We start from the raw sequence: 71,690 nt of genomic DNA, 5'->3' as shown, positions 1-71,690 counted from the left end.
CCTGCTTTTGCAACTTCTGTGAGCTTCGTTTGAGTATGTTTTGGTCCTTTGCACTGCAACTCACTTCCTCACAGACCAGTCTTTGAAGACACTAAATCTGCCCATTTTCTGGGTTTTTTCCAATTCCATTTCATTTGATGCTATCTCCTTTCCAGAGTGTTTGTAAGCCTTTCTTTTCGGGGTCGCAAGATTCCGTTTCCCTTCCCGAAAGGAAATGAAATTTCCTTTCGGGAAGGGAAACGGAATCTTGCGATTTCAATGGGGACCAAAAGGGGAATCTTTGGTGCATGTCCCTGCACTTGATGCCATGCCATGCCTTTGCATGGCTTTGACGTTGCCAAAAGTTTTTTTTGGCTTTTTTTGACTATCGATAGCATGTCTCTCATACAATCTCCTCCAAGCTGAGTCTTCCTCCTTGACTTTTTCCCCTGCTTTTGCAGCATCTGCGAGCTTACTTTTGGCCTGTTTTGGTCCTTTGCACTGCGCTGGATAGAATCCCGCTCCAGTTCCTTGCAGTCACCAAATTTCCAAAATTTTTGTTTTTCTCCTCCAATTGCAGTTCCTATGATGGTATCTCCTCTCCACGGCGTTTGTAAGTCCTTCTTTTCTGTTTTGGCCTTCAGCGGTGATCAATTTGGGCAAGCTTTGGTGCATGTATCTGCACTCCATGGCATATGCCGGCCCTTTTATGGGCTTGACTCTAGGAAAATTTGGTTTTATTTTTTAAGTATCCATGCCATGTCCCTCATATCTTCCCCTCCAAGTTGTGTCTTTCTCCTCGACATTTTCCCCTGCTTTTGCAACTTCTGTGAGCTTCCTTTGGGCATGTTTTGGTCCTTTGCACTGCAACTCACTTCCTCACAGACCAGTCTTTGAAGACACTAAATCTGCCGATTTTTGGGGTTTTCTTCAACTGCATTTCATTTGATGCTATCTCCTTTCCAGAGTGTTTGTAAGCCTTTCTTTTCGGGTCGCAAGATTCCGTTTCCCTTCCCGAAAGGAAATGAAATTTCCTTTCGGGAAGGGAAACGGAATCTTGCGATTTCAATGGGGGACCAAAAGGGGAATCTTTGGTGCATGTCCCTGCCCTTGATGCCATGCCATGCCTTTGCATGGCTTTGACTTTGCAAAATTTTTTTTGGCTTTTTTTGACTATCGATAGCATGTCTCTCATACAATCCCCTCCAAGCTGAGTCTTCGTCCTTGACCTTTTCCCCTGCTTTTGCAGCATCTGCGAGCTTACTTTTGGCCTGTTTTGGTGCTTTGCCCTGCGCTGGATAGAATCCCGCTCCATTTCCTTGGAGGCACAAAATTTCCAAAATTTTTGTTTTTCTCCTCCAATTGCAGTTCCTATGATGGTATCTCCTTTCCAGAGCTTTTGTAAGTCCTTCTTTTCTGTTTTGGCCTTCAGCGGACATCAATTTGGGCAAGCTTTGGTGCATGTATCTGCACTCCATGGCATATGGCCGGCCCCTTTTATGGGCTTGACTCTAGGAAAATTTGGTTTTATTTTTTAAGTATCCATGCCATGTCCCTCATATCTTCCCCTCCAAGTTGTGTCTTTCTCCTCGACATTTTCCCCTGCTTTTGCAACTTCTGTGAGCTTCCTTTGGGCATGTTTTGGTCCTTTGCACTGCAACTCACTTCCTCACAGACCAGTCTTCTAAGACACTAAATCTGCCCATTTTCTGGGTTTTATTCAATTGCATTTCATTTGATCCCATCTCCTCTCCAGAGTGTTTGTAAGCCTTTCTTTTCGGGGTCGCAAGATTCCGTTTCCCTTCCCGAAAGGAAATGAAATTTCCTTTCGGGAAGGGAAACGGAATCTTGCGATTTCAATGGGGACCAATACGGGAATCTTTGGTGCATGTCCCTGCCCTTGATGCCATGCCATGCCTTTGCATGGCTTTGACTTTGCCAAAATTTTTTTGGCTTTTTATGACGATCCATAGCATGTCTCTCATATCTTCCCCTCCAAGATGAGTCTTCCTCCTTGAATTTTTCCCCTGCTTTTGCAGCATCTGCCAGCTTACTTTTGGCCTGTTTTGGTCCTTTGCACTGCGCTGGATAGAATGCCACTCCATTCCCTTGCAGTCACCAAATTTCCAAAATTTTTGTTTTTCTCCTCCAATTGCAGTTCCTATGATGGTATCTCCTCTCCACGGCGTTTGTAAGTCCTTCTTTTCTGTTTTGGCCTTCAGCGGACATCAATTTGGGAAAGCTTTGGTGCTTGTCCCTGCAATTCATGGCATACGGCCTGCCTCTTTATAGGCTTGACTCTGGGAAATTTTTTTTTTTTTTTTGAAGTATCCATGCCATGTCCCTCATATCTTCCCCTCCAAGTTGTGTCTTTCTCCGCGACGTTTTCCCCTGCTTTTGCAACTGCTGTAAGCTTCGTTTGAGTATGTTTTGGTCCTTTGCACTGCAACTCACTTCCTCACAGACCAGTCTTTGAAGACACTAAATCTGCCCCATTTTCTGGGTTTTTTCCAATTCCATTTCATTTGATGCTATCTCCTTTCCAGAGTGTTTGTAAGCCTTTCTTTTCGGGGTCGCAAGATTCCGTTTCCCTTCCCGAAAGGAAATGAAATTTCCTTTCGGGAAGGGAAACGGAATCTTGCGATTTCAATGGGGACCAAAAGGGAATCTTTGGTGCAATGTCCCTGCCCTTGATGCCATGCCATGCCTTTGCATGGCTTTGACGTTGCCAAAAGTTTTTTTTGGCTTTTTTTGACTATCGATAGCATGTCTCTCATACAATCTCCTCCAAGCTGAGTCTTCCTCCTTGACTTTTTCCCCTGCTTTTGCAGCATCTGCGAGCTTACTTTTGGCCTGTTTTGGTCCTTTGCACTTCGCTGGGTATAATCCCGCTCCATTTCCTTGGAGGCACAAAATTTCCAAAAGTTTTGCTTTTCTCCTCCAATTGCCAGTTCCGATGATGGTATCTCCTTTCCAGAGCGTTTGTAAGTCCTTCTTTTCTGTTTTGGCCTTCAGCGGACATCAATTTGGACAAGCTTTGGTGCATGTATCTGCACTCCATGGCATATGGCCGGCCCTTTTATGGGCTTGACTCTAGGAAAATTTGGTTTTATTTTTTAAGTATCCATGCCATGTCCCTCATATCTTCCCCTCCAAGTTGTGTCTTTCTCCTCGACATTTTCCCCTGCTTTTGCAACTTCTGTGAGCTTCCTTTGGGCATGTTTTGGTCCTTTGCACTGCAACTCACTTCCTCACAGACCAGTCTTCTAAGACACTAAATCTGCCCATTTTCTGGGTTTTATTCAATTGCATTTCATTTGATCCTATCTCCTCTCCAGAGTGTTTGTAAGCCTTTCTTTTCGGGGTCGCAAGATTCCGTTTCCCTTCCCGAAAGGAAATGAAATTTCCTTTCGGGAAGGGAAACGGAATCTTGCGATTTCAATGGGGACCAAAAGGGGAATCTTTGGTGCATGTCCCTGCCCTTGATGCCATGCCATGCCTTTGCATGGCTTTGACTTTGCCAAAATTTTTTGGCTTTTTATGACCATCCATAGCATGTCTCTCATATCTTCCCCTCCAAGATGAGTCTTCCTCCTTGACTTTTTCCCCTGCTTTTGCAGCATCTGCGAGCTTACTTTTGGCCTGTTTTGGTCCTTTGCACTGCGCTGGATAGAATCCCGCTCCAGTTCCTTGCAGTCACCAAATTTCCAAAATTTTTGTTTTTCTCCTCCAATTGCAGTTCCTATGATGGTATCTCCTCTCCACGGCGTTTGTAAGTCCTTCTTTTCTGTTTTGGCCTTCAGCGGACATCAATTTGGAAAGCTTTGGTGCTTGTCCCCTGCAATTCATGGCATACGGCCTGCCTCTTTATAGGCTTGACTCTGGGAAATTTTTTTTTTTTTTTGAAGTATCCATGCCACGTCCCTCATATCTTCCCCTCCAAGTTGTGTCTTTCTCCGCGACGTTTTCCCCTGCTTTTGCAACTGCTGTAAGCTTCGTTTGAGTATGTTTTGGTCCTTTGCACTGCAACTCACTTCCTCACAGACCAGTCTTTGAAGACACTAAATCTGCCCATTTTCTGGGTTTTTTCCAATTCCATTTCATTTGATGCTATCTCCTTTCCAGAGTGTTTGTAAGCCTTTCTTTTCGGGGTCGCAAGATTCCGTTTCCCCTTCCCGAAAGGAAATGAAATTTCCTTTCGGGAAGGGAAACGGAATCTTGCGATTTCAATGGGGACCAAAAGGGGAATCTTTGGTGCATGTCCCTGCCCTTGATGCCATGCCATGCCTTTGCATGGCTTTGACGTTGCCAAAAGTTTTTTTTGGCTTTTTTTTGACTATCGATAGCATGTCTCTCATACAATCTCCTCCAAGCTGAGTCTTCCTCCTTGACTTTTTCCCCTGCTTTTGCAGCATCTGCCAGCTTACTTTTGGCCTGTTTTGGTCCTTTGCACTTCGCTGGGTATAATCCCGCTCCATTTCCTTGGAGGCACAAAATTTCCAAAAGTTTTGCTTTTCTCCTCCAATTGCAGTTCCGATGATGGTATCTCCTTTCCAGAGCGTTTGTAAGTCCTTCTTTTCTGTTTTGGCCTTCAGCGGACATCAATTTGGACAAGCTTTGGTGCATGTATCTGCACTCCATGGCATATGGCCGGCCCTTTTATGGGCTTGACTCTAGGAAAATTTGGTTTTATTTTTTAAGTATCCATGCCATGTCCCTCATATCTTCCCCTCCAAGTTGTGTCTTTCTCCTCGACATTTTCCCCTGCTTTTGCAACTTCTGTGAGCTTCCTTTGGGCATGTTTTGGTCCTTTGCACTGCAACTCACTTCCTCACAGACCAGTCTTCTAAGACACTAAATCTGCCCATTTTCTGGGTTTTATTCAATTGCATTTCATTTGATCCTATCTCCTCTCCAGAGTGTTTGTAAGCCTTTCTTTTCGGGGTCGCAAGATTCCGTTTCCCTTCCTGAAAGGAAATGAAATTTCCTTTCGGGAAGGGAAACGGAATCTTGCGATTTCAATGGGGACCAAAAGGGGGAATCTTTGGTGCATGTCCCTGCCCTTGATGCCATGCCATGCCTTTGCATGGCTTTGACTTTGCCAAAATTTTTTTGGCTTTTTATGACGATCCATAGCATGTCTCTCATATCTTCCCCTCCAAGATGAGTCTTCCTCCTTGACTTTTTCCCCTGCTTTTGCAGCATCTGCGAGCTTACTTTTGGCCTGTTTTGGTCCTTTGCACTGCGCTGGATAGAATCCCGCTCCATTTCCTTGGAGGCACCAAATTTCCAAAATTTTTGTTTTTCTCCTCCAATTGCAGTTCCTATGATGGTATCTCCTCTCCACGGCGTTTGTAAGTCCTTCTTTTCTGTTTTGGCCTTCAGCGGTGATCAGTTTGGGCAAGCTATGGTGCATGTATCTGCACTCCATGGCATATGGCCGGCCCTTTTATGGGCTTGACTCTAGGAAAATTTGGTTTTATTTTTTAAGTATCCATGCCATGTCCCTCATATCTTCCCCTCCAAGTTGTGTCTTTCTCCTCGACATTTTCCCCTGCTTTTGCAACTTCTGTGAGCTTCCTTTGGGCATGTTTTGGTCCTTTGCACTGCAACTCACTTCCTCACAGACCAGTCTTTGAAGACACTAAATCTGCCGATTTTTGGGGTTTTCTTCAACTGCATTTCATTTGATGCTATCTCCTTTCCAGAGTGTTTGTAAGCCTTTCTTTTCGGGGTCGCAAGATTCCGTTTCCCTTCCCGAAAGGAAATGAAATTTCCTTTCGGGAAGGGAAACGGAATCTTGCGATTTCAATGGGGACCAAAAGGGGAATCTTTGGTGCATGTCCCTGCCCTTGATGCCATGCCATGCCTTTGCATGGCTTTGACTTTGCCAAAATTTTTTTTGGCTTTTTTTGACTATCGATAGCATGTCTCTCATACAATCCCCTCCAAGCTGAGTCTTCCTCCTTGACCTTTTCCCCTGCTTTTGCAGCATCTGCGAGCTTACTTTTGGCCTGTTTTGGTGCTTTGCCCTGCGCTGGATAGAATCCCGCTCCAGTTCCTTGGAGGCACAAAATTTCCAAAATTTTTGTTTTTCTCCTCCAATTGCAGTTCCTATGATGGTATCTCCTTTCCAGAGCTTTTGTAAGTCCTTCTTTTCTGTTTTGGCCTTCAGCGGACATCAATTTGGGCAAGCTTTGGTGCATGTATCTGCACTCCATGGCATATGGCCGGCCCTTTTATGGGCTTGACTCTAGGAAAATTTGGTTTTATTTTTTAAGTATCCATGCCATGTCCCTCATATCTTCCCCTCCAAGTTGTGTCTTTCTCCTCGACATTTTCCCCTGCTTTTGCAACTTCTGTGAGCTTCCTTTTGGGCATGTTTTGGTCCTTTGCACTGCAACTCACTTCCTCACAGACCAGTCTTCTAAGACACTAAATCTGCCCATTTTCTGGGTTTTATTCAATTGCATTTCATTTGATCCCATCTCCTCTCCAGAGTGTTTGTAAGCCTTTCTTTTCGGGGTCGCAAGATTCCGTTTCCCTTCCCGAAAGGAAATGAAATTTCCTTTCGGGAAGGGAAACGGAATCTTGCGATTTCAATAGGGACCAATACGGGAATCTTTGGTGCATGTCCCTGCCCTTGATGCCATGCCATGCCTTTGCATGGCTTTGACTTTGCCAAAATTTTTTTGGCTTTTTATGACGATCCATAGCATGTCTCTCATATCTTCCCCTCCAAGATGAGTCTTCCTCCTTGAATTTTTCCCCTGCTTTTGCAGCATCTGCCAGCTTACTTTTGGCCTGTTTTGGTCCTTTGCACTGCGCTGGATAGAATGCCACTCCATTTCCTTGCAGTCACCAAATTTCCAAATTTTTGTTTTTCTCCTCCAATTGCAGTTCCTATGATGGTATCTCCTCTCCACGGCGTTTGTAAGTCCTTCTTTTCTGTTTTGGCCTTCAGCGGACATCAATTTGGAAAGCTTTGGTGCTTGCCCCTGCAATTCATGGCATACGGCCTGCCTCTTTATAGGCTTGACTCTGGGAAATTTTTTTTTTTTTTTTGAAGTATCCATGCCATGTCCCTCATATCTTCCCCTCCAAGTTGTGTCTTTCTCCGCGACGTTTTCCCCTGCTTTTGCAACTGCTGTAAGCTTCGTTTGAGTATGTTTTGGTCCTTTGCACTGCAACTCACTTCCTCACAGACCAGTCTTTGAAGACACTAAATCTGCCCATTTTCTGGGTTTTTTCCAATTCCATTTCATTTGATGCTATCTCCTTTCCAGAGTGTTTGTAAGCCTTTCTTTTCGGGGTCGCAAGATTCCGTTTCCCTTCCCGAAAGGAAATGAAATTTCCTTTCGGGAAGGGAAACGGAATCTTGCGATTTCAATGGGGACCAAAAGGGGAATCTTTGGTGCATGTCCCTGCCCTTGATGCCATGCCATGCCTTTGCATGGCTTTGACGTTGCCAAAAGTTTTTTTTGGCTTTTTTTGACTATCGATAGCATGTCTCTCATACAATCTCCTCCAAGCTGAGTCTTCCTCCTTGACTTTTTCCCCTGCTTTTGCAGCATCTGCGAGCTTACTTTTGGCCTGTTTTGGTCCTTTGCACTTCGCTGGGTATAATCCCGCTCCATTTCCTTGGAGGCACAAAATTTCCAAAAGTTTTGCTTTTCTCCTCCAATTGCAGTTCCGATGATGGTATCTCCTTTCCAGAGCGTTTGTAAGTCCTTCTTTTCTGTTTTGGCCTTCAGCGGACATCAATTTGGACAAGCTTTGGTGCATGTATCTGCACTCCATGGCATATGGCCGGCCCTTTTATGGGCTTGACTCTAGGAAAATTTGGTTTTATTTTTTAAGTATCCATGCCATGTCCCTCATATCTTCCCCTCCAAGTTGTGTCTTTCTCCTCGACATTTTCCCCTGCTTTTGCAACTTCTGTGAGCTTCCTTTGGGCATGTTTTGGTCCTTTGCACTGCAACTCACTTCCTCACAGACCAGTCTTCTAAGACACTAAATCTGCCCATTTTCTGGGTTTTATTCAATTGCATTTCATTTGATCCTATCTCCTCTCCAGAGTGTTTGTAAGCCTTTCTTTTCGGGGTCGCAAGATTCCGTTTCCCTTCCCGAAAGGAAATGAAATTTCCTTTCGGGAAGGGAAACGGAATCTTGCGATTTCAATGGGGACCAAAAGGGGAATCTTTGGTGCATGTCCCTGCCCTTGATGCCATGCCATGCCTTTGCATGGCTTTGACTTTGCCAAAATTTTTTTGGCTTTTTATGACGATCCATAGCATGTCTCTCATATCTTCCCCTCCAAGATGAGTCTTCCTCCTTGACTTTTTCCCCTGCTTTTGCAGCATCTGCGAGCTTACTTTTGGCCTGTTTTGGTCCTTTGCACTGCGCTGGATAGAATCCCGCTCCAGTTCCTTGCAGTCACCAAATTTCCAAAATTTTTGTTTTTCTCCTCCAATTGCAGTTCCTATGATGGTATCTCCTCTCCACGGCGTTTGTAAGTCCTTCTTTTCTGTTTTGGCCTTCAGCGGTGATCAGTTTGGGCAAGCTATGGTGCATGTATCTGCACTCCATGGCATATGGCCGGCCCTTTTATGGGCTTGACTCTAGGAAAATTTGGTTTTATTTTTTAAGTATCCATGCCATGTCCCTCATATCTTCCCCTCCAAGTTGTGTCTTTCTCCTCGACATTTTCCCCTGCTTTTGCAACTTCTGTGAGCTTCCTTTGGGCATGTTTTGGTCCTTTGCACTGCAACTCACTTCCTCACAGACCAGTCTTTGAAGACACTAAATCTGCCGATTTTTGGGGTTTTCTTCAACTGCATTTCATTTGATGCTATCTCCTTTCCAGAGTGTTTGTAAGCCTTTCTTTTCGGGGTCGCAAGATTCCGTTTCCCTTCCCGAAAGGAAATGAAATTTCCTTTCGGGAAGGGAAACGGAATCTTGCGATTTCAATGGGGACCAAAAGGGGAATCTTTGGTGCATGTCCCTGCCCTTGATGCCATGCCATGCCTTTGCATGGCTTTGACTTTGCCAAAATTTTTTTTGGCTTTTTTTGACTATCGATAGCATGTCTCTCATACAATCCCCTCCAAGCTGAGTCTTCGTCCTTGACCTTTTCCCCTGCTTTTGCAGCATCTGCGAGCTTACTTTTGGCCTGTTTTGGTGCTTTGCCCTGCGCTGGATAGAATCCCGCTCCATTTCCTTGGAGGCACAAAATTTCCAAAATTTTTGTTTTTCTCCTCCAATTGCAGTTCCTATGATGGTATCTCCTTTCCAGAGCTTTTGTAAGTCCTTCTTTTCTGTTTTGGCCTTCAGCGGACATCAATTTGGGCAAGCTTTGGTGCATGTATCTGCACTCCATGGCATATGGCCGGCCCTTTTATGGGCTTGACTCTAGGAAAATTTGGTTTTATTTTTTAAGTATCCATGCCATGTCCCTCATATCTTCCCCTCCAAGTTCTGTCTTCATCCTCGACTTTTTCCCCTGCTTTTGTAACTTCTGTGAGCTTCGTTTGAGTATGTTTTGGTCCTTTGCACTGCAACTCACTTCCTCACAGACCAGTCTTTGAAGACACTAAATCTGCCCATTTTTGGGGTTTTCTTCAATTGCATTTCATTTGATGCAATCTCCTTTCCAGAGTGTTTGTAAGCCTTTCTTTTCGGGGTCGCAAGATTCCGTTTCCCTTCCCGAAAGGAAATTTCATTTCCTTTCGGGAAGGGAAACGGAATCTTGCGATTTCAATGGGGACCAAAAGGGGAATCTTTGGTGCATGTCCCTGCCCTTGATGCCATGCCATGCCTTTGCATGGCTTTGACTTTGCCAAAATTTTTTTTGGCTTTTTTTGACTATCGATACCATGTCTCTCATACAATCTCCTCCAAGCTGAGTCTTCCTCCTTGACTTTTTCCCCTGCTTTTGCAGCATCTGCCAGCTTACTTTTGGCCTGTTTTGGTCCTTTGCACTGCGCTGGGTAGAATCCCGCTCCATTTCCTTGCAGTCACCAAATTTCCAAAATTTTTTCTTTTCTCCTCCAATTGCAGTTCCTATGATGGTATCTCCTTTCCAGAGCGTTTGTAAGTCCTTCTTTTCTGTTTTGGCCTCCAGCGGACATCAATTTGGGCAAGCTTTGGTGCATGTATCTGCACTCCATGGCATATGGCCGGCCCTTTTATGGGCTTGACTCTAGGAAAATTTGGTTTTATTTTTTAAGTATCCATGCCATGTCCCTCATATCTTCCCCACCAAAATCTGTCTTCATCCTCCACTTTTTCCCCTGCTTTTGCAACTTCTGTGAGCTTCGTTTGAGTATGTTTTGGTCCTTTGCACTGCAACTCACTTCCTCACAGACCAATCTTTGAAGACACTAAATCTGCCCATTTTCTGGGTTTTATTCAATTGCATTTCATTTGATGCTATCTCCTTTCCAGAGTGTTTGTAAGCCTTTCTTTTCGGGGTCGCAAGATTCCGTTTCCCTTCCCGAAAGGAAATGAAATTTCCTTTCGGGAAGGGAAACGGAATCTTGCGATTTCAATGGGGACCAATACGGGAATCTTTGGTGCATGTCCCTGCCCTTGATGCCATGCCATGCCTTTGCATGGCTTTGACGTTGCCAAAAGTTTTTTTGGCTTTTTTTGACTATCGATAGCATGTCTCTCATACAATCTCCTCCAAGCTGAGTCTTCCTCCTTGACTTTTTCCCCTGCTTTTGCAGCATCTGCGAGCTTACTTTTGGCCTGTTTTGGTCCTTTGCACTGCGCTGGATAGAATCCCGCTCCAGTTCCTTGCAGTCACCAAATTTCCAAAATTTTTGTTTTTCTCCTCCAATTGCAGTTCCTATGATGGTATCTCCTCTCCACGGCGTTTGTAAGTCCTTCTTTTCTGTTTTGGCCTTCAGCGGTGATCAATTTGGGCAAGCTTTGGTGCATGTATCTGCACTCCATGGCATATGGCCGGCCCTTTTATGGGCTTGACTCTAGGAAAATTTGGTTTTATTTTTTAAGTATCCATGCCATGTCCCTCATATCTTCCCCTCCAAGTTGTGTCTTTCTCCTCGACATTTTCCCCTGCTTTTGCAACTTCTGTGAGCTTCCTTTGGGCATGTTTTGGTCCTTTGCACTGCAACTCACTTCCTCACAGACCAGTCTTTGAAGACACTAAATCTGCCGATTTTTGGGGTTTTCTTCAACTGCATTTCATTTGATGCTATCTCCTTTCCAGAGTGTTTGTAAGCCTTTCTTTTCGGGGTCGCAAGATTCCGTTTCCCTTCCCGAAAGGAAATGAAATTTCCTTTCGGGAAGGGAAACGGAATCTTGCGATTTCAATGGGGACCAAAAGGGGAATCTTTGGTGCATGTCCCTGCACTTGATGCCATGCCATGCCTTTGCATGGCTTTGACTTTGCCAAAATTTTTTTTGGCTTTTTTTGACTATCGATAGCATGTCTCTCATACAATCTCCTCCAAGCTGAGTCTTCGTCCTTGACCTTTTCCCCTGCTTTTGCAGCATCTGCGAGCTTACTTTTGGCCTGTTTTGGTGCTTTGCCCTGCGCTGGATAGAATCCCGCTCCATTTCCTTGGAGGCACAAAATTTCCAAAATTTTTGTTTTTCTCCTCCAATTGCAGTTCCTATGATGGTATCTCCTTTCCAGAGCTTTTGTAAGTCCTTCTTTTCTGTTTTGGCCTTCAGCGGACATCAATTTGGGCAAGCTTTGGTGCATGTATCTGCACTCCATGGCATATGGCCGGCCCTTTTATGGGCTTGACTCTAGGAAAATTTGGTTTTATTTTTTAAGTATCCATGCCATGTCCCTCATATCTTCCCCTCCAAGTTGTGTCTTTCTCCTCGACATTTTCCCCTGCTTTTGCAACTTCTGTGAGCTTCCTTTGGGCATGTTTTGGTCCTTTGCACTGCAACTCACTTCCTCACAGACCAGTCTTCTAAGACACTAAATCTGCCCATTTTCTGGGTTTTATTCAATTGCATTTCATTTGATCCTATCTCCTCTCCAGAGTGTTTGTAAGCCTTTCTTTTCGGGGTCGCAAGATTCCGTTTCCCTTCCCGAAAGGAAATGAAATTTCCTTTCGGGAAGGGAAACGGAATCTTGCGATTTCAATAGGGACCAATACGGGAATCTTTGGTGCATGTCCCTGCCCTTGATGCCATGCCATGCCTTTGCATGGCTTTGACTTTGCCAAAATTTTTTTGGCTTTTTATGACGATCCATAGCATGTCTCTCATATCTTCCCCTCCAAGATGAGTCTTCCTCCTTGAATTTTTCCCCTGCTTTTGCAGCATCTGCCAGCTTACTTTTGGCCTGTTTTGGTCCTTTGCACTGCGCTGGATAGAATGCCACTCCATTTCCTTGCAGTCACCAAATTTCCAAAATTTTTGTTTTTCTCCTCCAATTGCAGTTCCTATGATGGTATCTCCTCTCCACGGCGTTTGTAAGTCCTTCTTTTCTGTTTTGGCCTTCAGCGGACATCAATTTGGGCAAGCTTTGGTGCTTGCCCCTGCAATTCATGGCATACGGCCTGCCTCTTTATGGGCTTGACTCTGGGAAATTTTTTTTTTTTTTTTTAAGTATCCATGCCATGTCCCTCATATCTTCCCCTCCAAGTTGTGTCTTTCTCCTCGACTTTTTCCCCTGCTTTTGCAACTTCTGTGAGCTTCGTTTGAGTATGTTTTGGTCCTTTGCACTGCAACTCACTTCCTCACAGACCAGTCTTTGAAGACACTAAATCTGCCCATTTTTGGGGTTGTCTTCAACTGCATTTCATTTGATGCTATCTCCTTTCCTGAGTGTTTGTAAGCCTTTCTTTTCGGGGTCGCAAGATTCCGTTTCCCTTCCCGAAAGGAAATGAAATTTCCTTTCGGGAAGGGAAACGGAATCTTGCGATTTCAATGGGGACCAAAAGGGGAATCTTTGGTGCATGTCCCTTCCCTTGATGCCATGCCATGCCTTTGCATGGCTTTGACTTTGCCAAAATTTTTTTTGGCTTTTTTTGACTATCGATAGCATGTCTCTCATACAATCTCCTCCAAGCTGAGTCTTCCTCCTTGACCTTTTCCCCTGCTTTTGCAGCATCTGCCAGCTTACTTTTGGCCTGTTTTGGTCCTTTGCACTGCGCTGGATAGAATCCCGCTCCATTTCCTTGGAGGCACAAAATTTCCAAAAGTTTTGCAATTCTCCTCCAATTGCAGTTCCTATGATGGTATCTCCTCTCCATGGTGTTTGTAAGTCCTTCTTTTCTGTTTTGGCCTTCAGCGGACATCAATTTGGGAAAGCTTTGGTGCTTGTCCCTGCAATTCATGGCATATGGCCGGCCCTTTTATGGGCTTGACTCTAGGAAAATTTGGTTTTATTTTTTTTAAGTATCCATGCCATGTCCCTCATATCTTCCCCTCCAAGTTCTGTCTTCATCCTCGACTTTTTCCCCTGCTTTTGCAACTTCTGTGAGCTTCGTTTGAGTATGTTTTGGTCCTTTGCACTGCAACTCACTTCCTCACAGACCAGTCTTTGAAGACACTAAATCTGCCCATTTTTGGGGTTTTCTTCAACTGCATTTCATTTGATGCAATCTCCTTTCCAGAGTGTTTGTAAGCCTTTCTTTTCGGGGTCGCAAGATTCCGTTTCCCTTCCCGAAAGGAAATGAAATTTCCTTTCGGGAAGGGAAACGGAATCTTGCGATTTCAATGGGGACCAATACGGGAATGTTTAGTGCATGTCCCAGCACTTGATGCCATGCCATGCCTTTGCATGGCTTTGACTTTGCCAAAATTTTTTTGGCTTTTTATGACGATCCATAGCATGTCTCTCATATCTTCCCCTCCAAGATGAGTCTTCCTCCTTGAATTTTTCCCCTGCTTTTGCAGCATCTGCCAGCTTACTTTTGGCCTGTTTTGGTCCTTTGCACTGCGCTGGATAGAATTCCACTCCATTTCCTTGGAGGCACCAAATTTCCAAAATTTTTGCTTTTCTCCTCCAATTGCAGTTCCTATGATGGTATCACCTTTCCAGAGCTTTTGTAAGTCCTTCTTTTCTGTTTTGGCCTTCAGCGGACATCAATTTGGGCAAGCTTTGGTGCATGTATCTGCACTCCAAGGCATATGGCCGGGCCTTTTATGGGCTTGACTCTAGGAAAATTTGGTTTTATTTTTTAAGTATCCATGCCATGTCCCTCATATCTTCCCCTCCAAGTTGTGTATTTCTCCTCGACATTTTCCCGTGCGTTTGCAACTTCTGTGAGCTTCCTTTGGGCCTGTTTTGGTCCTTTGCTCTGCGCTGGATTGAATGCAACTCCATTTCCTTGGAGGCACAAAATTTCCAAAGTTTTTGTTTTTCTCCTCCAATTGCAGTTCCGTTGATGGTATCTCCTCTCCACGGCGTTTGTAAGTCCTTCTTTTCTGTTTTGGCCTTAAGCGGACATCAATTTGGGAAAGCTTTGGTGCTTGTCCCTGCAATTCATGGCATACGGCCTGCCTCTTTATGGGCTTGACTCTGGGAAATTTTTTTTTTTTTTTTAAGTATCCATGCCATGTCCCTCATATCTTCCCCTCCAAGTTCTGTCTTCATCCTCGACTTTTTCCCCTGCTTTTGCAACTTCTGTGAGCTTCCTTTGAGTATGTTTTGGTCCTTTGCACTGCAACTCACTTCCTCACAGACCAGTCTTTGAAGACACTAAATCTGCCAATTTTCTGGGTTGTTTCCAATTCCGTTTCATTTGATCCTATCTCCTTTCCAGAGTGTTTGTAAGCCTTTCTTTTCTGGGTCGCAAGATTCCGTTTCCCTTCCCGAAAGGAAATGAAATTTCCTTTCGGGAAGGGAAACGGAATCTTGCGATTTCAATGGGGACCAAAAGGGGAATCTTTGGTGCATGTCCCTGCACTTGATGCCATGCCATGCCTTTGCATGGCTTTGACGTTGCCAAAATATTTTTTGATTTTTTTGACTATCGATAGCATGTCTCTCATACAATCCCCTCCAAGATGAGTCTTCCTCCTTGACCTTTTCCCCAGCTTTTGCAGCATCTGCGAGCTTACTTTTGGCCTGTTTTGGTCCTTTGCACTGCGCTGGATAGAATCCCGCTCCATTTCCTTGGAGGCACAAAATTTCCAAAAGTTTTGCTTTTCTCCTCAAATTGCAGTTCCTATGATGGTATCTCCTTTCCAGAGCATTTGTAAGTCCTTCTTTTCTGTTTTGGCCTTCAGCGGACATCAATTTGGGAAAGCTTTGGTGCTTGTCCCTGCAATTCATGGCATACGGCCTGCCTCTTTATAGGCTTGACTCTGGGAAATTTTTTTTTTTTTTTTGAAGTATCCACGCCATGTCCCTCATATCTTCCCCTCCAAGTTGTGTCTTTCTCCGCGACGTTTTCCCCTGCTTTTGCAACTGCTGTAAGCTTCGTTTGAGTATGTTTTGGTCCTTTGCACTGCAACTCACTTCCTCACAGACCAGTCTTCTAAGACACTAAATCTGCCCATTTTCTGGGTTTTATTCAATTGCATTTCATTTGATCCTATCTCCTTTCCAGAGTGTTTGTAAGCCTTTCTTTTCGGGGTCGCAAGATTCCGTTTCCCTTCCCGAAAGGAAATGAAATTTCCTTTCGGGAAGGGAAACGGAATCTTGCGATTTCAATGGGGACCAAAAGGGGAATCTTTGGTGCATGTCCCGGCACTTGATGCCATGCCATGCCTTTGCATGGCTTTGACTTTGCCAAAATTTTTTTGGCTTTTTATGACGATCCATAGCATGTCTCTCATATCTTCCCCTCCAAGATGAGTCTTCCTCCTTGACTTTTTCCCCTGCTTTTGCAGCATCTGCCAGCTTACTTTTGGCCTGTTTTGGTCCTTTGCACTGCGCTGGATAGAATCCCGCTCCATTTCCTTGGAGGCACAAAATTTCCAAAATTTTTGCTTTTCTCCTCCAATTGCAGTTCCTATGATGGTATCACCTTTCCAGAGCTTTTGTAAGTCCTTCTTTTCTGTTTTGGCCTTCAGCGGACATCAATTTGGGAAAGCTTTGGTGCATGTATCTGAACTCCATGGCATATGGCCGGCCCTTTTATGGGCTTGACTCTGGGAAAATTTGGTTTTATTTTTTAAGTATCCATGCCATGTCCCTCATATCTTCCCCTCCAAGTTGTGTCTTTCTCATCGACATTTTCCCCTGCTTTTGCAACTTCTGTGAGCTTCCTTTGGGCATGTTTTGGTCCTTTGCACTGCAACTCACTTCCTCACAGACCAGTCTTTGAAGACACTAAATCTGCCGATTTTTGGGGTTTTCTTCAACTGCATTTCATTTGATGCTATCTCCTTTCCAGAGTGTTTGTAAGCCTTTCTTTTCGGGGTCGCAAGATTCCGTTTCCCTTCCCGAAAGGAAATGAAATTTCCTTTCGGGAAGGGAAACGGAATCTTGCGATTTCAATGGGGACCAAAAGGGGAATCTTTGGTGCATGTCCCTGCCCTTGATGCCATGCCATGGCTTTGCATGGCTGTGACGTTGCCAAAATTTTTTTGGTTTTTTTGACTATCGATAGCATGTCTCTCATACAATCCCCTCCAAGATGAGTCTTCCTCCTTTTGTTTATCCCCTGCTTTTGCAGAATCTGCGAGCTTACTTTTGGCCTGTTTTGGTCCTTTGCACTGCGCTGGATAGAATTCCACTCCATTTCCTTGGAGTCACCAAATTTCCAAAATTTTTGCTTTTCTCCTCCAATTGCAGTTCCTATGATGGTATCTCCTCTCCACGGCGTTTGTAAGTCCTTCTTTTCTGTTTTGGCCTTCAGCGGACATCAATTTGGGCAAGCTTTGGTGCTTGTCCCTGCAATTCATGGCATACGGCCTGCCTCTTTATGGGCTTGACTCTGGGAAATTTTTTTTTCTTTTTTAAGTATCCATGCCATGTCCCTCATATCTTCCCCTCCAAGTTCTGTCTTCATCCTCGACTTTTTCCCCTGCTTTTGCAACTTCTGTGAGCTTCGTTTGAGTATGTTTTGGTCCTTTGCACTGCAACTAACTTCCTCACAGACCAGTCTTTGAAGACACTAAATCTGCCCATTTTCTGGGTTTTTTCCAATTCCATTTCATTTGATGCTATCTCCTTTCCAGAGTGTTTGTAAGCCTTTCTTTTCGGGGTCGCAAGATTCCGTTTCCCTTCCCGAAAGGAAATTTCATTTCCTGTCGGGAAGGGAAACGGAATCTTGCGATTTCAATGGGGACCAAAAGGGGAATCTTTGGTGCATGTCCCTGCCCTTGATGCCATGCCATGCCTTTGCATGGCTTTGACGTTGCCAAAAGTTTTTTTTGGCTTTTTTTGACTATCGAAAGCATGTCTCTCATACAATCCCCTCCAAGATGAGTCTTCCTCCTTGACCTTTTCCCCAGCTTTTGCAGCATCTGCCAGCTTACTTTTGGCCTGTTTTGGTGCTTTGCACTGCGCTGGATAGAATCCCGCTCCATTTCCTTGGAGGCACCAAATTTCCAAAAGTTTTGCTTTTCTCCTCAAATTGCAGTTCCTATGATGGTATCTCCTTTCCAGAGCATTTGTAAGTCCTTCTTTTCTGTTTTGGCCTTCAGCGGACATCAATTTGGGAAAGCTTTGGTGCTTGTCCCTGCACTCCATGGCATATGGCCGGCCCTTTTATGGGCTTGACTCTAGGAAAATTTGGTTTTATTTTTTAAGTATCCATGCCATGTCCCTCATATCTTCCCCTCCAAGTTGTGTCTTTCTCCTCGACATTTTCCCCTGCTTTTGCAACTTCTGTGAGCTTCCTTTGGGCATGTTTTGGTCCTTTGCACTGCAACTCACTTCCTCACAGACCAGTCTTCTAAGACACTAAATCTGCCCATTTTCTGGGTTTTATTCAATTGCATTTCATTTGATCCTATCTCCTCTCCAGAGTGTTTGTAAGCCTTTCTTTTCGGGGTCTCAAGATTCCGTTTCCCTTCCCGAAAGGAAATGAAATTTCCTTTCGGGAAGGGAAACGGAATCTTGCGATTTCAATGGGGACCAAAAGGGGAATCTTTGGTGCATGTCCCTGCCCTTGATGCCATGCCATGCCTTTGCATGGCTTTGACTTTGCCAAAATTTTTTTGGCTTTTTTTGACTATCGATAGCATGTCTCTCATACAATCTCCTCCAAGCTGAGTCTTCCTCCTTGACTTTTTCCCCTGCTTTTGCAGCATCTGCCAGCTTACTTTTGGCCTGTTTTGGTCCTTTGCACTGCGCTGGGTAGAATCCCGCTCCATTTCCTTGGAGTCACCAAATTTCCAAAATTTTTGCAATTCTCCTCCAATTGCAGTTCCTATGATGGTGTCACATTTCCAGAGCTTTTGTAAGTCCTTCTTTTCTGTTTTGGCCTTCAGCGGACATCAATTTGGGAAAGCTTTGGTGCATGTATCTGCACTCCATGGCATATGGCCGGCCCTTTTATGGGCTTGACTCTAGGAAAATTTGGTTTTATTTTTTAAGTATCCATGCCATGTCCCTCATATCTTCCCCTCCAAGTTGTGTCTTTCTCCTCGACATTTTCCCCTGCTTTTGCAACTTCTGTGAGCTTCCTTTGGGCATGTTTTGGTCCTTTGCACTGCAACTCACTTCCTCACAGACCAGTCTTTGAAGACACTAAATCTGCCGATTTTTGGGGTTTTCTTCAACTGCATTTCATTTGATCCTATCTCCTTTCCAGAGTGTTTGTAAGCCTTTCTTTTCGGGGTCGCAAGATTCCGTTTCCCTTCCCGAAAGGAAATTTCATTTCCTGTCGGGAAGGGAAACGGAATCTTGCGATTTCAATGGGGACCAAAAGGGGAATCTTTGGTGCATGTCCCTGCCCTTGATGCCATGCCATGCCTTTGCATGGCTTTGACGTTGCCAAAAGTTTTTTTTGGCTTTTTTTGACTATCGAAAGCATGTCTCTCATACAATCCCCTCCAAGATGAGTCTTCCTCCTTGACCTTTTCCCCAGCTTTTGCAGCATCTGCCAGCTTACTTTTGGCCTGTTTTGGTGCTTTGCACTGCGCTGGATAGAATCCCGCTCCATTTCCTTGGAGGCACCAAATTTCCAAAAGTTTTGCTTTTCTCCTCAAATTGCAGTTCCTATGATGGTATCTCCTTTCCAGAGCATTTGTAAGTCCTTCTTTTCTGTTTTGGCCTTCAGCGGACATCAATTTGGGAAAGCTTTGGTGCTTGTCCCTGCACTCCATGGCATATGGCCGGCCCTTTTATGGGCTTGACTCTAGGAAAATTTGGTTTTATTTTTTAAGTATCCATGCCATGTCCCTCATATCTTCCCCTCCAAGTTGTGTCTTTCTCATCGACATTTTCCCCTGCTTTTGCAACTTCTGTGAGCTTCCTTTGGGCATGTTTTGGTCCTTTGCACTGCAACTCACTTCCTCACAGACCAGTCTTCTAAGACACTAAATCTGCCCATTTTCTGGGTTTTATTCAATTGCATTTCATTTGATCCTATCTCCTCTCCAGAGTGTTTGTAAGCCTTTCTTTTCGGGGTCTCAAGATTCCGTTTCCCTTCCCGAAAGGAAATGAAATTTCCTTTCGGGAAGGGAAACGGAATCTTGCGATTTCAATGGGGACCAAAAGGGGAATCTTTGGTGCATGTCCCTGCCCTTGATGCCATGCCATGCCTTTGCATGGCTTTGACTTTGCCAAAATTTTTTTGGCTTTTTTTGACTATCGATAGCATGTCTCTCATACAATCTCCTCCAAGCTGAGTCTTCCTCCTTGACTTTTTCCCCTGCTTTTGCAGCATCTGCCAGCTTACTTTTGGCCTGTTTTGGTCCTTTGCACTGCGCTGGGTAGAATCCCGCTCCATTTCCTTGGAGTCACCAAATTTCCAAAATTTTTGCAATTCTCCTCCAATTGCAGTTCCTATGATGGTGTCACATTTCCAGAGCTTTTGTAAGTCCTTCTTTTCTGTTTTGGCCTTCAGCGGACATCAATTTGGGAAAGCTTTGGTGCATGTATCTGCACTCCATGGCATATGGCCGGCCCTTTTATGGGCTTGACTCTAGGAAAATTTGGTTTTATTTTTTAAGTATCCATGCCATGTCCCTCATATCTTCCCCTCCAAGTTGTGTCTTTCTCCTCGACATTTTCCCCTGCTTTTGCAACTTCTGTGAGCTTCCTTTGGGCATGTTTTGGTCCTTTGCACTGCAACTCACTTCCTCACAGACCAGTCTTTGAAGACACTAAATCTGCCGATTTTTGTGATTTTCTTCAATTGCATTTCATTTGATCCTATCTCCTTTCCAGAGTGTTTGTAAGCCTTTCTTTTCGGGGTCGCAAAATTCCGTTTTCCTTTCCCGAAAGGAAATTTCATTTCCTTTCGGGGAAGGGAAACGGAATCTTGCGATTTCAATGGGGACCAAAAGGGGAATCTTTGGTGCATGTCCCTGCCCTTGATGCCATGCCATGCCTTTTCATGGCTTTGACGTTGCCAAAATTTTTTTGGTTTTTTTGACTATCGATAGCATGTCTCTCATACAATCCCCTCCAAGATGAGTCTTCCTCCTTGTGTTTATCCCCTGCTTTTGCAGCATCTGCCAGCTTACTTATGGCCTGTTTTGGTCCTTTGCACTGCGCTGGATAGAATGCCACTCCATTTCCTTGCAGTCACCAAATTTCCAAAATTTTTGCTTTTCTCCTCCAATTGCAGTTCCTATGATGGTATCTCCTCTCCACGGCGTTTGTAAGTCCTTCTTTTCTGTTTTGGCCTTCAGCGGACATCAATTTGGGAAAGCTTTGGTGCTTGTCCCTGCAATTCATGGCATACGGCCTGCCTCTTTATGGGCTTGACTCTGGGAAATTTTTTTTTTTTTTTTAAGTATCCATGCCATGTCCCTCATATCTTCCCCTCCAAGTTCTGTCTTCATCCTCGACTTTTTCCCCTGCTTTTGCAACTTCTGTGAGCTTCGTTTGAGTATGTTTTGGTCCTTTGCACTGCAACTCACTTCCTCACAGACCAGTCTTTGAAGACACTAAATCTGCCCATTTTCTGGGTTTTTTCCAATTCCATTTCATTTGATGCTATCTCCTTTCCAGAGTGTTTGTAAGCCTTTCTTTTCGGGGTCGCAAGATTCCGTTTCCCTTCCCGAAAGGAAATTTCATTTCCTTTCGGGAAGGGAAACGGAATCTTGCGATTTCAATGGGGACCAAAAGGGGAATCTTTGGTGCATGTCCCTGCCCTTGATGCCATGCCATGCCTTTGCATGGCTTTGACGTTGCCAAAAGTTTTTTTTGGCTTTTTTTGACTATCGATAGCATGTCTCTCATACAATCTCCTCCAAGCTGAGTCTTCCTCCTTGACTTTTTCCCCTGCTTTTGCAGCATCTGCGAGCTTACTTTTGGCCTGTTTTGGTCCTTTGCACTTCGCTGGGTAGAATCCCGCTCCATTTCCTTGGAGGCACCAAATTTCCAAAATTTTTGCTTTTCTCCTCCAATTGCAGTTCCGATGATGGTATCTCCTTTCCAGAGCGTTTGTAAGTCCTTCTTTTCTGTTTTGGCCTTCAGCGGTGATCAATTTGGGCAAGCTTTGGTGCATGTATCTGCACTCCATGGCATATGGCCGGCCCTTTTATGGGCTTGACTCTAGGAAAATTTGGTTTTATTTTTTAAGTATCCATGCCATGTCCCTCATATCTTCCCCTCCAAGTTGTGTCTTTCTCCTCGACATTTTCCCCTGCTTTTGCAACTTCTGTGAGCTTCCTTTGGGCATGTTTTGGTCCTTTGCACTGCAACTCACTTCCTCACAGACCAGTCTTCTAAGACACTAAATCTGCCCATTTTCTGGGTTTTATTCAATTGCATTTCATTTGATCCTATCTCCTTTCCAGAGTGTTTGTAAGCCTTTCTTTTCGGGGTCGCAAGATTCCGTTTCCCTTCCCGAAAGGAAATGAAATTTCCTTTCGGGAAGGGAAACGGAATCTTGCGATTTCAATGGGGACCAAAAGGGGAATCTTTGGTGCATGTCCCTGCCCTTGATGCCATTCCATGCCTTTGCATGGCTTTGACTTTGCCAAAATTTTTTTGGCTTTTTTTGACTATCGATAGCATGTCTCTCATACAATCTCCTCCAAGCTGAGTCTTCCTCCTTGACCTTTTCCCGTGCTTTTGCAGCATCTGCGAGCTTACTTTTGGCCTGTTTTGGTGCTTTGCCCTGCGCTGGATAGAATCCTGCTCCATTTCCTTGCAGTCACCAAATTTCCAAAATTTTTGCTTTTCTCCTCCAATTGCAGTTCCTATGATGGTATCTCCTCTCCACGGCGTTTGTAAGTCCTTCTTTTCTGTTTTGGCCTTCAGCGGACATCAATTTGGGAAAGCTTTGGTGCTTGTCCCTGCAATTCATGGCATACGGCCTGCCTCTTTATGGGCTTGACTCTGGGAAATTTTTTTTTTTTTTTTTAAGTATCCATGCCATGTCCCTCATATCTTCCCCTCTAAGTTCTGTCTTCATCCTCGACTTTTTCCCCTGCTTTTGCAACTTCTGTGAGCTTTGTTTGAGTATGTTTTGGTCCTTTGCACTGCAACTCACCTCCTCACAGACCAGACTTTGAAGACACTAAATCTGCCGATTTTTGGGGTTTTCTTCAACTGCATTTCATTTGATGCTATCTCCTTTCCAGAGTGTTTGTAAGCCTTTCTTTTCGGGGTCGCAAGATTCCGTTTCCCTTCCCGAAAGGAAATGAAATTTCCTTTCGGGAAGGGAAACGGAATCTTGCGATTTCAATGGGGACCAAAAGGGGAATCTTTGGTGCATGTCCCTGCCCTTGATGCCATGCCATGCCTTTGCATGGCTTTGACTTTGCCAAAATTTTTTTTGGCTTTTTTTGACTATCGATAGCATGTCTCTCATACAATCTCCTCCAAGATGAGTCTTCCTCCTTGACCTTTTCCCCTGCTTTTGCAGCATCTGCGAGCTTACTTTTGGCCTGTTTTGGTCCTTTGAACTGCCCTGGATAGAATCCCGCTCCATTTCCTTGCAGTCACCAAATTTCCAAAATTTTTGTTTTTCTCCTCCAATTGCAGTTCCTATGATGGTATCTCCTCTCCACGGCGTTTGTAAGTCCTTCTTTTCTGTTTTGGCCTTCAGCGGACATCAATTTGGGAAAGCTTTGGTGCTTCTCCCTGCAATTCATGGCATACGGCCTGCCTCTTTATGGGCTTGACTCTGGGAAATTTTTTTTTCTTTTTTAAGTATCCATGCCATGTCCCTCATATCTTCCCCTCCAAGTTCTGTCTTCATCCTCCACTTTTTCCCCTGCTTTTGTAACTTCTGTGAGCTTCGTTTGAGTATGTTTTGGTCCTTTGCACTGCAACTCACTTCCTCACAGACCAGTCTTTGAAGACACTAAATCTGCCCATTCTCTGAGTTTTTCCAATTCCATTTCATTTGATGCAATCTCCTTTCCAGAGTGTTTGTAAGCCTTTCTTTTCGGGGTCGCAAGATTCCGTTTCCCTTCCCGAAAGGAAATGAAATTTCCTTTCGGGAAGGGAAACGGAATCTTGCGAATTCAATATGGACCAAAAGGGGAATCTTTGGTGCATGTCCCTGCCCTTGATGCCATGCCATGCCTTTGCATGGCTTTGACTTTGCCAAATGTTTTTTTTGGCTTTTTTTGACTATCGATAGCATGTCTCTCATACAATCCCCTCCAAGCTGAGTCTTCCTCCTTGACCTTTTCCCCTGCTTTTGCAGCATCTGCGAGCTTACTTTTGGCCTGTTTTGGTCCTTTGCACTGCGCTGGATAGAATCCCGGTCCATTTCCTTGGAGGCACAAAATTTCCAAAATTTTTGCTTTTCTCCTCCAATTGCAGTTCCTATGATGGTATCTCCTTTCCAGAGCGTTTGTAAGTCCTTCTTTTCTGTTTTGGCCTTCAGCGGTGATCAATTTGGGCAAGCTTTGGTGCATGTATCTGCACTCCATGGCATATGGCCGGCCCTTTTATGGGCTTGACTCTAGGAAAATTTGGTTTTATTTTTTAAGTATCCATGCCATGTCCCTCATATCTTCCCCTCCAAGTTGTGTCTTTCTCCTCGACATTTTCCCCTGCTTTTGCAACTTCTGTGAGCTTCCTTTGGGCATGTTTTGGTCCTTTGCACTGCAACTCACTTCCTCACATACCAGTCTTTGAAGACACTAAATCTGCCCATTTTCTGGGTTTTATTCAATTGCATTTCATTTGATCCTATCTCCTTTCCAGAGTGTTTGTAAGCCTTTCTTTTCGGGGTCGCAAGATTCCGTTTCCCTTCCCGAAAGGAAATGAAATTTCCTTTCGGGAAGGGAAACGGAATCTTGCGATTTCAATGGGGACCAAAAGGGGAATCTTTGGTGCATGTCCCTGCACTTGATGCCATGCCATGCCTTTGCATGGCTTTGACGTTGCCAAAATTTTTTTTGGCTTTTTTTGACTATCGATAGCATGTCTCTCATACAATCCCCTCCAAGATGAGTCTTCCTCCTTGACCTTTTCCCCTGCTTTTGCAGCATCTGCGAGCTTACTTTTGGCCTGTTTTGGTCCTTTGCACTGCGCTGGATAGAATCCCGCTCCATTTCCTTGCAGTCACCAAATTTCCAAAATTTTTGTTTTTCTCCTCCAATTGCAGTTCCTATGATGGTATCTCCTCTCCACGGCGTTTGTAAGTCCTTCTTTTCTGTTTTGGCCTTCAGCGGACATCAATTTGGGCAAGCTTTGGTGCTTGTCCCTGCAATTCATGGCATACGGCCTGCCTCTTTATGGGCTTGACTCTGGGAAATTTTTTTTTTTTTTTTGAAGTATCCATGCCATGTCCCTCATATCTTCCCCTCCAAGTTCTGTCTTTCTCCTCGACTTTTTCCCCTGCTTTTGCAACTTCTGTGAGCTTCCTTTGGGCATGTTTTGGTCCTTTGCACTGCAACTCACTTCCTCACAGACCAGTCTTTGAAGACACTAAATCTGCTGATATTTGGGGTTTTCTTCAACTGCATTTCATTTGATCCTATCTCCTTTCCAGAGTGTTTGTAAGCCTTTCTTTTCGGGGTCGCAAGATTCCGTTTCCCTTCCCGAAAGGAAATTTCATTTCAGGCCTGTTATCCTGAGAACAGATGTAGAGGTTTTGGGAACACTAGTTTCTGTTGTAGTTTCGGGTTTCTGTTTTGGTTTCTGCTTATGATAAACAATTGTAGGTATTCTAAAACAAAAGGTGTGGTTACAGTTTTCTCTGTTAGCCTATCATGGAGTTGGATTACAGAATATTCATGAAGTTCGTTAGTATTGTTATATAAGGTGATTGATAATAAAGTAGAGTTTCGATGCATAACTATGGTCGATTCTCCCTTCTTCTCCAACAAATGGTCGACCCCGGATGTGATAGTCGAATTCGGACGTGCCGAATTACGAGGAGCGCTCTTGGGATAACGGAATACCACGGGAGGTGAGGAAGGTGTCCAGGTTCCGAGGTGCAGCAGCGGTACGGCAATAAGCACGATAAAAAAACGGACGGAGTCTGCCAACGGAGCGGACGGAGTCTGTCGATTCGTGCCGGCCCTAGGCGAGCGTAAAGACGTGTCCTAGCTTGGTACGTGTGGCCGAGGTTGGGACGTGCTGCAAAGAGCGCTCAATTTTATTTAGAGATGGACCGACAAGCCGCATATGATCTTTTTATAACTTTTCTGCAAAAGAGGCAGATTAAGGGAATTGATTTACAGAAAGAGTTACCAGGGCTCTTAGCGTACGGTGTAGAGAGGGGAATCTTTGTTAATCCTCATACTATCCATGAATTATCTGAGTGGGGTAAATTTGGTGATTTATTGTGGCAGGCTACTTTGGATGATGATAAAACTGCCAGGAGGTTGGGTAAATTATGGCGGGTCATTAACACTGAGCTCTTACAATTTCAAGCTGAAAAAAGGGCTGCCCGCCAGGCTACTGCCGCTCATGATCGTAATGCAGAATACGATCGAGATAGGGAGTTTGATAAGAACTCCCGCACTCCTCTGGCCCTGCATCGAGGACGGTTTTATTACCAGCCTCGCCGCCTCCTTCTGCGAGCCAGGCCGCGAGCGGAGTTCCGAGCCAGGCTGCGAGCGGGGTTCTGAGCCAGGCTCCGAGCCAGGTTTCGGGCCAGGCTCCTGTGAGTCACGCTTTGCAGAGCGCTGTATTATCTGTTTCGCTGCCTCCTTAACAAGTCAGCCTCCCCCAATAAGTCAAGCTTCGCAAAACGCTTTATTACCCTTAACGAGCCAAGCTCAGCAGGCTGCTCAGCAGGGTGCTTTATTGCCCGCGTTGCCGCAGGCTACACAGAGCGCCTCTGCCTCTCCTGTGTCTGCTATATCACAGCAGCCGGGGCCACAAATGCATACTCCGTTCCCAAAAAGCAATCAGTCGGTCCCTGGGTCGGAAAACGATTGGCGGTGACGATTGCTCGGGATAGAAGAGATGCATGGGCAGCCTTGGCCAAAGATGCCATGGACAAGGGAGACCGGGAGCTAATGAGCATGGCTAACGAGTTGGCTTGTCCAGTTGTCTTTACCCCCCAGGCGGGGGGGGGGCCTTCAGGCGACGATCAGTGCTCTGGACTGGAAAATGTTATCTCAGTTACGAGCGACTGTCAGCCAGTTCGGATTTAAAAGCGAGCCAGCTAGGCAAATGCTAGACTATATTTTTGACACTAGCATTCTTCTTGTTAATGATTGCCGTGGTATAGTAAAATTAATTTTTACTCAACATCAACAATTGTTATTTAATGCCCACTGGCAAGGACTTGTAAATGAGTGCGTAGCTGTTCAAAGACAGCCAGGTGACCCTTTGCACGGTGTCACTGTAAATGAGCTCATGGGTCTGGGACCTTTTCTTCGAACTGAGGCACAAGCTTTAATTGGCCAAGAGAAGTGCCGGGAAGCAATGAGGTTAGTCAGACTCGCAATAGATAGAGTAAAGGAACCAGGAGGTATACCTGTATATATGGGAATTAAGCAAGGTAGAGACGAATCATTTGGTGCTTTCATAGATAGAGTTGCAGCCGCGATCGAGAGAGCAGGTGTCGCAGAATTTATGCGCGGGGCTCTTCTCAAACAGTGTTCAATTCAAAATTGTAATTCGGCTACTAGAAATGTACTTAATACCTTAGGTGCAATTGGACTATAGAGGAGGCATTAGAACGGATGGCCCTTATACCAACCGGACAACAGGCTCTTGTAGTAGATGCCATAAAACAGTTAGGAGTAGGTTTACAAGAACAGGCAAAATCCACTCAGAATCAGGTGTTGGCCGCTCTTGCACCCCTTCAAACTCGGCTGCACTTACAGCATCAAATAAAGAGGACCACTTGCGCCGGAATGCCAAGCACCTTCAGAAGCCATCGCTGCATCATCGGTGCTCTTTCCTGCCCCTAACCCGACACCACAGGGAGCCACCGCGGGTGAAGCTGAACGGCCCGCGAAGGGAGTAACCCGCAGCGCAAAGCAGAGATGAATTAGCAGAAGGATTCAACAGGACTTTGGACTTATAGTTACGGTAAAGGGATTTTCCATATGGTTTACGGATTAACGGAAATGTGTGAACTCGGTGATTTATGGTGGAATTTCAGTGCTGTGCTACTCCGAACTCGGCACGGGCGCGCCTCTATGGCCAACGGGAGGCAGCGGCGGGGAGAGCGGAGCCACCGCGCGGAAGGAGCCGCGCCGACTCGGGATCAAAGCCGCCGCCGCGGGAGCCGCGCCGGGAGCGACCGAAGCGCGCCGCGGGGGGAGCGACCGAAGAAGCCGGCGCTGCGGGAGCAGAGCGCCGCGGGGGGAGCGAAGGAGCCGCGCCACCGCGGGGGGAGCCACGCGTGCAGCGGTGCCTGCAGCAGTCAGCCGGCAAACAGTGAGTAAACAAAGAGCCCAGCGCGGGGGGGGAGTTTTCGCCCGCTCCGACACGAGCGCCGCAGGACCGGAGCACTTTTTCAAGCGGGAGCGTTTCTCCCTCCGCCCTGCAGCCGACAAAAGCTACAGTTTAAGACTTAACAGTCGTAATAATTGTGAACTTTTGTCAGCAAAAGAAAAGATTCCTATTGCAATTGAAAGACCAGCGAAACTAAACAAACAACACCAAGGACTATTGCTGTCAGGATGTTCTTCACCTAAGTTAGGAAGATCTTTTGTTCTCCCTAGCACACGCTGTGAAACAAAAGCCCAGCACAGACTGTAAAACAGAAATCAGCGTAAATGGATGCAAGAGTCAGATTTCGGCCGGTTTGACTCGGCATTAGTTATGCTGTCTTGGAACACCTGTATTACCAGAGACTTTGAACATCAGAAGTCTGGATGGCTGGGTTGATGAAACGTCAGACTCTAAAGCTGTGTTTTGAAAACGTTGAAGATGTTAAGATGTGTTAGAATGATTGTATGAGTGAGATGTAATGACTGTGTTTTTGTATTCTTTAAGCTTTGTTTAAATGTGATAGAGGTAAAAGCAAGCACTGAATTCAAAAGAATTTTTTCACAGGTATACCTTGAATAAACTTCTGTTTAAGTGTATTTAAGTATAAAAATGCTATAGCAAATACGTGAAGAAAAGTTATTTTAGCTTAATATTTTAGAATCAGGCCTGTAAGTAAGTTATAGTAAATGCTATATATTATTTCTATAGTAAGTTTTATCTGTTATTAAGTGGTTTGAGTTAAGTTATCTATCAAGTGCCATTGAATGTTAAATACTGTTAAGGTTTAGTTTTGTTAATTATCTCCTGTTAAGTAAGTGATAGATTCTGTTAAGTTTGAATTAAGTGCCGTTAAAAGTTAAATATTATTAAAGTTAAAATTGTTAAGTTTATTTTTGGTCAAGTTCGAGGTCTGCTAAAGCTTAAATTATATATAGATTTGAGTTGTGTGGGATTTGAAGCCAGTTAAGTTCTGTTGAAATTGGTTTCTGTTTAGTTTGAGTGTTATTAAGTCTGGGTAAAGCTAGATTCTGTTTAGATTATATTGGGTTAAGGTGTGTAGAATTTAAAGTCAGGTAAATTTTGTTATAGATAAATTTGAATTAGATTTAAGTGATTTTACATGTTTTGCAAATAAGTCTGCTATAATTAGTCTTGTTAGGCTTCACAGAGGATGAATGAGTAACTGAAATTAACTTTATTTTAATAATTCTGTTTAGTATATTTATTTTAGGCATAATTTCCTCAAAGCAGCTAATTCTGTAAATTACTTTCATATATTCTAAAGTTCTTAGAGCATTAATTTATTGCTGCTTTCTAAGTTTATATCTTCCAGAACACTTTTTTAAAAAAAGTTTAGATCTTGTTATTTAGGCAAGTTATCATTATTCCACCCTAACATATCTGTGCTAATGCAGCTAAGTCATAAGACAAGCAGGGAAAGGCACAGCTTACATAACTTAGACTGTAGTCAAATAGGAGATCCGTTGTTCTGGAGTAAATGTAAACAAGTGATGGTTTCAGCTCTCCTACCATGGGGTGCTGCAAGCAAAGCAATGACTTTAGCAAAACAAATAGGGTGTTGGACTAAGGGTGAATTAAATAAGACATCACAGATATTAGATATGCTAACTGCAGATGTACAAAGTGTTAATCATGCTGTTTTACAAAATAGAGCTGCTATAGATTTTTACTGCTAGCACAAGGCCATGGTTGTGAAGAGTTTGAAGGGATGTGTTGCATGAACTTATCTGATCATTCTGTATCTATACATGCTAAGTTAAAAGAGCTAAGACTAGGGCTTAACAGCCTTAAGGAAGAAGAAGGATTGGGAATTGATGACTGGCTTAAGAGTTTAGGATTGGGACCATGGTTAAGAAATCTTGTAATATATGCTATAGGGATATTAGGTGTACTTCTATTGCTTTTATTTAATCTTGCCTTGCTTCTGCAGCTGTATCCAAAATATGATCAGTAGAACTATTGAGAAGACCTGGCAAACTAACCTCTTTTCTCTCGAAGAAAAAAACGGGGGAGATGTGGAGAGGTTAGTTCAAGAATGGCTTAAAGAAAAAGGCCATGAAACATACAATTGAGAGAAAAGTAAGAGGTAAAAGTAAAAGCAGTTTCTAACAGCTCTCAGCCTTCTGACTTGTGTAAACAATTAGACTCTCTCAGGCATCATTCTATAAACAATGGAGTTCTCAGCTTGTCTTCCCATGGCAAGCAGAACACCGTCCTTGGGAAGGCCTGTTATCCTGAGAACAGATGTAGAGGTTTTGGGAACACTAGTTTCTGTTGTAGTTTCGGGTTTCTGTTTTGGTTTCTGCTTATGATAAACAATTGTAGGTATTCTAAAACAAAAGGTGTGGTTAGAGTTTTCTCTGCTAGCCTATCATGGAGTTGAATTACAGAATATTCATGAAGTTCGTCAGTATTGTTATATAAGGTGATTGCTTGATCAATAAAGTCGAGTTTCGATGCATAATTATGGTCGATTCTCCCTTCATCTCCAACACTTTTCCCCTGCTTTTGCAGCATCTGCGAGCTTACTTTTGGCCTGTTTTGGTCCTTTGAACTGCGCTGGATAGAACCCCGCTCCATTTCCTTGGAGGCACAAAATTTCCAAATTTTTGCTTTTCCCCTCCAATTGCAGTTCCTATGATGGTATCGCCTTTCCAGAGCTTTTGTAAGTCCTTCTTTCTGTTTTGGCCTTCAGCGGACATCAATTTGGAAAGCTTTGGTGCTTGTCCCTGCAATTCATGGCATACGCCTGCCTCTTTATGGGCTTGACTCTGGGAAATTTTCCTTTTTTTTTTAAATATCCATGCCATGTGCCTCATATCTTCTCCTCCAAGTGTGTCTTTCTCCTCGACATTTCCCCTGCTTTTGCAACTTCTGTGAGCTTCCTTTGGGCATGTTTTGGTCCTTTGCACTGCAACTCACTTCCTCACAGACCAGTCTTTGAAAACAATAAATCTGCCGATTTTCTGGGTTTTATTCAATTGCATTTCATTTGATCCTATCTCCTTTCCAGAGTGTTTGTAAGCCTTTCTTTTCGGGGTCGCAAGATTCCGTTTCCCTTCCCGAAAGGAAATGAAATTCCTTTCGGGAAGGGAAACGAACGGAATCTTGCGATTTCAATGGGGACCAAAAGGGGAATCTTTGGTGCATGTCCCTGCCCTTGATGCCATGCCATGCCTTTGCATGGCTTTGACTTTGCCAAATTTTTTTGGCTTTTTATGACGATCCATAGCATGTCTCTCATATCTTCCCCTCCAAGATGAGTCTTCCTCCTTGACTTTTTCCCCTGCTTTTGCAGCATCTGCCAGCTTACTTTTGGCCTGTTTTGGTCCTTTGCACTGCGCTGGATAGAATGCCACTCCATTCCCTTGCAGTCACCAAATTTCCAAAATTTTTGTTTTTCTCCTCCAATTGCATTTCCTATGATGGTATCTCCTCTCCACGGCGTTTGTAAGTCCTTCTTTTCTGTTTTGGCCTTCAGCGGACATCAATTTGGGAAAGCTTTGGTGCTTGTCCCGGCAATTGATGGCATATGGCCTGCCTCTTTATGGGCTTGACTCTGGAAATTTTTTTTTTTTTATTTAAATCTCAATTCCCTGTCCCACATACCTTCCCCACCATGTTGTGTCTTCCTCCTCGACTTTTTCCGCTGCTTTTGAAACTTCTGTGAGCGTACTTTGGGCATGTTTTGGTCCTTTGCACTGCAACTCACTTCCTCACTGGCCAGTTTTGGAAGACACTAAATCTTCCGATTTTTGGGGTTTTCTAAACTCCATTTCATTTGATCCTATCTCCTTTCTAGAGTGTTTGTAAGCCTTTCTTTTCAGGGTCGCAAGATTACGTGCCGTTTTCCGAAAGAAATTTCATTTCTTTCGGGAAGGGAAACGGAATCTTGTGATTTCAATGGGGACCAAAAGGGGAATCTTTGGTGCATGTCCTGCACTTGAGGCCATGCCATGCCTTTGCATGGCTTTGACTTTGCCAAAATTTTTTGGCTTTTTATGACGATCCATTGCATGTCTCTCATATCTTCCCTCCAAGATGAGTCTTCCTCCTTGACTTTTTACCCTGCTTTTGCAGCATCTGCCAGCTTACTTTGGCCTGTTTTGGTCCTTTGCACTGTGTTGGATAGAATGCCACTCCATTTCCTTGCAGTCACCAAATTCCAAATTTTTGTTTTTCTCCTCCAATTGCAGTTCCTATGATGGTATCTCCTCTCCACGGCGGGTTTTGTAAGTCCTTCTTTTCTGTTTTGGCCTTCAGCGGACATCAATTTGGGAAAGCTTTGGTGCTTGTCCCTGCAATTCATGGCATACGGCCTGCCTCTTTATGGGCTTGACTCTAGGAAATTTTTTTTTTATTTTTTAAGTATCCATGCCATGTCCCTCATATCTTCCCCTCCAAGTTGTGTCTTTCTCCTCGACATTTTCCCCTGCTTTTGCAACTTCTGTGAGCTTCCTTTGGGCATGTTTTGGTCCTTTGCACTGCAACTCACTTCCTCACAGACCAGTCTTCTAAGACACTAAATCTGCCCATTTTCTGGGTTTTATTCAATTGCATTTCATTTGATCCTATCTCCTTTCCAGAGTGTTTGTAAGCCTTTCTTTTCGGGATCGCAAGATTCCGTTTCCCTTCCCGAAAGGAAATGAAATTTCCTTTCGGGAAGGGAAACGGAATCTTGCGATTTCAATGGGGACCAAAAGGGGAATCTTTGGTGCATGTCCCTGCCCTTGATGCCATGCCATGCCTTTGCATGGCTTTGACTTTGCCAAAATTTTTTTGGCTTTTTTTGACGATCCATAGCATGTCTCTCATACAATCCCTTCCAAGCTGAGTCTTCCTCCTTGACTTTTTCCCTTGCTTTTGCAGCATCTGCGAGCTTACTTTTGGCCTGTTTTGGTCCTTTGCACTGCGCTGGATAGAATGCCACTCCATTTCCTTGGAATCACCAAATTTCCAAAATTTTTGTTTTTCTCTTCCAATTGCAGTTCCTATGATGGTGTCTCCTCTCCACAGTGTGTGTAAATCCTTCTTTTCTGTCTTGGCTTTCAGCGGACATCAATTTGGGAAAGCTTTGGTGCTTGTCCCTGCAATTGATGGCATACGGCCTGCCTCTTTATGGGCTTGACTCTGGGAAATTTTTTTTTTTTTTTTAAATATCCATGCCATGTCCCTCATATCTTCTCCTCCAAATTGTGTCTTCATCCTCGACTTTTTCCTCTGCTTTTGCAACTTCTGTGAGCTTCCTTTGGGCATGTTTTGGTCCTTTGCACTGCAACTCACTTCCTCACAGACCAGTCTTTGAAGACACTAAATCTGCCCATTTTCTGGGTTTTATTCGATTGCATTTCATTTGATCCTATCTCCTTTCCAGAGTGTTTGTAAGCCTTTCTTTTCGGGGTCGCAAGATTCCGTTTCCCTTCCCGAAAGGAAATTTCATTTCCTTTCGGGAAGGGAAACGGAATCTTGCGATTTCAATGGGACCAAAAGGGGAATCTTTGGTGCATGTCCCTGCCCTTGATGCCATGCCATGCCTTTGCATGGCTTTGACTTTCCAAAATTTTTTTTGGCTTTTTTTGACTATCGATAGCATGTCTCTCATACAATCTCCTCCAAGCTGAGTCTTCCTCCTTGACTTTTTCCCCTGCTTTTGCAGCATCTGCCAGCTTACTTTTGGCCTGTTTTGGTCCTTTGCACTGCGCTGGATAGAATCCCGCTCCATTTCCTTGGAGGCACCAAATTTCCAAAATTTTTGCTTTTCTCCTCCAATTGCAGTTCCTATGATGGTATCTCCTTTCCAGAGCGTTTGTAAGTCCTTCTTTTCTGTTTTGGCCTTCAGCGGACATCAATTTGGGCAAGCTTTGGTGCATGTATCTGCACTCCATGGCATATGGCCGGTCCTTTTATGGGCTTGACTGTGGGAATTATTATTTTTTTTTTAAAAGTCTCAATTCCCTGTCCCTCATATCTTACCCTCCAAGGTGTGTCTTCATCCTCGACTTTTTCCCCTGCTTTTGCAACTTCTGTGAGCTTCGTTTGAGTATGTTTTGGTCCTTTGCACTGCAACTCACTTCCTCACAGACCAGTCTTTGAAGACACTAAATCTGCCGATATTTGGGGTTTTCTTCAACTGCATTTCATTTGATGCTATCTCCTTTCCAGAGTGTTTGTAAGCCTTTCTTTTCGGGGTCGCAAGATTCCGTTTCCCTTCCCGAAAGGAAATGAAATTTCCTTTCGGGAAGGGAAACGGAATCTTGCGATTTCAATAGGGACCAATACGGGAATCTTTGGTGCATGTCCCTGCACTTGATGCCATGCCATGCCTTTGCATGGCTTTGACTTTGCCAAAATTTTTTTGGCTTTTTATGACGATCCATAGCAAGTCTCTCATATCTTCCCCTCCAAGCTGAGTCTTCCTCCTTGACTTTTTCCCCTGCTTTTGCAGCATCTGCCAGCTTACTTTTGGCCTGTTTTGGTCCTTTGCACTGCGCTGGATAGAATGCCACTCCATTTCATTGCAGTCACCAAATTTCCAAAATTTTTGTTTTTCTCCTCCAATTGCAGTTCCTATGATGGTATCTCCTCTCCACGGCGTTTGTAAGTCCTTCTTTTCTGTTTTGGCCTTCAGCGGACATCAATTGGGAAAGCTTTGGTGCTTGTCCCTGCAATTCATGGCATACGGCCTGCCTCTTTATGGGCTTGACTCTGGGAAATTTTTTTTTTTTTTTTAAGTATCCATGCCATGTCCCTCATATCTTCCCCTCCAAGTTCTGTCTTCATCCTCGACATTTTCCCCTGCTTTTGCAACTTCTGTGAGCTTCCTTTGGGCATGTTTTGGTCCTTTGCACTGCAACTCACTTCCTCACAGACCAGTCTTCTAAGACACTAAATCTGCCCATTTTCTGGGTTTTATTCAATTGCATTTCATTTGATCCCATCTCCTTTCCAGAGTGTTTGTAAGCCTTTCTTTTCAGGGTCGCAAGATTACGTGCCATTTTCCGAAAAGTATTTTCATTTCCTTTCGGGAAGGGAAACGGAATCTTGCGATTTCAATGGGGACCAAAAGGGGAATCTTTGGTGCATGTCCCTGCCCTTGATGCCATGCCATGCCTTTGCATGGCTTTGACTTTGCCAAAAATTTTTTGGCCTTTTATGGCGATCCATTGCATGTCTCTCATATCTTCCCCTCCAAGATGAGTCTTCCTCCTTGACTTTTTCCCCTGCTTTTGCAGCATCTGCCAGCTTACTTTTGGCCTGTTTTGGTCCTTTGCACTGCGCTGGATAGAATTCCACTCCATTTCCTTGCAGTCACCAAATTTCCAAAATTTTTGTTTTTCTCCTCCAATTGCAGTTCCTATGATGGTATCTCCTCTCCACGGCGTTTGTAAGTCCTTCTTTTCTGTTTTGGCCTTCAGCGGACATCAATTTGGGAAAGCTTTGGTGCTTGTCCCGGCAATTGATGGCATACGGCCTGCCTCTTTATGGGCTTGACTCTGGGAAATTTTTTTTTTTTTTTTTAAGTATCCATGCCATGTCCCTCATATCTTCTCCTCCAAATTGTGTCTTCATCCTCGACTTTTTCCTCTGCTTTTGCAACTTCTGTGAGCTTCCTTTGGGCATGTTTTGGTCCTTTGCACTGCAACTCACTTCCTCACAGACCAGTCTTTGAAGACACTAAATCTGCCCATTTTCTGGGTTTTTTCCAGTTGTATTTCTTTTGATCCTATCTGCTTTCCAGAGTGTTTGTAAGCCTTTCTTTTTTGGGTCGCAACGTTCAGTTTCCCTTCCCGAAAGGAAATGAAATTTCCTTTCGGGAAGGGAAACGGAATCTTGCGATTTCAATGGGGACCAAAAGGGGAATCTTTGGTGCATGTCCCTGCACTTGATGCCATGCCATGCCTTTGCATGGCTTTGACTTTGCCAAAATTTTTTTTGGCTTTTTTTGACTATCGATAGCATGTCTCTCATACAATCTCCTCCAAGCTGAGTCTTCCTCCTTGACTTTTTCCCCTGCTTTTGCAGCATCTGCGAGCTTACTTTTGGCCTGTTTTGGTCCTTTGCACTGCGCTGGATAGAATCCCGCTCCATTTCCTTGGAGGCACAAAATTTCCAAAAGTTTTGCTTTTCTCCTCCAATTGCAGTTCCTATGATGGTATCTCCTTTCCAGAGCGTTTGTAAGTCCTTCTTTTCTGTTTTGGCCTTCAGTAGGGATCAATTTTGGTAAGCTTTGGTGCATGTACCTGCACTCAATGGCATATGGCTAGACCTTTTATGGGCTTGACTCTCGGAATATTTTTTTTTTTTTTTTTGTTAAGTATCCATGCCATGTCCCTCATATCTTCGCCTCCATGTTTTGTCTTCCTCCTCGACATTTCCCCTGCTTTTGCAACTTCTGTGAGCTCCCTTTGGGCATGTTTTGTTCCTTTGCACTGCAACTCACTTCGTCACAGACCATTTTTTGAAGACACTAAATCTGCCCATTTTCTGGGTTTTTTTTCAATTGCATTTCATTTGATCCTATCTCCTTTCCAGAGCGTTTGTAAGTCCTTCTTTTCTGATTTGGCCTTCAGCGGGGATCAATTTGGGAGAGCTTTGGTGCTTGTCCCTGCAATTGATTGCATATGGCCTGCCTCTTTATGGGCTTGACTGTGGGAAATTTTTTTTTTTTTTTTTAATCTCAATTCCCTGTCTCTCATACCTTCCCCTCCATGTTTTGTCTTCCTCTTCGACTTTTTCCCCTGCTTTTGAAACTTCTGTGAGCTGACTTTGCGCATGTTTTGGTCCTTTGCACAGCAACTCACTTCCACACAGACCAGTTTTTGAAGTCATTAAATCTGGCCATTTTCTGGGTTTTTTCCAATTCCATTTCATTTCATCCTATCTCCTTTCCAGAGTATTGGTAAGCCTTTCTTTTCGGGGTCGGAAGATTCCGTTTCCCTTCTCGAAAAAAAATTTCATTTCCTTTCGGGAAGGGAAACGGAATCTTGCGATTTCAATGGGGACCAAAAGGGGAATCTTTGTTGCATGTCCCTGCGCTTTGACTTTGCGAAAATTTTTTTGGCTTTTTTTGACTATCGATAGCATGTCTCTCATACAATCCCCTCCAAGTTGAGTCTTCCTCCTTGTGTTTTTCCCCTGCTTTTGCAACTTCTGTGAGCTTCCTTTGGGCTTGCTTTCGTCCTTTGCAGTGCAACTCACTTCCTCACAGACCAGTTTTTGAAGACATTAAATCTGCCCATTTTCTGGGTTTTTTCCAATTGCATTTCATTTGATGCTATCTCCTTTCCAGAGTGTTTGTAAGCCTTTCCTTTCCGGGTTGCAAGATTCCGTTTCCCTTCCCGAAAGGAAATGAAATTTCATTTCGGGAAGGGTAACGGAATCTTGCGATTTCAATGGGGACCAAAAGGGGAATCTTTGGTGCATGTCCCTGCACTTGATGCCATGCCATGCCTTTGCATGGCTTTGACTTTGCCAAAATTTTTTTGGCTGTTTTTGACTATCGATAGCATGTCTCTCATACAATCCCCTCCAAGCTGAGTCTTCCTCCTTGACCTTTTCCCCTGCTTTTGCAGCATCTGCGAGCTTACTTTTGGCCTGTTTTGGTCCTTTGCACTGCGCTGGATAGAATCCCGCTCCATTTCCTTGCAGTCACCAAATTTCCAAAATTTTTGTTTTTCTCCTCCAATTGCAGTTCCTATGATGGTATCTGCTTTCCAGAGCATTTGTAAGTCCTTATTCTCTTTTTTGGCCTTCATCAGGGATGACTTTGGGGAAGCTTTGGTGCAGGTCCCCGCAATTGATGGCATATGGCCTGCCTTTTTATGGGCTTGACTGTGGGAAATTTTTTTTTATTTTTTTTTTAAGTATCCATGCCATGTCCCTCGTATCTTCCCCTCCATGTTTTTTCTTCCTCCTCGACTTTTTCCCCTGCTTTTGAAACTTCTGTGAGCTTCCTTTGGGCATGTTTTGGTCCTTTGCACTGCAACTCACTTCCTCACAGACCAGTTTTTGTATACACTAAATATGCCGATTTTCTGGTTTTTTTGAAATTGCATTTCATTTAATCCTATCTCCTTTCCAGAGTGTTTGTAAGCCTTTCTTTTCGGGGTCGCAAGATTCCGTTTCCCTTCTCGAAAAGAAATTTCATTTCCTTTCGGGAAGGGAAACGGAATCTTGCGATTTCAATGGGGACCAAAAGGGGAATCTTTGGTGCATGTCCCTGCACTTGATGCCTTGCCATGCCTTTGCAGGGTTTTGACTTTGCCAAAATTTTTTTGGCTTTTTTTGACGATCCATAGCATGTCTCTCATACAATCCCCTCCAAGCTGAGTCTTCCTCCTTGACTTTTTCCCCTGCTTTTGCAGCATCTGTGAGCTTACTTTTGACCTGTTTTGGTCCTTTGCACTGCGCTGGATAGAATGTCGCTCCATTTCCTTGTAGTCACAAAATTTCCAAAATTATTGTTTTTCCCCTCCAATTGCAGTTCCTATGATGGTATCTCCTTTACAGAGCGTGTTCAAGTCCTTCTTTTCTGTCTTGGCCTTCAGCGGGGATCAGTTTGGGGAAGCTTTGGTGCATGGACCTGCACTCGATGGCATTTGGCCTGCGTTTTTATGGTCTTGACTCTAGGAATTTTTTTTTTTTTTTTTTTTAAGTATCCATGCCATGTCCCTCATACCTTCCCCTGCAACTTGTGTCTTCCTCCTCGACTTTTTCCCCTGGTGTGCAACTTCTGTGAGCTTCCTTTGGGCATGTTTTGGTCCTTTGCACTGCAACTCACTTCCTCACAGACCATTTATTGGCGACACTAAATCTGCCCATTTTCGGGGTTTTATTCAATTGCATTTCATTTGATGCTATCTCCTTTCCAGAGTGTTTGTAAGCCTTTCTTTTCGGGGTTGCAAATTCCGATTCCTTTCACGAAAGGAAATGAAATGAAATGAAACGGAATCTTGCGATTTCAATGGGGACCAATAGAGGAATCTTTGGTGCATGTCCCCGCACTTTCTGGCATGCTTGGTAACTTAGCACATTCCTCTCGTTGTCCAGAGGTACCGAGAGGACCCTTGCGGGGTTCGGAAAGTATCGCATTTTTTCAGAAGTGCCTCGTGTCTCGTCCTTGATCCCTTGAGGGATTTTCCCTGTGCCTATTAGGACGTCGGAGTCACACAATTTTGAACGGTGGATGAATAATATAATCACAGGGTTAAATGTAGATTTTTAAATTTTGGAATAGGGGGGTTATGGAGAGAAGATGGAGGTATCGTAGTCTGTCTCATACTTCTTCTTTCTTCTTCTTGTCATCCATCTTCTGTTGTGATGTTGGCACTTTTGGATTAGTTTATAGTAAAGGTCTACTGACATGGGTGAAGGTTATTGGAAAATAAAGGTAATTATGATACGTACTTTGATACGTAGTTTTTAGTATAATGAGATACGACCGCCCCATGGGTTGTCATAGTACCCTTGACTGCCTTGCTGGTCAGACCTCGGCTGGGCAAAGAGAACACTTTATAGACAAGGAATAATAAACTATCTGAAGACTCAAATCTGAAGAGTCCTGAGTCGTCTTTTGCAAACGCGGGCTGCCCGAGAATCATCCTACAAATGTCCGGACAGACACACACAGCCAAAACCGGACAATCACGACCTCCCTGCTCCTTTATTTTGTATTCCCAGCGCCCTTTCTCCCTCAGAAGTTTGTTGATTTCATTGTTCAGGTCCTGAATTCACCCAGTCCAGCATTTTGGATCTGTGCCACTTCCTTAGAGATCTCCCCAGTGATCTGTCTCCTCCATTTCCCAGCTTTTGGCAGCTCATTACACTCTGATGGAAGGAAAGGCCTTCGCTCCTTGACTTTTCATTCTTCAAGCTGGGCTTGCTGAAATCTTGCCAAGGCTGTCATGGCCTTCTCTGCGTTGTGAACCATGTTCCTGCTGTGCCCCTCAGTCCCACCAAACACAGCAGGCACACAGCAGCTCCAAGCCCCAGAACTGAACCTGGCCCCACTTTCCTGTAGGCCTGTGGCTCTCTCTTCTCCCAAGATTATTTGCGGCAATTAATTTTAAGTTCTTAAGTCCTATAACCTTGAATTTTATCTGCAGCAGTTTAGAAATAATTAGCTCACAAAAAAAAAAAAGAAAATTACTGCTGAAACAGATAAAGTAAGAATACAACCTGATACCCTGTGGGTCAGGGTGGGGGTAGCAGTCCAAGTAAATGGTGGCTGCAGTCCTCCTGGAGTGACAGACGTGGTTCTGTTGAAGCAGGGATCCTGTATAAAGGTGTAGTTTTCCTCTGAAGGTCCAGTGGTGGTATAGATGGGCCTGGTCTTCCTCTAGGAATCCAGTGGAAAAGGCTGCCTGTGATGTTCTGAATCTCAGTTTATATCCAGGTAGGAATGCTTGGCTCCTCCCCCTGGGTGGAGCATCTCACAATGGGTTGTGGTAATTTTATCAGTCGTGCAAAAATACTCAATGGGCCATTAAGAGAAGAGATCTCCTGGAGGGAGAGATCATGGGAGGGTCATGGAAGAGATAAAGAACACTGCCCCACCTGGTTTTAACAGATGGTGATAGAATACATCTGGTTACATCTTGCATCGCAATCTAAGACACCTAAATATTACTTTTTTACATTGTAAGATATGTAGTTGTTTTCTTTTAAAGGATGACTGACTAAAACAGCTGTGATGAAACACTGACAAACACCTGTTTGTGCATAAAGACAGTGTGTTCACCCTTGATTTTGTCAAAGATTCAATTGCTCATTACAATCTCTGCTGTTTTATCTTCCATAAATGGAAGAGTCTGTTATGATTCTACATTATGCCTGTTACTGATTGCAAGCTGTTTTAATGTCTTCCTTTGTTTCAATTTACTGTCATAGGTACATGACTGTTTAGAAATGTGTAATCTCAAATTCCTAAGATCGTCACTGCTGATATATCGATTACATTATGTGAATTTACTGATTTTATTATAGGCATTATTCATAAGATGTTATTACTGTATTTATAGCCGGCTTCTTATATGCTTCAACATCTCTTTGTGTAGTTATCTAAGAGACACATGTCATTTCAGGATCCTTCTTTTTTGTTCTCTAGCTGCTTAGGTATCTCTTGGACCAGGTTAGATCTCTGGCTAGTCCCTCACTGGCTCTATGGTTTGACCCAATGCTGTCTCATAATTTTTTTCCAGACTTCCAAGAAAAGATATCTGAGCTTTGTTGAAAGCCTCCTCTGAACTGCTAATCTAGTGGTTTTCCCCAGTTATTATTTCAGAAGCATTCCATCAGTTTGCTGTGTTTGAAGCATCTCTATCGTGAAGGAAACTTTGGAGGGATCCAGGTACTAGATGATTTGATTAGTCTTTAACCCCAAGGCCTTTACTCATAACTGCTATTCTTAGGAGCCTTGTTTTAAAATGTGTTTAGGGAACTCCCTCCCAGTTGGAGCTTGGGCAGTGGCCAGGCCTTGGCTCTACCTGGATGGAGAATCTGCCAATAAACCCAGATGTTATTTGCATCAAAACTGGATTCAGATCACTTTGACTTGGCAATCTGACCCTTTATATATGACAGCTGAACCTAATTTCAGAGTAAGCTTGTGAATTATTATCTGGAAATAATTATCCAAGCTCTCATTAAATCGAGGTTTGTCAGCTGTTTGCAGACTCTGGGATGATACAATATTCCAGAGATTCCTAATTACCTGATTTCACATGTATTATTTGAAATATTCTTAATTGTTGTACCTGACTTATCCCTGATTGCTGTCAGTTTCTTGTTCATTACATGTATTGTTTTGCCTTTATGTTTCTTCATTCTCATAACCAAAGACGTGTATCTCATTTTAAGAAAATGAAAAGATAGTGAATTTAGTGCTTTAAGAACATCCAAGTAACGTAATATGTACATTAGAAATTTAGACAACAAATCATTTTGAATAATGCAATATTTGCATTAGAAATGTGGAAAAAAGATCATCAAATCTAAATCCCAAGTGAGTGTGGCACAGCAAAGCCTAATTGATTCATTGCCTTGAAGAGAGGGTGTGCTTGTGCTTTATCATCAGCAGGTTCAAAGCAGTCACCTGTTCGTTCAATCTGACACTGATCACCTCCAAGAAAATGAGACCGAGTGGAAAGAGAAAAAAACCTGATCACCATGCAGCCTTTGTGGCCAGAACAGGAACAGAAGTAGGACTGCCAAGACATAGCTGTGTCTGCAAACTACAGGGGCAATTTGCCAACAAAAGCCTTATGTCATCATCATGGTGTAGTGTTCCTACTAACCTTCTTCATGGAAGGTTCCTTATTCCCTGTTCCAGGATCCAGGAGGACATCTAGTGATGTCAAAGACCAGCATTTCCAGCTAATGAACTTTCTCCTGAGTCGCAACTATGTGGACTTTAAAACAATGGTCATTTGTTTCCATTTCCCTAAGAGACATTGGACATTATTCTTTTGTTTTCTCATGCTGTGAAACCCTATGTCAATGACATGATAGAATTGTATAAGTTTTGTTGATTGTAATCTTTTACATATCTTATCCCATATCTAATAGATAACCAGTGCTAACCTTAAGGAGATAAAACCCTCACAAGAGTGAGCTGTTTTAACATCAGAACATATGAGCCTTTTTTAAGTTCATGAAAAGGGTGAGATGTCGTAGACAGGTAGAATAATTAGGAAAGAAAGACCTTATGAAATCAGGTCTTTCTCTGCTAAAATTGCCAAAGCTAGCATGTCATTTCTTCTAAGTGCAGCTTACAACAAATTTGCAAGTTCCCTTGTGGAACTTTGAGAATTTTGAGAATTAGAAATTGTTTAACACAACAATTCTGAGAGTGGAAAACAAATGCACCTGTGTAAATAATGTCTCATGAGACCCCACAAAGGAAAACTGTAAACATATCTAGAGATAGAAAATTTGATAGATATTTACAATAGCCCTTTCTGAACAATGAACTGAGTTTCACTCTATTGCCAACCAGTTAGGTTTAACACAGTGCCTTCTGATATTTCCTACAAATATGAGCTTTGTGAATGAAGAATTTGCTTTCTGCATGAAGAAAATGGAGTCTTGGCTGATTTATTCCAACACTCAAGTAACTGCCTTTCCTTGCAAATTTGTCGTTGTGCATCCTGGATCAAATCACTTCCTGGGAGTCTCAGGTTTCTTTTTTATTCATCACTTCTGTTTTCTCTTTCTTTGCTCTCTTTTTTCTCATCTAAATGCAATTTTTTAAGGTTTTCTCTCCTCATACCTCCTAATTCCTGTGATCTGAACCTATGAGTTTTTTCTCCAATTTCATTCTACATTCCCATTTTCTCTCTTTGGTCTCTGCCTCCAGTTCCTGTGGCAGGTGTTGACACAAGCCCTGTGCTGTACATTTCACCACACATGGGGCAGCCCCACTCAGCTCTCCAGGGCTGTTTTCACCAAACACTGGCCTCTTCTGATCTGTTTGTGACTTACAATCTTGTCATTTCCTCTGCTTCTTTCCCACTTGTCCCTAGCCAACAGTACTGCATAATTTTATATGGCCACCCGTCCTTCCAGTTCAATGACATTTTTTTCATCCTAAAATATCTTCTATTCCCTTTCCTTTCTTCTATGAGCATAATTGTTGGTTTTCCCTGAAGCCATGACTTCTAAGTCTTCCTAGACAAATGACTTTTGCAACTCCGTTGACCACAGCTCTGGATCCTTTCACCTCTTTTACCTGACATCACATTTTTTCCTATTTCCCTCTTCATGATTTTTCTTGGTAAAATAACTATTGAGCATGTCAAATTAAAATTACATTTCAACTTTTTGATTACATTACACTTTACCTTTTCATGCCCTCATTCTTCTTGAAAAATTTTGCCCTTCCTTTTAAATTCAATGTCCTCTGATTGTCTCCATGTCTTCATGTCTCCAGTATATTTTCTTTTGCATTTCTCATGAATTCTTTTTTATCTTTACCTTCACGGTGCAAAGATGTTTTTTTTTTACTCTGCCTAAACAACAATGTAAAAAGCCCTTTAATTCTATTTGGTTTCACAATGGCTACATCTTCAGTTGTCCTTTTACCTTTAGTTTATTCCACATGTCAAATACAAATCTGTTGCTTGTCCATCCATAGACACAGATGGCTCTTGTCCAAGTTCTCAGCTTCTGCATTCTCAAGCACTACAACATCCTTGACTAATTCAGTCCTGCCTTCCCCACCCTTCTACAGAAATAGTTTTACTAGTTCCTCGTTTTGAGCACATCATTCTTCTCTCTTAATTCCTCCACTACAATCCTGCCTTCATATCATCAAACATGAATGAAAATGAAGTGTTATATCTCCTTACAGCCTTACCTTATTCTATCTATCAAAAGCAAGACAAATAAATAAATAATAGCAATAACAAATCATGCATGGAAACACACTACCTCCAAGCTTATGAGATTGGAATGTCTCATTGTGAAAACATCAATCTAATTTGGTACATCTAACAGAAAGCTGCTCTCCCAGACACATCACTGAAGTTACTGTTCATATATTTTGGATGAATTTTCCTTATTTGTATTAAAGGTTTGCATCTGGTACCTTACTTAAACTGACTAATACTGTGTTTAATGACTCCACTGAGGTCATGACTTGCAAAGAAAAGTGCTATTTAATTGGAGCCAAGATGATACAACTTGCCTATAACAAAACCTGGCTTTTAAATATTATGTTTAAATTTGTATTTGAAAGACCATACTTTTTTCTTCCTCTTTCACTTTATTGTTTTTTAAAATATGTTAATCACATCTAACAGTCAAGGATCAGAGGCTGTGTGACTTCATTAGATAAAAATACAATTAATGGAATTTTCCCACATGCTGTTGTTCGTGTGAGCAGAATAAGGAAACAGGCCACTGATGAACTTCATTTCACAGTGCATGACAACTGGCATGCAAACAAAATGCAATCTCAAACTAGTTTATCTTCTTACTAGTGCCTTTGATCTTCAATTGCATATTTCTATACATCAGTGGTTCAATAACCTTTATAGTGCATGCAATGGCAGCTGACATCAGATTAATTGATCATTACCCAAGTACCTTAGAAATATGATGAAATAATTATTAAATAATCATGTTCCTGACTGAAAGGCAATGTATTCTTTTAAAAAGGGATGAATCTAGCATTTTAATAATTTCAAATTGATTTAATGAATGGGATTCTATCAGACACCATTGTGCTTTGCTCTAGTCTTCAAAAGTACACTTATTAATAAACCTTCTGTTTTCTACAGGAGTGCTCTGGACTCTGCGTTCAGTCTGGATTTTTTTTTTTTGCAATAGGTCATAGGCTAAAAGAAATAAAAAACTTTACTTGTTTTAAAAAGCTTATGTTGTTGTAATCTATTCATTTTAACAGTTTTCCCAATGACTAAACCTCTAGCTTCTTATCTAAGTTTAGCTGGTCAAGGCCTGAACTAAAAGCAGGATGAAGGGGGAAAAAGCTACCTTAGATCTGCTCTGTACATCACCATTGATTCAGTTGTGTAACATCCCTGTGACATCCTTATGCCAAAGGAGAGCATATTGCAACTTGCCTAGACAGAAGGGATGCATCCAAAGGACAAAGTTAGCAAGACCAGAGGGAAGGAAATTAAATTAAGTGCTCACAGATCAAAGTTGTCATGATAAGATGATAAAGCAAATTGCATACAAAGAGCAGGAAGCCTGATTGGAGTTAAAACTGTAAATTGGATGCTATGGGTTTGAAGAACATAATTTGAAGCAAAAATTAGTTCTGTATTTTTAAATTAATTAAAAATAATTAACTAGTTCTTTTTTCTACTAATATTTCCTTCTACCACTGTACCCAATCCAAATGTCACATCTGCCTATAATGAACTGTGAATATTTATATAAAATTGAATGTCTTAATAGCAATTTGAGTTGCACACTTTTATGGCTTTGAATGTATACTTTAGTCAAGCACTGGGCTTCTGAAGTGACACTTTGGCTGGCTTTTGCTAAATAGGTCACCTAAACCCTGAGATTAATTGATTTAAAATGCTGTCACTGAAAACCTCTAACCTCTCTGTCTTAAAACTGGCGAGCCTACCTTTGTTAAGATCTTTCTTTTTTTCTTTTGATATAGTTTCTATGTAGAAATGCATAGGAATATGTCGTCTGTGTTAAAATGGCACTGATCAGATTATTACTGGTTGGTTTCTATTCTATTCCATTTCTACCCTCCAAACAGGATCCATTTTCAGGCAAGGGAGCTTGTGTGTAAAGATGAACATTAGACAACTGCATCAACAAAAATACCAAAGTCAGCTCTGCCAACTATGATATTATTCTCATAGTCTAGCTCTGGTTACAGTAAAATTAATTTGTAAAAAAAGCCACTGCATGGCCTGACTGTTATTCCTGTCTTTCCCATTCCTATTGCTTCTTCCTAAGAAAGGTCTCCTATCCCACTTTGTGTTTAGCAAGCAAAGTTCAGTAAAGGAGGGAAATAGAGCTGAGACAGCCAGTGTAGGGTCTGGAGGAAGGTTATGGAGTTGCTGATGCTCCAGGAGCAGCATCAGCAGCTGCTGCAGCCCCCAGGCCCCACTGTCACCCCCAGGACAGGGGTGGAGGCTGGAACACTCTGTCCAGCAGAGCTGGTGGGCACTGCTGTGGCCAGAGGCCCCTGGAGTGTCCTGCCCAGGTGTGGCTGCAAAGGGAAGGAACAAAACCCCAAGTGGGATCCTACAACTCTTTATGCTTGAAAAATGCCATGGGTGGAGCTGGGGAGATTGCTGTCTTTTCAGTACAGAGACACTCCTTCCATGCAGGGAGTGGCTGGAAATGCTGCCATCCCTCAGGTCTGTCTTCCCTGGGGAGGTTGTGAAACCTCTTTCCTCAGCTGCCCAACATCTCTCAGTGTGTTTCACAAACTCAGCTCTGCAAGGGCTTCCTCCGCCTTCACAGGAGTCCCTCACTTCTCCCACAGGACCTCAGGCCATCACCAGCTTTTGTCTCCCCATCTCCCTTTGCCAGTGGTTCCTTCCAGATGTTCAGGATCTCACTCTGCCATCGTACTGGTTGTTCTGGCTGCCAGGATCTGTTAGGGGAGCCAGGATCATCTTCTGTGAGGGGGGATTATAGGGACCAGGAGAGGTTAGAGAGCACAGCTTGCAAAACCACCAAATGCAGGGTTGCATGGCAGGAGGATGGAGGGAAATGCTGGGGCAGTCCTGGAGGTTTTGACATGGCAGAAATGCAGGAGCCCTCAGTGACCGGCTGTGTGGAAAGCTAAAACTGGAGCATCACATTGGGAAGGACAGCAGCACAGAGCTCAGTAATAACCAGATTTTAACAAAATGAGGCACTGTTAATACTCCTAGAGGGGATTTCCACTTCAAGCAAGGTAGTTCATTCAACACTTGCCCTGAAAGAGATGTAAGAAGGTCTGAGAATGAGCCTCAGGAGCATTGCTCCCTTCAGCCCTTAGAAAATCTGCCTAATGTTCCAAAAAGCCATCCTAATCCTGTCAGCAGAAATGCCTGAGAGGCAGCAAACCAGCTCTTCCCAGTGCAGCAGAAGCAGAAATAATGCTGTAGTGCACAGAATAATTCCAGTTTGACCTAAACTTCTGTTCCTTTAAATGTTAGTCATATTCTGCTACATATTTCTAAACTACAAATGCCCTTCAAAGACAGTGATGGTTTTACCCAGCACAGCACAGATTGGTGAGCAGGTCTCAGTCCATGCTAGCTGGCATGGCTCCACTAGCTGGAGACCAGCCCTGTCAATTTGGATGCCAATATATTGATTTTGGCTGCCATCATTCTCACAAGCTATTATCATTACATTGCAAGAGTTACATTATCATTATATTGAAAAGGTTCTATATTGCTAGAGTTTCATACCTCCTTGATGTTTGTCATAGGCAGCTCCTCTAAGCATTGACTCATCCTTCTCAAATTAGCCAATTGACTCCAGTTCTTCCCTCAGCCAACCAATCCACTCTTCTATAACACTCTTCTTATTGGCTACAGCTGCAGCCTGCTGAAGTCAGGCCTCTTCCTAATCTTTGATAATTAATCCAGCTGCAACTCTTTAGGGCATAAGATTACTTTCTATTCTACCTTTATTTACTTATATTCTATCCCCCTACAACACTCTATGTAATTAATGCAGATGGAGAAATTCATGTCCCTTGTGAGCACTGTCCATAGCCACTGTGTGAGTCTGTCAGAGAGGGGGTTGCTGTGAGCAGAGAGGTGCCAAGCAGACACACACCAGCTGTCCTGGACACACAGGTTGCATTTAATGAGATGTGTGGCAAGTTAGGAACTCCACCAGTTATCAAAAGGGTAGCAGTCCTTAAAGCAGTCCTTCTTTAAACCAGTCCTTCTTTAAATCAACACTATGTTAGTATTGGTTTAAAGAATGCAGTGAGATGTCACTGCAACATGGTGATTGATCTCCCTAAATTGATAATTATCCCTCCTGAATCTGGGAGAACAAGGGATGTCTCCCAGCCCATACTGTCCATAGGAGCAAGGTAAATTACAGCAAGTCTGATAATCAAGGTAACAAAACCTGCAGTCCCTTTTACCAAGCCATTTGTACTGGCAGCTGGTTACATCCCAGCAGGTCCTATCTCAGAGAGAAACCTGTGGTAGGAAGAAGCTCAGGGAAGGGATAGTCCTAAATAAATCCCCACTGCTTCAAGTTTTGAAAGGACGGTAGAAGGGGAATGAGATGAACCTTGGGGTGCTGGGAGGTCCCAGCTTCCCCAAGGTGAAATACCAGCAGTGTGCCTGGCTGGAGTCAGCACTGTAGAACTTCATTTATTTCAGTTTTAGATGCTTGGCTTTTTGCCTTCATCTGAACCTAACAACCAGAGCATGAAATGCTCACTTTCACATTCAGCACAAAGCCCAGCCTTCACTTTATATCCATTTTTCTCCCCTCCAGTGTTTCTTGGTACAGACAAGAAATAAGGCCAGCAAAGGGGTTAAAATCAAAGGCAGAACCTACAGGTTCCAGCAGATTTGACAAAGTCCTTTTCCCTCTCTTTTCTCCCTCTGCCAAGGGCTTTTCTTTTCACACTACACATCCAGCCTTCCTGGAGTCCACGAGTAATGTTCATCTGCCACAGTGATGGGTTCAGACTATTGGAGGCACAGTCACAACATCTATAAACAATAATATTCCAAGCTGCTATAATATATTGTCAGCAATGAGTAATATGTTCTTAAAAAAATGCCTAAGGAAGCTGCTGGAGTGTGCTGAAGGTGGCTATAAACTCTCTTTCTGAGGGCAGCTTCTTGACAGCTGGTCAAAATTTCAAACAAACAGTTACTGAAATGGTCATCCCAATTTTCTTTGCCTTCTTAAATTATGTTAGTCATATTAAAATAGCCATACTGTTAGGATATATTGTGAGAGCAGAATTCTAACTCTCCTCTCCAACACACACTCCCCAGACATCAGGGTTCCTATCAGCATTTTGACAAGATCATGTCAAGAAATTATGCACCTCTGACTAAAAATTAATTATTTAAGAGCTACTAAAAAATTGGGATCTCTGTCTTTAAATGCTTGACCCTGAGGCAGAAGAGAAGGTGGGGGAGAGAGAGAGGAGAGAGAAAACAATAATCCCTTTAGATAACAACCTGAGTCATGCTAATAGCAGCCTAATTGCTATCCAAGTGCTTTCAACAGGAAACAGGCACACCTAGAGAGGCACCTATGCAGAGGAAGATTAGGTTTAAATGGAAGAAGGACAGAGATATAAATGCACTTTCATCTGAGTACAGTGGAAAGGAAGAAATGATTGTTTATGTAAAAACTGCCTGAAATCCAAGAGCTGATTCAGGCAATGGCACGTGGCTGGTATGCAATTCATTGGAGAAACAGGCACACTACAGGGCTCAAAGTGAAATGGGCATTTATATTTAGGCAGAGAAAAGGAAATAACTGTATGTGGGGAAGAAGTGGCTGCTGCTGTCTTTCCAGAATAAATCAGCTTCTGCAATGATTATGACTTTTTTATAAAATAAAATAAAGTTAGTAATATCAGTCCAACAATACAAAATAAGATCTTTTTTTGAAAGTCAGTATGACTTCAGTAAGATATTTGCTTGGAAGAAAGCTGCCTGAGACTGGAATGGTTTGTAGTTGATTGATAAATATCAAACATGCCCTTTGTATGCATGAGCCTGTTTGTGTACATTTAAGAGTTGTTGTTCTTCTGCACTGCTGTTCTCTGAGCACGGCCCCTGGCTCTGGCTGCAGCCCCTGGCACAGCAGCTGTGTGAGGTGGGAGGTTTCCACCCGGGTTTGGGCAGAGCCCTTGGCCCCTGCTCTCCAGCTGCCCTCCCTCTTTGCTGCTTGGGTTCTGAGAAAGAGGACATGGTGACCAGGTGCTGCCCACGTGTCTGGGGGGAAATGAAGACTGGGATTTCTGAGAAAGAGATGATAAAATGCTGCTCTGTTTGTGCAGGACGAGCTCTGTGGAGGGGGGAGAGCTGAGTGCAAGAATCGATTGTGGCCTCTGATGGAGAGTCAGATCTTTCAGCAAGGGTATTGATTTATGCGTTCAACTCTGCGAGTTGCTTTCCACTACATCTTTGCAACTGAAACTCAGTGATGTGAATGTCAATAGGCATGAACAAAAGCCTCGTGTTTTGAAAGGGCTGAATCTGTATCTGTAGGATATAAAAGCTGTTACATTTCTGTGCTTTTGCTCTCCTCTGGAAGTCATTTTTCCAGGTTGTTGGTAATGGATGTTGCATGCAGAATATATGTGTGTCTATGCATTACCATGATTGTCATTTTCCCCTAAAATAGACTTTTTTTATTACTTGTAAATAGCATTTGATCACAGTCTAGAAATATTGCATGACAGAAATTATCTGTCTTGAATTGCTGAATAATAGTATTTGGGAGGCTGTTATGGCAACAGAAGTACACCCTCTGGATTTAAACATCACAGGTTCTCATGGCAAATTTGTTTTAATATCTGCACATGCAGGAAAATATGCTGGGCTATCCTAGTAATCTCTGGAAAAACAGCAGCAACAGAATAAACTGACATGTTTATCACCTTACATTTGTTTTTGAAATAGACATAAAAACCTGCTTTAAATAAAATACATCAATAAATAAATATGGGAGGGAAAGCACATAAAAGCCAAAACAATACTGTGGAAACAATAACATGAAATAATTTCATGAATATTTAGTATAAATTAGTATTTATGTTATACTGATACTCAGAATTTCAACCAATGATGGATTGGCATTGTCAATATATATTATGAACACTCAGAGTAGGTACCAACCCTTGCCATAAGGCAGCTCTGGTTATTGTTTTTTTCTTCTTTGTTAAGACTTGCTGAAATTTTACAAAATAGGACCTTCTATTAGAAATACATCAAGTTCAAATGACCTTGACCTATGATACAAGAATCCTAACAAAGGAAGTGTTCAGTCACAGTGTCAAATGCTCCATTTCAGCTTTTCTTCTGCATTCCAGGGCACTGTTCACATTAATCCAACTGGCTTTGGAGTAGCCATTTGCCTTCAACATGCAATTCCCATAACAAAGGTCAATTTTCTTTCCTCTTCTCCCTTTATTACTGCTGCTGTCCCCACATGACCCCTCCACAGTGTCAGGTGTGTAAGCACCTGGCCAAGGTGGCATCTGTCTGCAATCACAGGTCCCCAGTGCTCATTGTGAGGGTTCAAAACAGTGCAAAGCACACAGGTTTACACACACTGTTTGGAAACAGAGCTTGTGCTTCACAAAAAGGGATGATAGCTCTTGAACAGGAAGACACCAATTAAATAATTAGGCTCAGCATAGGAAGAGCTGTAAACTGTCTATCCCTTAATATCTTTAAGAACAAATTATAAAACCTTCTGTGAAGGATGTCCTCAAGTAAAGCCCTTAAGGGCAGGGAGGTGAACTGGATGACATCCTAAATTCTTTATTTCTGTGGCTGTGCCATCACTGTGCTTGCTTGTCCTCACATGAGTGTAAGCCTGCATAAGCACAGACACAGAGGTAGGATGGCAGCTGCCAGAGAGAGGAAATTTTAATTGATTCTTCAAATATGTGGGGCAGAAAGTGAACACCTGAGCACATGGAAGAGTTTCATATGCTCTTAGTCATTTTTTCTGTGAAACTTTTTTAAAAGAAAAAAATATCTTACTGGTCCACAGTAGGAGCTGCACAGCACAGGAGTACAGGTAGTTTTACTTATTTAATATGTACTGAAAGGTTTTATTTAAGTGGTGGATGGTAAAAGGAATTTTTATTAAGCAGAAAGTATCTTAAACCAAAAACCGACTTTGAAGAACAAAACAACGTTCTAACATTCATACACTAAGCATTAATGTGACTGTATTGGGAAATATGCAGAGTAGGTGTGCTCATTTCTGAGGAAACCTTCCCACTGGCTATTTGTAGGAAGCGGCTAATGACGATGTCCTTGGCCTTGACAGTCTCCATGTTCCTCTCCCGGGATATCTGCATGCTGATTTGGTCCACGTTGGTCATGATGAGCTCCGAGGCCAGGATCTGGGTGGGGGATGCCCTGTTGGCTGTGCTGTCCATGATGTACTGCTTGTACAGTTCCAGCAGCTTCTGCTCCAGGTAGTCGTTGAGGGCAGAGTCGGAGAGGGGCTGCAGGTGGGGCCCCAGGCTGGCCAGGCGCCAGCATGAGGAGTGGCCCTGGCCCGGCCTGTGTGTGGTGTCACTCGTGGGGGGAGCCTTCACGGACTCCATGGCCGGGGGGATCTCTGAGGACTCCAAGAAGGGGCCTATGCCACTGTCACAAGCAAAATCTGTGGTGACCGAGCTAATTGGCACCACATAGTCCCCAGCTATATGCAAATCGTTGTAGTTCTTGCAAATGCTCTTGCAGGAAGGTGGAACCAGGTAGGTGACTTTTTTGGTCAGCTCCTCACAGGCGTGCGTAGCTGGAGGTGGCTGCCCTGTGGGTGTTGGGTGCTGCACAGGTTGTGGGAGATTGTCCTTCTGCCTTCTGCTGTGCTTGCTGCCTCTAGAGCAGACTGAGGAAATGTGCTTGCCAGCAGACCTACATCTCTGAAGGAGGCTTTTTCCTTGTGCTTCACCTGTGGAAGAATAACTAATGGAGCTCATTTCATACACCCCTTCATCAGGCAAACTCTCGTAGAGCGCAGGGTTCAGGTCTTCCCAAAGGTAGGTGATTCTGTGAAGGTAACCTTCTGACAGCATCCTTCTCCAAGGGAAAGAGGCCACCAGCAGACACAAAAATGATAAGAAGAAGTTAATTACAAAAAGTTCATTTTAAACTCCCTGAGCTGTGATTACACTCACCAGTCTGTTACTAGCTACAAAGAGATGGCTCCAATGTGGACATGAGCAGGAGTGTCTGTCCCCTGTCCTGTCTCGGCCTTACTGGGCACTTGAGTCAGTGAGTGAAGTGAGCAGCCAGTGTCCCTGTTGTGCTGGATCTCACCTAAGCATATCTTGTATAACACCATTTATTGCACATCCAATGCATTCAGTGGCAAGAGAGAGGGACAAGAAGTCTTTTGTTGTGGAATAGCTGCTGTAATAGCTTACACTAAAATCTAATTTTGCCCTGGAGTTCATTAAGAAACCAGGGGTTTCCCCCTTTTTCTTATATGCTTTTAAGTCAGGGGTTTCCCCCTTTGTCTCATATGATTTGAAGCAACTTTTGTTATGTGTGGTTTTCCAGCTGCCTCTGAACTTTGGTGATTTGAGATTCATATTGAGAGTATCACCCCTTCTGTTCCAGACTAATCAACAACTGTAGGTGTGGTTCCTTTTTCATTAAATATCTCAGACCATTAAATTTGCACTTTGCACTTCTGCATTGCAATCAGGATGGAATTAATTGTCTCTACCTTTTATACGTGAAAATGTCAGTGGAAAAAGAAAAACATTTTGGAGGCATGATTCATCTGGCCTGGTTTAGACACCTAAATCAAAATGAAATTAATTGTGTCCTAGATTTGCTTATCATTCTCCAGTTGCTATAAAAGGATCTTAAACTAGATCCTAGACATAGATATCTGCAGGGTACTTTTGAGGAGACAGATTTCAGTGCAATGCACAGGAAAGTGCACATTTCAGAAGTACTTCAGCTCGCTCTTTCACCGTGGGATTAGCCATACCACAGCAATGAATCAGTTTTCATTGCATGCAAAGGCACAGTTGGGTTCCAGCAGTCACTAACTCTCTCCACTCTCTGAGCAGGCAGCTCAGACCCAAAAGCTGCATAGAAATGTTAGTAATTAAAGACAGGATTTGCCAGCAAGGACACACATGCTGCACATCAGTAAATGTTCTGCCCAAGCTTTGGCAGCTGCACTACCAAAAAAATTGTTTTAAATCCACCTCTGTCTTTTTTTTTAACAGATGTCAAGAATGTAATCAATGGGAAAGATGTTCTAAAGAAATTGTTTGATCCAGCAAAGAGAAAGTAGATTTAAATTAAAAATAAATTAAAATTAAATTTATTAAAATACTTTTTCTTTATATACTACAAATAGTCTTTTCCAAGAGTGAAGGTAGTCTCATTTCTTAGTAAAGTTTTGATGTGTCACTGTTGCTAATGCAAAATGCTGCACTAATAATTGTTGGCTAAATCCTGAATAAGCATGGAGATCGACTTTGCATAAATGTTAGGGAGGACACAGTGTGAGACAAGACTTTCCTTGGGAGGAGGGAATCACTTCCACACCATGAAGAGTGTAGAAGAGAGAGGTGAAGAGAAAATAACCTTCCTTCAGGCAGAAATACTAATGGGAATTAGATGTGTCCAAACACTTGCTTTGGTGACCCTGGATTCTTTGTTGCTGCCAGTTGTGTGAGATTTCCCCCAGGCAGTAACATTTAATTAAAAGTGACCTGTTTACACAGAAGGGGGGAAAATCATGTTTGGGGCTTGGCAGTTCTTGTAGTATGCTGCTGTTGTTTTGCTTTGGCTTTTAGCTGTAATTAAGGTGCCCCCATAGAAATCTTAGCCAAATGTTAGAGCTGCTCAGGTTATCAACTCTGTCTTGTGCTTCTGTTCCCCTTTTGCAAAGGGTTCCCTTCCCTCCCTTCCCTCCTCCATCCATGGCCCAGATGTCCTTATGGCAAAGTCACCACTATCCATGGCTAGTTTGAATCTGGAACTGTTATACATTCATTTTTATGTTATTTTTAATGTGGATTTGGAGAAATGAGTGGAAATGTAACATACAGCCTGTCCACTGCTCAACCAACATGGGCAAGGGCAGTTGTGCTCAGGCAGCATGTGACACTTTGGTCTTTCCTGCTCCCCAGATGTGAGCTGTTTCTGCCATAAGGTGCTACAGGACGGAAATGAAACCATCAGTTTCATTTCTTTGCACTTCATTCTACAATGCATATTTGAAGAGTGTTGGAGCACACTGAGACAGGAGTGGAAACAAAAGAATTGGCAAATTCAAAAAATATTAGGGTCTCATTGTGCTCAGAGTTGTGTGTTCTGCTGAATGAGTTACAAGATTGGCCTCTGAAGCTGGCAAAGGCTGCCACACTGATCTGGCTCTTCCCAGCTCTGCAAGGAAATCTGACAGAAGTTTTGATAGGAGTGCTGAGAGCATGAATGCAAAAGGGAGGTGTATGTATTTCTGGTGTTTCTTGTCCTAGTACTTAATGTAATATATACCTGACAAGTTATTATCCCATCACTCCAACTGCCATGCAACTGTGCCACCTTTAATTTCTGCATTTTAAATCTGATAAGGATTGCAGTTTTCATTAATTCTGCTTTCCCGTGCCTCTTCTCTTAATCCCCTCTCCATGCACACCTGGATTCCAAGGGCACAGAGATTAAATCTGAAGTCTTTCAATATTTGGGTTTCATGCTCCTTAAATCCAGATTTCACTTACATCTGCCTGAAAATAATTGCATAACTTTTTGTTGCACAAGGAAAACCAGTCCCTTTTACAATTCTGATCTGACACATTTTGCGTGTAAGGTGAACAAAAAGAATTTTCCTAGTTTTTCTACTGTCCTGGCAATGGGCACTGACTACACTCTGTCTAAGCCCAGTGGAGATAGAGGGAGAAGATTGCCTGATTTACACTGTCTTTTCTATCTGACATAGTCTTTATTACTGTCAGATGATCTTAAAAACTCCTATGTCTTGCTCGAGGTTTTTGTTCAGTTCTTCAGCAGAAGAAAAGCCTGAAGGCAGGATGAAGGTTTAAGGTCACGTGGAGAATCCTGGGGTATTACCAGTGTGTGGCTGCAAATTTGTTAGGTTGTAGTGCTTGTAGACAGTGCCAATGTTTGCATCAAGAACTCAAATTACAGTCTGAGAGCAGGAAAACAGAATGGGAGTTCTTGGCTCAGGATAAGCACTTACGGAAAGCCTGAGAAGTGTGCACAGAGATATGATAAATTGTGTCCTGTTCAAAAACTTAAGCAAGATGAAAAGTTGCTAGAGAGAATGGAAAGAACATCATGCCCACTGGGATCACAGCTCAGTGGGGAAAGGGACATTCTTCTGCATTGCAAAAGGAGGGGATGGAAACTCATAGAAGAGACAAGCTTGTGTTGCACATGTCTGGCTTTCAGATCCCTGACCCGGGCTCTGAATGGCATTAAAGTTGTGCTGCTGGGGACTGGAGCTCGGCTCTCATCACAGGGTATACATTGAGTTCTAGCTGATTTACTAGATAGGGTCCCCAATGACAGTCTCTCTGTCTTGAGGGAACTCAAATCCTATGGATCTGTCTGATTTTTTCCCTATTTTATGGGACATTTTTCCAGTTTGTGGAGATACAGACAAATCCCCTCAGTCAGGTGTGAGATCCTGCTCAGATTGCCAGACACACATGCAAGAGTCCTGGCAAGCAGGATAGTCTGTAGAGCAAGCTTACAAGTATTGCAGGACCTGTATCTCACCTTCCCCTGGGGCTGGTGTGGAACAGCTCCCAGGAAGCCTCAATGCAGCCAGCGTGGGGAAACCAGGACAGTGAAGAAGGCAGTATAATGAGCTGTGCACATGGGTAAGCAGAGCCTCTCCTTAATGCCTGAAACCTACAGATCTTTGTTATCTGGACCTCATTTGGTGTGGGTAAAGGTAATGCTAATGACATCAAATTGTGTGGTGAGATGGACACATTTTACAGAAGGACCTGCACAAACTGGAAGGTGGGCCAGCAATAACAGCATCTGGATAACAAAGGCAAGTGGCAGCTCCTGCCCTGGATGACACAACCAAAGAGCCCAGCACAGGATCTGTGTGCCTGGGGAGCCTTGCTGAGAGGGACCTGGAGCACAACAAGGGGACCCTGAGCCAGCAGAGCAGGGCAGCAGCAGAGAGGAAAATCAGATCCTGGGCTGCACCCATGGGGGCACAGCTGGCTGAGATAGAGACAGGATCTTCCCACTCAGCATTTGTCAGGCTGCCCTGGAGCATCCAGATCTGGTCCCAAAAAACTCAAACAAGATGTAGACAGACTGGAGACAGTGAAATGGAGGGCCAAGAAGATGATTAAAGGCTGGAAAAGCTGCCTTGTGAGGAAAGTTTGAAGGAGTTAGGATTCTTCTCCCTGGAGAAAAAAAGATGTGGGGAAGGAGACAGCTCATCATAGTATTCCAGTGTCTATAGCTGCAAAGAAGACAGAGGCTCTCTCTTCACAAGCGGCCACATGGAGAAGACAAGTAGCAATGAGCACAAGTTGCATGGAATAGAATCACAGAATCACACAGGTTGGAAAAGGCCTCTAAGATCATTAAATCCAACCATTAACCCAGCGCCACCACGTTCACTGCTAAACCATGTCCCCAGTGCTCCCAGGGATAAGAGGGAAGAGAAGGAAATTTTTACAGTGAGAACAATCAATGACTGGAACAACCTCACCAGAGATGTGGGGGAGACCCCTTTGCTGGAGGTTTTCAAGGTGGGATTGGACAAAGTTCTACATTGTGGATGGCATGGGACAGAGAGAGAGAAACAACAAGCATTTCTCACAGCAGCTTGTGAGAATTTTTAGGGAGTTGTAAGGATGTGATAACTTGTTAAGTATAAACAATCTGCAGGTGGTGTTTTTCTACTTTGTCTTTCTTCTCAAGGACAGTGTGTGAGGAAGATGTTTTTGTTAGTTAGTTAGTTTTGTTTGTTTGTTATTCTATTCAAATAGAATCTGTCGTATCACTCTATAAAAACTGTGCGGTTCTCTTGAATAAAGCTTTCTTTGCTCTTTCTACAATACTGCTTCCCACCTGTTCCTGTGTCATTCTCGGCACAAGAGTGACACTACATGATCTCATCTAGGCTTCCTTCCCCATGAAATGTTGGACCACATGATATTTCAAGGTCCATTCAACTTATGCTTCTCTCTGACTATAATTCTACAATAGCAGGGGCTGCTCTTTGATGTAGGAGTGGCTCACTTTGCCCACAGCAGAGGAGAAGATGAATATCGAGAGGGTGGTTTTGCACAAATATCAGAATGCTGCCCACTACATTTGTCATTTCCTCTCCCTGCTGCTGCCGCTCTGGAAGATCTGGGGCCCAGGAGATGCACCAAGAAGCTCTTTAAGCAGTCACTGTGAGCCAAACCACTCTTGTCCCCTCCCCTCGTCTCTCTTGACTCTGATCTTTTGTTCTTCCCACAGGAGAAAACATAAGCCCTGTGCATCTTCTTTATTTACACATCAACAGCTGAAGATGCAGAAAAGCTGGAGTACCTCACCCAGGGGGGAGTGTGGGCTGGTTTGAGGGGAACAAGTAGGTTTGGAAGAATAATAATCCTGTATATCAAGAGTATGAGGGAATCTGCTGGAAGGACAAGCTAAATGAAGCAAGAAGGGAAACGTCTTCCCCAAGAAATCTACTATACTGTTGAATGCTCTTGTAATACAAACGCCTACCAATTTTTGATCATGCTAAATGGATGGCAATGAGTTTCAGGACCATTCAGCTTCTTTAATTTAGAAACAAATATGTTCTTAGTGCATTTTTGAGCACTGTTTATCTTTAAGTTGAGTTAGGAGGGACATACTTTCATAAAAATATAAAAAACTGTATGTTGGTAAATATAGCTTCTTGAGCTCTCAAAGTTTTCCACCCAAGTTTGTTTTCCACCCAGTTCAAGTTCTTGAAACATCATACAGACCAAGCCTGGTTCATAATTTTCCATTCTTTTCTTCATCATCTATGCCTGTACAAAGTTGGTTTAGAACCCCATCAATCTGGTTGGATAGCATTTTACATCTCATACCCACCGCTCTAAACAACAGCATGAAATTGGAGGCAGGAAAGAATCAGGCTCCACATTCATAAGGAAGACTTGACTACATAATATTTCTACCCTGTGCTTTTATCATTTTCTTCCTGGTGTGGAAATAATTTCATGTCTCTGGATATCCGTGTTAATTTTAATGGGTTGTTAACTGTTATGACTGAACTACGTGTACTGCAACATTTTGAATCTAAGCATTTGAAGTAAAGAGGCAATAAATCGACATGAACTCTTACAGAAGAGAATACACTTTCTAGAAATTAAAATAATAAATGGTAAAGCAAGAAAGACAGAAAAGGAGGAGAATGTTTCCCAGAAGGAGTGAAGGAGTGCAGGAGGCATGTTGTGCATGTGTACCTTTGTCGAGCTGTGAATTTGCAGCAAACCAGGAAATTCACTGAGAATTGGAAAAAATGCATTTCTTTGTTTATATTTTTAACAACATCGTGTTCTCAGAGAAGTCTCATCTTTCTTCTTATGAACTTTTTTTAAATATGATGTCCATATTAGTCTATTTTGGTGCCCATTTTTATTTATAATCTACAAATAGAGTACTCCAGTTGAAGGACATTACTTAGACAGTACAGTAACATGCACAGAAAATTCAATAACAATATCCTAATTATTATAAAAGCAACACAGCTAGGAAGGCTCACTTTAAAAATATTCTGAAAAACCTGTTTAGTCTGATTTTATGAAAATCTTTAGAAGTATCAGAGGAAAATTTTTGTTTTCATTTTGAAGTCTCATTGCAACCTCAGTTGGTCATGGCTGTGAAGATGGCACCTTAGAAATGTTCTCCTCACTTTTAAGGCAGCAGTAAGTGTCTGTGGGCAGAAGCTGAGACTCTACAAACACATGTGCATTCAAACCATAAAAATGTGCATTCTCATTCTACCAGCCATCAGCTGTGGTGCCACACAAACAGAACCAAGCCACTTTGATAAGCAAGGGAAACTATTTCATACATTTATAGAATGTACAGTATATTTTAGTTCTTACCTCCAAAGATGCAGCAGCTGGCCAGGTACAGAAAAATTGATGTCTTCTAACTAGTTTGAAGCTTCCTCTGAGTCTGTCCTACCCCAAAATGCAACGTTCTGTTTTTATTTCCTTTTTAATTACACTTCGAAGATAACATCTGTTTTACTTCTAATCCTCTATAGCAAAGAAGTATAGAAAGAAAGTCCCTTAGGAGATAAGGGGGTTTTATAACTGACTGAACTGCAACACGCTGAACTTGCTTCCTCTTTTATGTCCAAATAAAACTTCATTGTGAAACTGTGTACTGTTAAAATAGCTGATTGCAAAACTCTCAGTCCAGGCAGATGGACTGTTGTAAGAAGAAAAAGCCCTGGTGAGTCAAACGCTCAGAACAATCTTAGAGAAACTGTTCATCTGTTGGCAGCTCACAAGGCACCCCATTTCAGCCATCACTCTCCTTCTAGCTGACATGGCGAGACATCTTGATAGATCAAGATTGTCAGGCCAAATAGGTTGCAAGAGTGAGGTGCCAAAGCAGAAACTCATTGCACAGCAGGCCTACTATGTTGTCTGCAGACCCTTGTACATATAATTTTCCACCAAGCAGCACAGCACAGCTGCTTTCTCAGGTTTTGCTTTGGCAAACTTGACAACACTTGTCAGGACAAAAATTATATCTGAAAGTTAGGCCTTGTCTGTTTTAGCACTCGGTACCATACCCAAGAAGTTTGTCTCAGGAGGGGCAGTGGATGAAAATACCTGGGGCAAGCAGGAATTCATCCAGCAAGTGTGAGGTGTGGGAACAGTGAATATGGCTTTGAGATTGGTGTTGGAATATTCCTTATGGGCAGAAGACAAATACTGTTTGAAAAAAATAACTGGACCGTTTGAATTGATCCCAATAGGATAGACAGAATTTGCTTCAAAAGGCATCATTATGCATCCACACACTGCAATAATAAGAGAAATATATTAGAAATATATTTTAATTCTCACTAAATTTTTACTTCCTCATTCAGTACCATGTGTTTTTTTCAGAAGCCTCCAACTCTGCCAGCCAGAAACAATACTTCTGTTAATGTCATTTTCCTAAATATTCACTATGATGCAACATGTGACTGGGGCTAATATCAAAGACTTCTTCCAAAGTCTTCTTAGACATAGGCATGAAAAAAGTACAAGTGTCATTCTGTCCCTACCTACATATTTGTAGCTAATTCATACAGCAGTTTAACAAGTGATATTGTACCCAGTCATATGCCATGCTAGGGCCAACAGCATCTAAAACTGGACCAGCACAAAAACTGGACAACACTGGCAGTTTAATGCAAGTCTCATCAGATATCTTTGCTGTAAATGTTCTCCCTGTGTGTCCTAGATTGAGTGGCAATATGTATTCTATTTACCATCTGTTAGAGCTGTGGCACTTATCTTCTGTTGATTGGGCAGTTTTCTTTATCTCTTCCACAAATCAATCCTCCCTCTGGGGAGATATCTTCTCTTAATGGGCCATTGATCTCACTGCATGACTGATAAAATTACATCATCCCATTGGGAGAACCTCTGCCCAGAGAGAGGAACCAAGCATTCCTAACTGGATATAATCTGAGATTTTGGGAACAGCCTTTCCACTGGATTCCCCAAGGAAGAGCTGCCTTTTCCACTGGATCTTCAGAGGAAGATTACACCCTTCTACAGGATCACTGCTCCAACAGAACCACACCTGACGCTGCAGGAGGGTTGCAGCCCCCATTTCAATCAGACTGCTATCAACACCCTGATCGACAGGGTGCCAGGTCGTATTCTGACTCTGTCAGTGTTGTTTTGTATTACTGCCTTGGTTTTGGTTTTGTTGGTTTTTTTTACATTTTCTTCCCTAATAAAGAACGGTTATCCCTGCTCTCATTTCTTTGCCTGAGAGCCCCCCTTAATTTCAAATTTATAACAATTCAGAAGAAGGGGGTTTACAGTTTCTAGTTCAGGGGAGGGTCCTGCCTTCCTTAGCAGACACTTGTCTTTTCAAACCAAGACACTGTGGAAACAAAGCTACTGTCATAACAGACCAACTCTTTTATGCTTAACATTAACATTAATATTAACACTATTGTAATTTTTTTCTCTGATCTCTCATTTGTACTATGGACCAATCTCAAGCCTCGTCACATTTATACTGGCCCAACACTTTTTTCCCATGTTTCTTTACCTGGATGAAATGCATCGAGGAAAGCAAGAAATAAATTTCTGTGAGTTTTTACCTCTTCTGTAGATCCAGGGAGCTTTATATTCACTGAAGCTCAATATTTCTAGTTAGACGGTTGGGAAAAAGCTTTGGTAGTATAAAAAAGCATTTCTGTAATGGTCCTCAGAGAGTTTTCAAAATATTTTTTTAATAATCTAAGTCCATACAAACCCAGGAAGATACAAATAGACAGATACTTTAAAGTGCTTCTACTGCCACTATAGCACAGCTATCCAGAAGCACTGTAAAATCAATCTACTATCATAGATTTATCCAAGTATGGATTTAAGACTTATCTTCAGACACTTAGATTTGCATAAAATAAGTGACCTTTTTTTGTCATGCATGTGGAATGTTTTCAGTTCTCTAGAACTCAAACATTGTCTGCATTTCTGCACAGTACCTATGGAAGTGACATATCAAACTGTAATTTCTTGTCACTGAAATTGCACATTAACATCCTGACAGTCTAGGTTCTCAGGACACTCACTAATTCTAATGATCTTTTCCACATTCACTCCTGACCTTGGAAGAGTTTTCCTCAGCTAACAAGCACTGTCATGTGGCTTATAAACTGCTCTGAGTGCAGCATTCTGAGGGGCAGATCCAGATCTGAATGGGCTGGGTACAACACACCAGCACTCAGAGTGCAAAGATCCCCACGTGGGCTGTGCCTCCTATGCCCAGTGAAACAGATGTGAGAGAGAAGGAAGCTTCAGCACCTCAGAGAATCTTTCAGTCAGTCTCTTCATCTGTAAATGCAGCTCAGATTGTGAGGCCATGCCAAATTATTTTGGTCAGTGTAATTCCCTACAGCAAACCCAATATATCAAGACTGTGTAACCCTATGCCCTTCCCCCTCCAAAAAAACCAGAAAAACATTTCAAGTAAATTACCACGTCTCCTTCTCTACCACATTATTCTACTCATAAGGAATTTCTTTGAGGAAATTACTTTAATTTTGATCCTAAGCAGTTCTGATCCTTAGTTTTTTAATTCAGTTCAAGAGTTTATCTTCAAGACAAATGTGCCAGTTGTTTGCCCTCACTCTGCTTTTGTTGGCCTCTGCTTAGGCTGGGCCTGTTGGGTCAGAGAGTGCAAAGACAGCTGCCTGTCATTTGCAGGTGAAATGTTTATATTCTAGAAGTGATAAATTGGGAACTTTTGATAAGACAATATTCCACAGCTTTTTTTTTAAATTCAATAGTAGGAATAAGTGCATAAAATAAATCAATTTGCCTGCACATATATTCAGGCAGGTATGTACACAGTAAGCTCTCTCTGGTTATCAAAATATTTTAGCTCTATTCTTAATTGGCATGTCTGTACCTTTACCCACAAATTTTGAAATTTAAAAGGTTAAAGAAACCACCTTAACATTATGACCTAGTTTATAAGTAGGTCCTATTTGTGCAATAGGACAAAGTGGATATTTTTAAACCTTTTGATCTTTGGAAGGAAAGATTTTATGGGAAGGAGATAAGCGTGTTACCCAGTACTCCATCATAAAAACAATAATGAATGATTTACATTCCTTACAGCAGCAAAATCAGACATATTTCAAGCTTTCCAGGAAGTTTAACTTGATTTGAATTGAAAACCCAGTTTTCAATGCATTCATTGCACCAGTATAATCAATTATTTGAGTAAATCAGCAGTCTTTAAACAGGGAAGAACCTTCATCATCACAGTTATTTTTCATCTGCCTTTATTGCTGGTAGTAGAAAATAGATCAGTAAAATTTTCTAGGTAAAATGTGAGGGTTCCTATCTTATAAATGAGTGCCAGGCAAGTCTGGTTTTGACATATCTCAGGCCAAAGAGAGTCTCCTGGATTAGTTACTCCAGCCCTTTACTTGCTGTGTGGAAAAAAAAAAGTGGTTGTGACATCATTCTCTTGGCCATGCATTTCCAAGGAGGAAAAAAAGACCATGGATATACAGAGAGCCCTCCCATTTTAGAAAAGGTGAAGGAGTTTTGGTGCCCAGCCATATTTACTGTTTCCAGCTGTCCATGGCCAGTGATTGCCCCCACAGCAATGAGAAGTTTGGCTGTCCTTGGGGTCCAGAGCCTTAACTCAGGAACTCAAGGAGCACAGCATCTTCCATGTAGTTATATCCATCAAGCTCTGCACCCAGAGTATGATACATCAAAATGAAGCAATTGTTTCATCACACAAAAGTGACCACGAAATCTTTTTGCTAACTACAGAGGCATTTGTAATTCAAGTACAAATAGGGTAATAATAGGGAACATTTGCTGCTTTTCATGCTCCTTCTATTCCATTTAATAAACAATTTATTCCTGTGCTAGAGTCCTTTTCTCTTCTGTGGATCACATACCTATTTAGTTATATGCAGACATTGCTACAGGTTCAATCTATGTACAAATCAAGGAAACAAAAGCAAGGCTTTGATATGAGAAAATTATAAGCAAGAACATTGCATCCTCTGATAAAATCTCCAAGGCCAAGGGGAGTTTGCTTTGGGAGGAGATAACAGTATTGGATATAGCATATTGAAGCTGATGTACATTATGTTCCCAGCACTGGTGTTTTGTAGTAACAAGTAGCCAATTATGAAGTCTTTTTAGTTCATGTTCTTTTCTTCTCTCACTAATTTACACAAACTAGGAGATTAATTTTTACACAGTTCAGAAATCTTTCCCTTCAGTCTCAACCTCTCTTCATTCATAGCCCCCTATTTACCTTTAGTAATCAAACTGTTCTGCCCATATCCTTTTGTTTTCATGGTCACAAATGGTCACAAATGATGTATCCTGAAGAAAGTACATTATTGTACAATTGATCCCACTGATGGCAGAGACTATCCTGAGGCTTCCATGCATAACCACACATGGGCACATAAGCCTTTAAGCCCTGCAGAGCGTGAATCATCCTGTAAAGCATCAGAAGGCAGCAAGCTGGGCAAGCTGCTCTCTTTCCATTGTCTGTGTCTGGCCAGAAGCCAAAAACTTCTCTTTTTTTCTTTATTCTCTTATCTTTTTTTTTTTGTCTCCTAAGTAGTACCATGATAACTTAGAAATGGATGGTTTTAACCAACCAAGAATTTCAACATCTAAATGCCGCCTACTTTTTAGCACCCTCAAATAACAACATGAATAAAAGGTGGTCTACAGTGAGCAGAAACATAGAAATATATTTACTGAAATCCTGATGCATACCACAGATACTGTGCATGGCTTGCTCTGTGCTGCTGGCTGAAATACCCCAGGGTCTGATGCACTTCAGTCGGCATCAGAGAGGAGCCCAACTCTCAGCACACTGTGCAGAGTGCAAACCACAACTACTCTCAAGCAATGAAGCATATTATTCCCCAGCTCAGCAAAAGGCTTTATCAGCACCTCTCATGTTTGCACCTCCAGCTCTTGTTAGACAGTCCTTTGGGGTCACTTTTTAAGCTTCCCAGGATGCACACATTAGTTCTGATCCTTTCACAGAATTTATGGTAGGCATCATCATTCCTTCAAAAGTCGATTTTTAGACAGGAAGTTTAGCAATTACTTTTTTTTGGGGTGGGGGGGGATGTGATTTTTGCTCAAGATGTATCATTTCTCTGCAAGTATTTAAATTTTCAAATTATGTCCTTATACACTGAAGGTTTGGTGGTTTATCTCAGTTTTAGATTTATTTAATGGTTTTCATACAATGAAAACTTCTTTAAATGGTTGAAATTGGCATAAATCATTTCAGCAATGTAAAATAAACATTTTATAAACCTGAGTGTGCATAGCAAACAGAAATGATGAAAATTAGTGTTTCAGGTATCACACAAACAAAACAGCTACCCCAAATCTCTGAACACAAGCATCTCCTGCAGAATTAAAAAGGACTTGAGTTCCTGACTATGGCAGATCACTTCCTACCATAGGAAACCTGCAGGGATGTTACACTGCATCCTTGGCTTCACAAGTCTGAAATGATCACTCACACATGCTCACTTAATTAAATAGAAGCTAATTGCATCCTGCTTATCAGATAGAAAGGTGTTAAACCTTTGGAAACCATTGGACTACTGATAAAACTAACCTGTAGGTTAGTTTTATCAGTAGTCCAATGGCAGGAAATATTTTTGCTCCACCTTTTATTGAAGGAGTGCTTTTACAGATGCAGTGTCTAAAGCAGAGATTCTAGCAGCCCACATCATCCTAGGGAGAGGGCAGCAGAGCTGAAGTGTTTTTACCAATTTTGACAGAACTTGACTTTCTTTTCACAAGAATCTTTTTCTGCTTTCTTGCCTCTGGATGAGCTCATGATTCCCCTTCTCAGCAGGCCTCTAGATCTAATAAACTCTAAGCCTTAGCAAATCCCAGCTGATGAGAGGAGGAGCTTGTTCTTTCACCTGGCTGCACCTTGAGGACAAGGAGGACCATTTCTCTCTGCAGGAGAAGTGCACTACAGTACTTGCAGTGTTCTTCCTGGCTTTCTGCCGGATTCCCACTGAGGCTGCACACACCCTTCTGGGATAAAACAGGATATTCCTAAGGAGGAACTGGTTAATTATATTATAAAAATGTCAAATGTCATTTCAAAGAACAACAAAGATTATCTGAAAGACTGCCTACCTGTACAGAATGCTGACACATGACACAATACTTGCATTGGGTCTTCGTTAAAAATAAATCATGCATCCAGCTGATAATGTACTTCTTGGTTCAGTGACAACTATCCACTAGTGGTCAGGCTTTACAATCAGGCAAAGAGCTGTTATCTGTAAAACAGGACTGAGCAACAGATAAGGGCTTTCTCTTGTAGTTTTTTTTTTACTACACATCTGTGTAACAATAAAATTGAAGGCAGTCAGGCCACTAAGAAGGGATTTTTTTTTTTTGTTAGTGTATCAAAATACCACAAAAATTGCAGAAATCCAAGAAGTATTACAGCAGTCTGTTTTCTTTAGTTGCATTGGCACATGCCTGTAATTTCTAGGTAGAGCCATCCCATGATAACTGGGTGATTTGCATTGCTTTTTCCCTCAAGTACTGGCTCTTAATTTGACTCTGATTTCTACATTCCTCACTTTCTTAGTCTTCCATCTTCCCAGCAGTCAACTTTTACAGCTGTTCTATATTCTGTGTCAGTAACATTCATTTGAAAATTTTGTCAGAGAGTAGCAACAGAATAAGCAATTGATCTGCTGAGTACTTTTAACAAAATAATGATAGAAAACCCTCCTGCACTTTGGTCGATGCAAAGCAGAAGCCGTAACTGCCCATGGGTTTTTTTGGTTTTTTTGAGTTAGGTAATCCTGGGCAACCATGCCATGAGTGAAGAAAAAAAGGAAAAGCAGAAAATGTGAGGGTCTGGATCACTAGTGGACAAATTACTAGTTCCATTTGCTAAGAAATGATGTTCAGCACAGTTTGCTGCTGTTGAGCATTATCCAGGGGCATAAGACCTGCCAAAGGAAGTGAGAGGGAGGAATGTTTTAATAGGAAACTTTCTGAAAAGCAGATTGAAAGCAAAGGGTCATTGAGTTGATTTTCTTGAAAGAGATAGTTACAGGAAAAGGGCAGAAAAACATGAAATTGAGCAATTAGACAGGCATGGAGAACCAGGGAAGCTTTTTCAGATGGAGGCTGCAACTGAGATTTTGCAAGGAAGACTGGTAGGGAAAGGTTATTTAGTTACATGAATAAGATGAAAACAATTTCAGAAAAATGGATCCAACATGGTTTCTGAAGAAAACAAACATATTTACTTTAAGATGGAAAAGTGTATATTTGGTGTGGTATTTAGGGGATTTATGGAAGATATATATACATATTCAGGAAGACTGGGAAGGAAACAATACAAAGATTTAGAAATAAGAGCATTTAAGAATTTAAATTACAAGCCAGCAATGTGTCATTGTAGAAAGAAGATCAATGTTATCTTGTGCTGCATTAGGAAGAACAGTGTCTACAGTTTGAGAGAGCTGATCCTTCCACTCTACTCCAGCCTTGAAGATACTCAAAACCAAATGAACACCCATCCTGAGCAACCTGCTCTCACAGACCCATCTTTGAGCAGAAATTTGGACCAGATGATCTTCACAGGTGCTTTCCTGCCTCAGCTGGTCTGTGATCCTAAACAGGAAGGAGGCAGAAAATGCAGCATTTGTCACAACAGTCAACAAATATTTCTCTGCAAATGTTTGCTGCTACTGCATCATAAAAGAGCATTGATGTGTGAATACAATACAATGAAATACACAAATATGTGTGACAGTAAGCACAATGAAACGATAGACAAAAGCTGGATATAAAACTAGACAAAGAGGTAGCAGAATAACCACAAAGGAAGAAAATGGAAACTGAAGGTAAAGAAAGTTTTCTTTCCTCAAAGCAACATTTGATATTTGAGAATTGGGGCTGTATTGGCAACACTGCCAAAATCCTCTGTTTCTGAATGACATCTATAAATATTACATGACTAATTTTCTCAACTGGTAAAATCACTTAATAGCAAGCATGGGTTTACATAATACTTCCAGAGAAACAAGACAATTTCTTGGATTTGATTATACAAAAGGTGAAAAAATTCAAGTGATTTCAGTAACCACTAAGCAAAACATCAAAGACTGCGGCCATAGGCCATATAATTACATTTCCATAGTGAAAGGTATGAATGCTGGCATCAAGAATCCCAAAAGAGCAGAGAAATTTCTGAAAACCAGTAAGAGGCAGGAAACATAGATCAGAACAACATGGATTACTCTTAAATCAGTATTAAGGAATGTTTGTATCTTTCTGGGCATACAGAAATGTTGAAAAAATGTAAGGCTGTAATGTCAGGTAAAATTGGTTATTTCCTTTTTTTTTTCCTTCCATTAAATTGTTTATATTTATTTTCATCTTAGGCAGTTGGCATCTTTAATGAGTTGGTAAAGCTACTGGTAAAGGGAAGAATGAGATAAATCATCAGAAATTAGAGATGTTTAGTATTTGTGCAATTTCTTCTTCTTTTTTTTAACCTCCCCTTACATCAAGCTGCACAAACATCATTATTTACACACAGAAATTGTAACCTAAAAATTATAGTGAACTATCAGATATCTGTATCATCATCAAACTCAAGAGCCATTAATGCTAAGTCAGACAGGGCAAAGTAAAATAATACATGAGGTCAATAAAATAATTATACATACCAGATACCATGATAAGGAGCACTTACAGAGCATAATTCGCATTTTGCTATGGATTTACTATTACCAGTAAATGGGAAATATTTCACAATATCCTTGACTCACCCATGTGTGATACATGATGCAATCAATTTCCATGGAAATTTGTATCTAGCCTTTTACTAGAACAGTACTTTGAACCCCGTATTATTATGCTCTAGCAAAATGCAGGATTAAGGCTGCTTGCTGTACAAGCTGGCTGTTTAGCACCCACAGACTGGAGAGAAAAAAGGGCACATTACTGACAACATTATCTGGTAGCCCTGAGGAACTCTAAAATATAGCTGCTAAGGTCAGTGGTCCTGATCTCTGATGACTACCCTGATGACATGGTGTTTGAGGGTCCCCAGGATGAGGGAAGAGATGAGAATCTTGACTCCATGTTTCAGAAGGCTGATTTATTATTTTATTATATATATTATATTAAAAGAAAATTATATAGTGAAACTATACTAAAGAAAGAGAAAGGAGACATCAGAAGGCTAGCAAAGAAATGATAATAAAAAACCCATGACTGACCAGAGTCCCGACACAGCTGGACCGGGATTGGTCATCAAGTAAAAACAATTCACATGAGACCAATCAAAGATGCACCAGTTGGTAAACCATCTCCAGACCACATTCCATAGCCATCAGATAGTCATTGTTTACATTTCTGTTTTGAGGCTTCTCAGCTGAAAAATCCTAGTGAAAGGATTTTCATAAAATATGTCAGTGACACCCTGAAGGGTTGGGCTTTTTTTCTACTGAAGTGTTTAAATCACTTAAGTCATTCTAAAGAGAAGCCTGGACTCTGGATGCCGTATCTGCACATCTCCCCAGTTACATCCCACAGCTTCCAGCTCTACCCTCAGTGTGAAGCACAAGCTCCTAAAGAGCAGGGGCTGCTTGGTCACTGCCTTGCTGCCTGTCAGCTGTGGTTAGGGAGAGGACAGAGAGGAGACAATTTTGGCCATTCAGAGTTGTTGGCTTTGCTGCCAAGCAGTGTGACCTCTGGGATGAACTGAGCAGGTCTGAGCAGCCCTGCACAGCAATGGATGGGCACTTCCCATTAACTCTGTGGGTTCTTAGAGCAGCCCAGGGAAAAGGACAAACTACCAGCACCTTGGCTCACAGCCCTGGCAGCTATGGAGGGCAGGGGAGGAGAAACAAAGTCATTCCTTTTGCTGTTTTAAGTGTTTAATTCAATTACTTATGATCAGGACATACCTCTTACATGGTGGAATGTTTCTCAATGCAATAAACATCAACCTGACATGAGGAACAGTGGGTATCTTTGTAGAGCAGGAGGGAAGGAGCTTTCTCCTGTCCTCTAAAAATATATTCTTATTAAAGCACTTGAGAATTTTGAACTTGTTTTACCTGAAGACTGGAAAGAATAATTCTTTTACTTTTTTTTCTTTTTTTTTTTTTTTTTATTCCTTAATTCTCCAGCCTTCAGGCCCAAAAGCACAGAATATTATTGGACTGACCTGCCTCAGGTGACACTGTGCATGTTTAAAGGCACAAAGGTCAGAAGGAGCATTTGAACCTGTTAACATTTGAATTAAGAGATAAGAATTTATAAGATTTGGTAAGAAATGGACACTCCACCTTTGGACTGTTTCTATTGCAGAACACAGCCCAGTTCCTCATTCTTTGTCTTCTGAGGTGAATGAACTGAGCATTGCTCATGAAAGTGCAGAATGAACTTTTCACAACTGGTAAAATTCCCTATAATCAAGACAGCCTGGGAACTTGAACCAACAAATGAGGGGCAGAGCAACTGTGGGAAAAGCACAGCATCCACCCATCTGCTGCTTTATGTGTAAAAGGCCACACCACATTCAAGGAAAGCACCTTCTCACCTTTCTTCCATAACCACCTCTTCCTTAGTGAGTGATTATGTATCAGATTTCCTTGGGAGGCTGATTGTTTAAAGTTTGTGTGATGAGGGCTTTTCTCACAGCAAAAAGATAGTGTGCTATTCTTAAATCCTCCCTCTCCTGCCCACAAAGCTCCCAGGAGAAATGTGCTTTGTTAGCTGGGACCACTTGTTTTACATACACTGTCTCAGTTGTCGGAATTA

At 42.5% G+C, this 71,690-nt stretch overlaps 1 protein-coding gene across 1 annotated transcript; it reads right to left on the bottom strand.

The window, feature by feature from the left end:
- Positions 1 to 52,301: 52,301 nt before the first annotated feature.
- On the bottom strand, positions 52,302 to 53,177 carry TASL (TLR adaptor interacting with endolysosomal SLC15A4). The gene has a single exon (XM_054291343.1). The coding sequence runs from the start codon at positions 53,175 to 53,177 to the stop codon at positions 52,302 to 52,304; it is 876 nt and encodes a 291-aa protein (XP_054147318.1).
- Between the last annotated feature and the right edge of the window lie 18,513 nt (positions 53,178 to 71,690).

This window comes from Melozone crissalis, unplaced genomic scaffold, assembly GCF_028551555.1.
Source record: "Melozone crissalis strain CALT ecotype California unplaced genomic scaffold, PUWL_Pcris_2 ptg000090l_1, whole genome shotgun sequence".
NCBI lineage: Eukaryota > Metazoa > Chordata > Aves > Passeriformes > Passerellidae > Melozone > Melozone crissalis.
The sequence above is the reverse complement of the archived record's forward strand: the minus strand, read 5'-3'. Positions and strand labels throughout refer to the sequence as shown.

Coding starts and splice junctions, on each gene's coding strand:
- TASL (XM_054291343.1), bottom strand. CDS start 53,177: ATGCTGTCAGAAGGTTACCTTCACAGAATCACCTACCTTTGGGAAGAC.